The following is a 63,666-nucleotide window of genomic DNA, read 5'->3' as shown; positions in this document are numbered from 1 at the left end:
GTGCAGTTTTGCCATATGCATGATTGGATGGAGCCCGATTGTTTAAAAACAAAAGTTCCACCTTGACAGCTGTTTTCAAAAAGTTGCATTTGCAGTGTTTTCTGAGCAGTTGTAAATGGATGTCCAAAAAGCTATACGGAAGTTTTCTCTGTTTTCGCTTGAAATTGTTGCCTTAGTTCTGATCCAGAAACTTTAATTAAAATAGTGCAGGTCTCATGTGGAGGGGTTTAAGCCTTTGGTCAGGTGGAGATCAGCCTTCATTTAATCCTTGAGAGAGAGCGAGAGAGAGAGGGCAAGAGAGAGAGAGAGCGAGAGAGAGAGAGAGAGAGAGGAGGTAGATTTGTAGTCCTGTTTTGCCACTTCTGATCTGAGTTTCGCAGCAAACAAGCAGCAGTCTGTTTCTGCTTCATCACATTAATTTCACCTGTCGTAGATTTTAGAACCTTTTCGCCACCAGCCTGGTCGTTTTGGAACCTTGTGGATATTGTGCCGAGTCCTTTATTGTTCTGATTCCTTGGTACCCATCCATCTGACCTCAGGAACATTTCATTTTTAAAGATACTTTTTGATTCGTTCTGAAGTGGCCAGCTCGTATTTGAGGGATTGTTGAAACTCAAACTCTCCAGAAGACGCCGACACTGTGGGAATCTTTTATTTGGACCGTCTTCACACCAAGTAAGTGTGAGTAAGTCCTTCAAACTGTCCTCATGGCGCAGTCCAGCTCCTGCACGCACTCGGATCTGTCCAACGGAGCCGTCGTCCACGCCCCGCTTGATATCTCCTCAGACCTGGACGCGATGAGAGGAGGCGAGGATGAGGAGAGAGAGGAGGAAGACGAGGAGGTGGAGCTAGCAGAAGAGGTGGGGGAAGATGTCCTGATGATGGCAGAGGAGGAACCAGAACAAAATGAAGGCGGGGAACCGAGGGACAAAGAGGAAGAGGGAGGGCATGAGGAGATTATTGAGGGTACCGAGGATGACGACGATGAAGAAATCAACACTCAGTGTCTTTTTCCGGTTGTCGTACATGTTGAGGAAAGCAACCAGTCAGAGAGCAACGACGAAGAAATTGATGTTCAAGAAGGAGTGACAAGTATAAACACCGTGAGCTCCAGTGATGAAGAGGAGGATGAGGATGTGTGTGAAGAGGAGCTCAGAGAGTTCACCCACTCATCCCCCAGTGATGTGGAGGAGGATCCAGGAACAGTGTACAACAATAAATGCGATCTGAGCCCCCTGCCATCTTCTAATAATGACGAGTCATCTATTGAGGACGTAGGCCCAGTTGAAGGAACCGATCAAACCGACCAATTCACCCCAACGCAAAACAACACGTCACCGCCGATGGAACATGGGTCCATTGTAGAAGATGTCACGCGCCAGGAGAAGAACGACACAGAGGCAGAAATCCAGGAGAATGAAACCTCTGACAGTCATTCAGACTCAGGAGGGAAAGTGGATGAAAGCTCGCAGTCGGAGGGAGACGAAGATGAAAGTGGAATGGGACGGATTACACAGAAGCAGGAAGAAGAGCAAGTAGGACAGGTTGGGGTTAATACTCTGACAAGGACAGATGGGGGAGGAAGGAGTGGCGGAGAGGAGAAGACGGGAGATGATGTTGTAGAGTTGTCGAATGAGGAGGAGCAGGTCACGCCGAGCGTCCACCAACCGTCCAAGACTGTTCAGTTTGAAGAATCAGTGAGAGAAATTCCTCCAGAACCAGAGGAGTCGAGTGAGGCGCTGAGGGCACAAGAAGATCCAGACCTGTCGGAGGAGGCTTTCCAACTGGAGGAAGAAAGTGAAGCGGACCTCTTGGGAGGAGGAGTTGACGTGGAGCAAGAGGATTTAGCAGCGTCTCCCGTCCACCTCCGAGAAGAAACAGACATGGAAGAAGGAGACATCCAGACAGAAGAGGACACAACAGGAGACGAAATGGGAGGAGAACCAGAGAAAGAACCAACAGAGAGTCCGGGTGAGCCTGTGACCGTTTTAGATGACGAGATTGAAGCCGAGGGTCCGACTGAGCAACGGGCCGTAGAATTACCGCCAACCATCATGGCGTCTTCTGAGGCAGGAGGAGACACTCTTCAAGAGCTGCAGAGATGCCCGAGCAAAGACAATGAGGGAACTAAAACCGATGAAAAGGAAGAGGAAGACGATAATGCAGACATCAAAAGACGAGTGAAAGGACTGAGAGAAGCAATGGAGAATGGGATATTGTGTCCTGAGCCACAGCTGGGAAGAGCTCAAATACTGTCTCCCAGAAGGAAAGACAGCGACTGGATCAAAAGAGACCAAGAAGAAAAGGTGGGAACAGAGATGAAGGAGTGGAGGAAAGACCTGAGGCCGCTGAGAAAAACCATGTGGGAAAGTGAGAAGTCGCCAGAGAGGAGGAGACCCCCCAGGAAGGAGGACTGGATCAAGGAGCTCAAATCCGTCATTAAAGACGAATCCCTGCCCAAGAAGAGAGAGAAGAAGAAACAGGTGGTGCTGCTGGAGGACGGACATTCATACATCCCTCAACGGGAGCAGACACAGGACGAGAGGCGAGAGGAGATCAAGCTGATCTCCCACAGGAGAGTGGACGGTCCCATGCCCCCCATGAGCAAGACCCGAGGCACACCGCAGGACCAGGACAACCAGATCTCCCTGTATGTCAAGGTAAGGACCACAAACCACACAGACCACAGTCTTTGGCTCAGCCCTGAGGCCCCGTTTGCACAAAGAGACAATTTGCACTGTTGTTTCAGAAAAGTGTCACATTTACACAACAAAATTCCAAGAAGAATCTCCGTTTCCATGGAAATGGCAGAAACGCTTGAAACGATGGAGACGAGCTGCCAGGTGCCAGATGGGAACGCAACGCTTCTGTTGCATTGTGGGTGTCTGTTCCCACCACTGTTTGGAAACAGTTCCCAAGGTGGGACTTTTCAAAAACGCTCTGTCTCCATCACCGGGCAGATGGTGGAGTAATAGTTGTTTCTGCACATGCTCAGTCCCCCAGGGAGTCGTGACTCCCAGTCCATATTCTCGTGAGTCAGTATTTGGCACTCTGGTGCCGAGGATGACACTTGTACAGTGTGATCTACTTACTGGATCCCATTAAGAGAGAGATTTCCTAATCCACCCCGCATGGCAGCCGACATGCTTTCATGCAGGCATTTCAAGCTTCTTCTGATTCTGGCCATCCAACGACATAAACCGTCAAAAAGCACCCATGACCTTGATCTCGGGGGCAAAAACTGCAGTAGCGGCTGGCCAATAGAGGGCGCCAGGGTGTCACCCACTGGCGGAAGCAAGAAGGAATTTCTCTTATTTTAATTAATAATATTTTAATAAACTTTAATACCGACGAAATCTATTCATGTCAGCAAACTAACTGTGGGCCCTGAACTGTATTTGCTTGTGTGTGTGTGTGTGTGTGTGTGTGTGTGTGTGTGTGTGTGTGTGTGTGTGTGTGTGTGTGTGTGTGAGAGCACAAAGTCGCCCCGAGGAGGCGGGGCTTAGTAGCGATCTGACCAATTACTGATTAACACCAGAGTGACTGACGTGAAATTAAACGAATCGGCGTCATTTCATGTCCGAGACTTGGGGCGACTTTTTAAAGCGCCAGACCTGCTCAGTGATTGGCTTAAAGTCCGCTCTGGTTTGCTCTCGCGTGTTTCTGCGAGATGTTGACATAAAGACAACAAGTGACTCTTCTACTTTATTGTTTCAAAGGAGAAATTTGTCGGAAAAGCTGCAGGTCAGGTTCCTACTTTCTCCAGTGTAGTTCTTTTTAAATGCACACAAATAGAAATGTGTTCAGAATTGATCAAATGTGTCCAGGTTTGTATATATATATATGAAAAATAAATATTTTCCCAGCAATGAGCGCACGTATAGAAACCAGATGATTTGATGGTATGGGTAATGTATGTAGAAACAAAGCACAGAAAGCTCGCCTGTTCTCCGGAACATTCCTCGCTCAATGCTACAAGAGATTGAAGGTCGAGAAGAAAAGAAAAGAAAAAAAGCACTAATATCACACATACTGAAAAACAGCTTAAATCCAAACAATGGCTCTGTTTGTCGGGAGCTGGCAGCGCCGGCGGGGGTCCGCGGAAATATTACAGGAAAGTTCCTTCTCATTAAGAAAGGCTGAGAGATTACCAAGTCAGCATGAGTGAATGAAACACACAAGATGAAGCAGACGACGAGGGTCTGCGGACTTTATGACCCAAAGAAACGTTTTCTCAACTTTCCAGCAAATAGAATTTGGGGGGAAACGCTGACATGGTCATTACCCAGATTGAAGGAAAAAGTAAAGTTTTCAGAAAATTCACGGGTGCAATTCTGACCTGTTTTATTATATTTTTGAGCCATTTTGAAAGATTTTGCTTTCATGGATTTTCACGCTTTTTAGCCGTTTTATGTTTCTTGGCCACGGTCGTTTTCCTCGTGGTTTCAGCCAAATGAGCATTTTTAAATCTTTTTTCCTTTGCTTTCTTTTCCTTATTCGTCCTATTTTTCTTCTTCTTTTCCCTGTTTCTTTTCCTCCTTTCCCCATGATTTTCCTTCTTAGTCATTTTTTTATTTTCCTCTCCCTCACCTCCTTTTTAAAACTTTTTAAAAAAAATGTTCCTTTCATTTTTTTTTGTCATTTTCTTCTTTTTGTCATTTCTTCTTTTTGCCCCCCCCCCCCCCCTTTCCCATTTCCTCTCCAAAAAAGATAACAATGATTTTATTTTAACCACTTTTCCAATATTATTTCTTTTAGGGGTTTTTTGGACCATTTTTATAAATCAGTATGAAATACAAGTTATGAAATGAAAACAAAAGGTATATTCCCATGACACAGTCTGGAGGCTTCACGGAGCCTCTACAGAGGAGCTGAAGAACCTCAGAACTGACCCCCCCCCCCCACCAAGTTGTTGGTGAAACGTGTGGCGTGGCCTCCTGTGGCACGCGGGGTTAAGCTCCTCATTCTCACTCTGTAAGCGGATTATCCTGCTGTTTGCTTCGGAGAACTCTCAGCGCTGCACGCCCAGGTGCAACACAACCCACATCCAACGCTCATAAGATCTCATTTGAGATTTGAAGGTTTGCGCAGCTGAAAACCAGAGATTTGGGATTTAGGATCTCAGATCTCGGCTCTCAGGTCTACGATCAAAGCTGTGGGATATAAGATATAGAATGTCGGCTATAGGCTCTACAATCTAAGTTCTAAGATCCAGGATCTAGAATCAACCATGTGGAGTTAAGATGTTGGATCTATGACCTTAGACCCTAGATTCCAGAACCTAGGTTCCAGCATCTGGGATGTAAAAACTTGGGCTTCCAATGTATTATGTAGGTTCTAGGATTAAAGATCTAGGGTGTAGGATCAAGAATTGAGGAATCAGGACCTAGGATCCATGATCCTAGCTCTTGGATCTAGGTGCTAGGATCTACAATTTTGAATCTCAATGTAGGATGTAGAATTCGGGACATAGGATCTAATATCTATGATTTTTGGTTCTGGGATCTAGCATTTTAGACCTATGATCTAAGATAAAGGATTGAGGTTCTAAAATCTTGGAACTCAACGTATGATCTCGGTTCTAGGATCAAAGATGGGGGGGGTCTAGGTTTTAGGACCGAGGAAGTAAGAAATGGGATGGAGGATCGAACATCTTGGAACTCAATATATGATCTCAGTTCTAGGATTGAGAATCTTATTAAATCAGATCCTAACTTTGCCGAGTTTGGGTCCGCTCAGGTCTTTCCAAAAGTTGTCCCCCCTGCCCACAGGACTATGGAGACACTGAGTCCATTGTGATGTCAGATTCCTCCTCCACCCACGAGGAATCTTGGTGGAATGACGGAGTCTCTGTTAATTTCATCCTTCATATTTAGAGTTTGACAAAAAAGGAGCTTGAACATAACCCACAGTGAGAACCCTCACCTCCCCCCAGATACACGATGCCTCAATATGAAGTGTAGAACCTCTGCTCTGTGGTAAATCTAATGTGAGCGTAATCCCTCGTTCTTCCGTCCATCACATCACACTGAAATGTGCCTGCGTCAGCTCATGTGGGAGGCGTGGACGCTACAGACAGAGCTGCCGGCGGAGAGACGACCAGGACTTGTTGTTTGGGCAATAACGCGCTGTGGACACTTGTCTTCTTGATCTGTGGACTCTTATCTTCTTCATCCGTGGACTCTTATCTTCTATTCCGTGGACTCTTATCTTCTTCATCCGTGGACTCTTATCTTCTTCATCCGTGGACTCTTATCTTCTATTCCGTGGACTCTTATCTTCTTCATCCGTGGACTCTTATCTTCTTCATCCGTGGACTCTTATCTTCTTCATCCGTGGACTCTTATCTTCTATTCCGTGGACTCTTATCTTCTTCATCCGTGGACTCTTATCTTCTATTCCGTGGACTCTTATCTTCTTCATCCGTGGACTCTTATCTTCTATTCCGTGGACTCTTATCTTCTTCATCCGTGGACTCTTATCTTCTATTCCGTGGACTCTTATCTTCTTCATCCGTGGACTCTTATCTTCTTCATCCGTGGACTCTTATCTTCTTCATCCGTGGACTCTTATCTTCTATTCCGTGGACTCTTATCTTCTTCATCCGTGGACTCTTATCTTCTATTCCGTGGACTCTTATCTTCTTCATCCGTGGACTCTTATCTTCTTCATCCGTGGACTCTTATCTTCTTCATCCGTGGACTCTTATCTTCTTCATCCGTGGACTCTTATCTTCTTCATCCGTGGACTCTTATCTTCTATTCCGTGGACTCTTATCTTCTTCATCCGTGGACTCTTATCTTCTATTCCGTGGACTCTTATCTTCTTCATCCGTGGACTCTTATCTTCTTCATCCGTGGACTCTTATCTTCTTCATCCGTGGACTCTTATCTTCTTCATCCGTGGACTCTTATCTTCTATTCCGTGGACTCTTATCTTCTTCATCCGTGGACTCTTATCTTCTTCATCCGTGGACTCTTATCTTCTATTCCGTGGACTCTTATCTTCTATTCCGTGGACTCTTATCTTCTTCATCCGTGGACTCTTATCTTCTTCATCCGTGGACTCTTATCTTCTATTCCGTGGACTCTTATCTTCTATTCCGTGGACTCTTATCTTCTTCATCCGTGGACTCTTATCTTCTTCATCCGTGGACTCTAATCTTCTTGATCCGTGGACTCTAATCTTCTTGATCCGTGGACTCTAATCTTCTTGATCCGTGGACTCTAATCTTCTTGATCCGTGGACTCTTATCTTCTTGATCCATGGACTCTTATCTTCTTGATCCGTGGACTCTTATCTTCTTGATCCGTGGACTCTTATCTTCTGCTCTGTGGATTCGGAGCCATCATGTCCTGGTACGACCTCACGATCCAAAAACTTGGTTTCCCCGCCATTGAGCTGTTTGTGAAGGTGAGACTTGGCGTCTGTGTTCGGCCCCGTTTCCACGGCAACGCTCCGAGTGAAAACGCATCGCCTGCGTGTTTTCGTCTTAGAAAGGTTTCACGTTTACACGGAAATGGCAGAAACGTGGGAAATGATGTAGTCCACATGCCAGGCCACCAGTTGGCACTGTTGGTTGTTTTTGTGATGAAACCACACAGATCGTGTGTGTCTGTTACTGGAATACTGGAATGGGCCAGAGAAAAAATAAGATTATTCTTTAGTCTTATTATTTGTTAGAATTTAGAGGTTGTTTTTTTTTTTTTTTAAATCAAAATCAGGCTCTTTTTTATTCAAACTTATTTAAAAATGAATAAAATCAGACATTTAAAAGCAAATTCAAACATATTTTTTTTTAAAGTCTGCCTTTTAAAATTTTTTTTATGCATTTGTGTGTGTGTGTGTGTGTGTGTGTGTGTGTGTGTGTGTGTGTGTGTGTGTGTGTGTGTGTGTGTAGGCAGGAAGTGATGGGGAGAGTGTCGGCAACTGTCCGTTCTCTCAGAGACTCTTCATGATTCTGTGGCTGAAAGGAGTCGTCTTCAATGTGACCACAGTCGACCTCAAGAGGTATTTAACACACACACACACACACACACACACACACACACACACACACACACACACACACACACACACACACACACACACACACACACACACACACACACACACACACACACACACACACACACACACACACACACACACACACACACACACACACACACACACACGATTTAGGATGAAACTTTGTGTGTGCCTGGCTGTGGTTTCCCCCCTATATTGCCACGACCTAATAAAAGTGACAAGGTATCAATAAAGTTCTACCAATTACTAAAAAGCATTAATAAAGTACCACAAATAGCTAAAAAATATAAAGTAGCATAAAAGTTAAAAAGGATCAATAAATTGCCAGTAGCCATAAAAAAAAGTAGTTGAAATGAGTCCATTTTTTTATGTATTGTTTCTTTTTAAACCACAAATTAGTCCGGAAAGATTACATGTACATTGTCAGGTAAAAAACATCTTTCTCTACTAATTTGTCTTTTAAAAAGAAACAATATCTTAAAGTAGTCAAAAAGTATCAAAAACATACAAGAAATAGCTTCTTTTTTTTTTTAAAGTGGCAATAAAGGAGCAATAAACATTAAAAGTATCAATAAAGTAACAGTATTTCTTAAATGGTATCAATAAATTAAGAGCAATGGTGAAAAAGTATCAATAAAGTAGTGAAAACAGTTAAGAAGTATCAATAAAGTTGCAGTAATAGTTAAAAAATAGCAGTAAAAATTTAAAGTATAATTTAAAATTATCAATAAGGTACCGGTACTATTGAAAAAGAATAAATGTATTTCTAATTTAGCAACAAATTAGTAGGGAAAGATTAGATGCAATTTGTCAGGTAAAAAAACATCTTTCCCTAATAATTTGTCTTTTAAAAGAAACAATATCTTAAAGTCGTTGAAAAGAATCAATGAAGTACCACAATAATTAAAAAGTAGCAATAATGTAGCAATAAAAGTTAAAAAGTATCAAATAAATTAAGACTATATGAAAGTATCAATAAATTAAGAATAATAGTAACGCAAACATTATAAAGTATTGATAAAGTACTAGTAATAGTGAAAAAGTGGCAATACAATTTTTATGTTATTAAAAAAAACAGTCTTTGTTAAAAAGTATCAATAAAGTAGCAGTAATAGTTAAAAAGTAGCAGTTAAAGTGAATTGTATCAATAAAGTTGTATTAGAGGTTTAAAACTATTGAAAAAGTTGCAGCAAAAAAGTTACAAAGCCTCAATAAAGTACCAGTAATAGTGGAAATCTATCAATAAAGTTGCAATAAAAAGTAGAAAAGAGAATCAACGAGTTTCAGTAAAAGTATTGATAAAGCAGCAGGAAGAGTGGGAAAGTCCCAGTAAAGACGGAGATGTTTTGTAAGGAAACCTGCAGAGCTGAAGGACCTGGCTCCAGGAACAAACCCTCCCTTCATGACCTTCAACGGCGAGGTCAAGGTGGACGTCAACAAGATGGAGGAGTTCCTGGAGGAGCAGCTGGCTCCACCCTGGTAAACTCCACACCAGACCGACGCTGTGGCTCCGGCCTTCTCGTCGCCTCACGACTCCTTGTGTGACTCCAGTTTCCCCAGACTGGCGCCCAGACACCGGGAAGCCAACACGGCCGGCATCGACGTCTTTGCCAAGTTCTCGGCGTACATCAAGAACTCCAGGAAGGACGCCAACGACGGTAAGGCCTGTGAAAGAGGAGCCGGGGAAGTTTAGAATTGTTTTCTTGCGTGACCGCGGAGAGACGGCGTCGGAGGGTTTCCAGCCAGACGGTTGATGGTTCTCTGACCGCAGCTCTGGAGAACGCCCTGCTGAAGTCTCTGCGGCGGCTGGACGACTTCCTCAGGACTCCTCTGACCGAAGAGATCGACGGCGACGCTTCCGGAGAGCTGCCCGAGTCGAGCAGAAGCTTCCTGGACGGTCCCGACCTGACGCTGGCCGACTGCAACCTGCTGCCCAAACTGCACATCCTCAAGGTTCGCCGCCGCTTCCTGCTGAGCATCACGGTAGTTCGGACGACACCGGCGACTTCATCACCAGAGACATCTGGACCTTGTGTTAGCCCGATGTCGCTCATTAGCTTTACTGTGCTACATGCTACATGCTAGTTTCTGGGCATACACGCCAGTGATGTCTATCCTGGAGCTTCCCGGCGGTTGGAGGTACATGGAGCATCAACGCACAAGCAGTGTGGAGGTGGTTTGTGGCGAGGCGGGACTTTTGAGAATCGTTTGTATATAAATACTCGTAGGTACTCGTACTGGTGCGTTGCCTCAGCAAGTGGCTCGAGGTTAAAACTTGTATCGGTTCTTGGTATCAGCAAGTAGCTAAAGGTTAGTACTCAGTATCAGCAAGTAGCTAAAGGTTAGTACTCAGTATCAGCAAGTAGCTAAAGGTTAGTACTCGTATCGGTTCTTGGTATCAGCAAGTAGCTAAAGGTTAGTACTCAGTATCAGCAAGTAGCTAAAGGTTAGTACTCAGTATCAGCAAGTAGCTAAAGGTTAGTACTCAGTATCAGCAAGTAGCTAAAGGTTAGTACTCAGTATCAGCAAGTAGCTAAAGGTTAGTACTCAGTATCAGCAAGTAGTTAAAGGTTAGTACTCGTATCGGTTCTTGGTATCAGCAAGTAGCTAAAGGTTAGTGCTCAGTATCAGCAAGTAGCTAAAGGTTAGTACTCAGTATCAGCAAGTAGTTAAAGGTTAGTACTCATATCGGTTCTTGGTATCAGCAAGTAGCTAAAGGTTAGTACTCAGCATCAACAAGAAGCTAAAGATTGGTACTTGGATCGGTACTTGGTATCGGGAAGTAGCTATAGATTAGTATTTGTATTGGTACTTTACATCATCAAGTAGCTGAAGGTTAGTACTCGTATCGGTTCTTGGTATCAGCAAGTAGCTAAAGGTTAGTACTCAGTATCGGTACTGGGTATCAGCCAGTAGCTAAAGGTTAGTACTCGGTATCAGCAAGTAGCTAAAGGTTAGTACTTGTATCGGTACTGGGTATCAGACAGTAGCTAAAAGCTAGTACTGGTATCGGCCAGTAGCTAAAGGCTAGTACTTGTATCGGTACTTGGTATCGGCAAGTAGCTAAAGATTAGTATTCCTATTGGTACTTAACATCGGCAAGTAGCTAAAGGTTAGTTCTCGTATCGGTCCTCGGCATTAGCAAGTAGCTAAAGGTTAGTACTCATATCGTACTCGGTATCGGCAAGTAGCTAACGGCTAGTACTCATAAAGGTACCCGCTATTGGCAAATACCGAAAGGTTAATACTCATATCGGTACTCGTATCAGCAAGTAGCGAAAGGTTAGTACTCAGTATCGGCAAGTAGCTAAAGGTTAGTACTTGTATTGGTACTGGGTATCGGCCAGTAGCTAAAGGCTAGTACTTGTACCGGTACTGGGTATCAGACAGTAGCTAAAGGTTAGTACTCAGCATCAACAAGAAGCTAAAAATTGGTACTCGGATCGGTACTTGGTATCGGGAAGTAGCTATAGATTAGTATTTGTATTGGTACTTTACATCATCAAGTAGCTGAAGGTTAGTACTCGTATCGGTTCTTGGTATCAGCAAGTAGCTAAAGGTTAGTACTCAGTATCGGTACTGGGTATCAGCCAGTAGCTAAAGGTTAGTACTCGGTATCAGCAAGTAGCTAAAGGTTAGTACTTGTATCGGTACTGGGTATCAGACAGTAGCTAAAAGCTAGTACTGGTATCGGCCAGTAGCTAAAGGCTAGTACTTGTATCGGTACTGGATATCGGCCAGTTGCTAAAGGTTAGTACTGGTATCGGTACTTGGTATCGGCCAGTAGCTAAAGGTTAGTACTGGTGTCGGTACTTGGTATCGGCCAGTAGCTAAATGTTAGTACTGGGTATCGGCCAGTAGCTGAAGGTTAGTACTGGTATCGGTACTGGGTATCGGCCAGTAGCTAAAGGCGAGTACTGGTCCGTGTACTCGGTATCGGCCAGTAGCTAAAGGATAGTACTGGTACCGGCCAGTAGCTAAAGGTAGTACTGGGTACCGGCCAGTAGCTAAAGGCTAGTACTTGTATCGGTACTGGTATCGGCCAGTAGCTAAAGGCTCGTACTGGTACCGGCCAGTAGCTAAAGGTTAGTACTGGTATCGGTCAGTAGCTAAAGGTTAGTACTGGGTATCGGCCAGTAGCTAAAGGCTAGTACTGGTATCGGCCAGTAGCTAAAGGTAGTACTGGTATCGGCCAGTAGCTAAAGGTTAGTACTGGGTATCGGCCAGTAGCTAAAGGCTAGTACTGGGTACCAGCCAGTAGCTAAAGGCTAGTACTGGTATCGGCCAGTAGCTAAAGGTTAGTACTGGGTATCGGCCAGTAGCTAAAGGCTAGTACTGGTATCGGCCAGTAGCTAAAGGTAGTACTGGGTACCAGCCAGTAGCTAAAGGCTAGTACTGGGTATCGGCCAGTAGCTAAAGGCTAGTACTGGTATCGGCCAGTAGCTAAAGGCTAGTACTGGGTATCGGCCAGTAGCTAAAGGCTAGTACTGGGTATCGGCCAGTAGCTAAAGGATAGTACTGGTACCGGCCAGTAGCTAAAGGCTAGTACTGGTACCGGCCAGTAGCTAAAGGTTAGTACTGGTACCGGCCAGTAGCTAAAGGTTAGTACTGGTACCGGCCAGTAGCTAAAGGCTAGTACTGGTACCGGCCAGTAGCTAAAGGTTAGTACTGGTACCGGCCAGTAGCTAAAGGTTAGTACTGGTATCGACCAGTAGCTAAAGGTAGTACTGGGTAACAGCCAGTAGCTAAAGGCTAGTACTGGTACCGGCCAGTAGCTAAAGGTAGTACTGGGTATCGGTCAGTAGCTAAAGGTTAGTACTGGTACCGGCCAGTAGCTATAGGTTAGTACTGGTACCGGCCAGTAGCTAAAGGTTAGTACTGGTACCGGCCAGTAGCTAAAGGTTAGTACTGGTACCGGCCAGTAGCTAAAGGTTAGTACTGGTACCGGCCAGTAGCTAAAGGTTAGTACTGGTACCGGCCAGTAGCTAAAGGTTAGTACTGGTACCGGCCAGTAGCTAAAGGTTAGTACTGGTACCGGCCAGTAGCTAAAGGTTAGTACTGGTATCGGCCAGTAGCTAAAGGATAGTACTGGTACCGGCCAGTAGCTAAAGGTTCGTACTGGTACCGGCCAGTAGCTAAAGGTTAGTACTGGTATCGGCCAGTAGCTAAAGGCTAGTACTGGTATCGGCCAGTAGCTAAAGGTTAGTACTGGGTATCGGCCAGTAGCTAAAGGTTAGTACTGGTATCGGCCAGTAGCTAAAGGTTAGTACTGGTATCGGTCAGTAGCTAAAGGTAGTACTGGGTACCAGCCAGTAGCTAAAGGTTAGTACTGGTACCGGCCAGTAGCTAAAGGCTAGTACTGGTATCGGCCAGTAGCTAAAGGTAGTACTGGGTACCAGCCAGTAGCTAAAGGCTAGTACTGGTATCGGCCAGTAGCTAAAGGCTAGTACTGGTATCGGCCAGTAGCTAAAGGTTAGTACTGGTACCGGCCAGTAGCTAAAGGTTAGTACTGGTATCAGCCAGTAGCTAAAGGCTAGTACTGGTACCGGCCAGTAGCTAAAGGCTAGTACTGGTATCGGCCAGTAGCTAAAGGCTAGTACTGGTACCGGCCAGTAGCTAAAGGCTAGTACTGGTATCGGCCAGTAGCTAAAGGCTAGTACTGGTACCGGCCAGTAGCTAAAGGCTAGTACTGGTCCGTGTACTGGTCATTTAAAACACACACACACAGTACTATGTAGCGTCTCTTCTGCAGGTCGTGGCCCAGAAGTACCGCGGGCTGCAGATCCCCGCTGAGATGACGGGTGTGTGGCGCTACCTGAACTGCGCCGCCCAGCGGGTGGAGTTCAGCAGCACCTGCCCGGCGGAGCGGGAGATCCACTTCGCCTACCTGCATGTCGCTAAACCGCTTCAGTAGAACGACCACAGGTCAGACGGCCGACACCAGAGTGAAAACCATGCATCCAGTGTGGAGGGGGAGAGTGCTGCCCTCCATTGACCGGGGGAATCTGTTTCTGGAGAACATTCCAACCATTCCCACCATTTCTGTGTTTTGGATTTGAAAATTAGAGGAAGAAGTTGGAGAAGAAAGCAGCAGTCCGTCGCTAACGACGTCACGCTGCTGATCTGAGAGGCTTACTTGTACTTTTCATGCGCTACAAGTGTGAATGGTTGAAGAGTATCAGCCACGCTTACAAGACAATGTTTACCAGTGAAAGCACAAATCTTTTAAAGCATTTTGGGCTCCGTTTCCATGACAACAATGTTCAGAGACATTGAAAATTCTGGAAACAAAAACAACCAATAAACGGCAACTTGTGGCCTAGCATGTTCGCGATGTTATTTTCATTTTCAAAATGTCATGGTGTAAACGCAAAACTGTTCTGAAACGATTGTTTTCACTTGAAACGTGGTGTAAAAGGAGACGCAGGCTCTTGTGAACTAAGGGAAGAATGATTCACCCTTCCAGTCCTCCACAGGCGGCGCCGTTCTTAATACAAGTTCTTTATAGAAGTCGGAGTAAAGCGTCAGAGACGACGAAGAAACGGCCTCAGCTCTTTTCCTTGCCTTAAAGTGATGCGAAGGTGGTTTTGCTCCTGAGAGCAGCTCGACCGCCACAGACGTCTGACGTTTCCTGATCACATGACGTCGTTCTGGCCTTATGAAGCTCTGAGAGACGAACCTGCAATAAACTGATTCTCCAGCACGTGTTTCTGTGTCAGATCCTTCCTCCTCAGTCTGATGTGTTCACCGTCTCGCTTTCTTCAAATAGCTTCTTCAACAGATTCGGAGTCATACCATAGTTTTGAAAAACCCCATAATAAACTATTTATAGCCTCTTGCACATACAAATTTAAAGACATAGTATATTTAAAAACATTAGAAATACTATTTCGTATAAAGAATAAAAGTCTTCCCACAGCTATTCAACATTGTTTTAAATGAAGAGAAAACAACTACAACTAAGAGGACGGTGTAAAAATATACTAAAAAACTATCAGCAGCTGTTGCCATGGAGATGCCGAGATCAAAGCAAATCAAAGTTGATTTCCTTTGATCTTCGTAGCTCCGTGGCAAGATGCTTGATCTCAGCAATGGAAACACAGAGAACAACCTTCAGAATTTACACGTCTAGTGGGAGTTTTAAATTCTTCCTAATCTTCCATATTTAAAAAAAACTCACACTCTCATCATATGTGAAACAAATTATTTTAATTCTTTATAAAACTTTGGCACAAACCTGTGATAATGTATAATAACTTCACAAGCAAACAGCTGGATCTATTTTTTTTTAATAAATAAGCAGAATTGTCAAACTAGTGTTGGCTGAACAGAATTTCACTTTCACTGAAGCCTATAATGATGTCATGTCCACTCCAGGTATAAAAACACACGTGAGTCTTCTTATCTTATAAAAACCTGCTTCAGTCAAACCGTTGTACAACATATTGAACTTGTTTTGTCCCCTGAGACACAAGAGAGTCTCTGCTGCTTGTTTGTTTGCCCGGTGGGTGGCAGGAGCCCTGGAGGGGGGGAAACACACTATAGCATCATAGTTCTACTTTTCTTTCACGCTGGAAGTCTGTTGAGGGACGAGAACGAGCCGTACCAGTGCGACGCCCGTCCTCAGTCTTCCTTCAAGTTGTCCAGGAGCTCCTGCGTCCGTTGGGCCAGCTCCCTCTTCTCCGCCTGCTGCTTCTTCACCGCCTCCTCCACCTTCTTGCCCTGGTAGATCTTCACTCCGGCGAAGGCCAGGCACAGCAGCAGGGTCTTCAGGGCCAGGATGTAGAGGAGGATGGGGACATTGTCCAAAGCCTGGGGACAGTTGCATAAGAGAGTTCCAGAGAAGAAGAGGAGATGCCCCCGCCGCCCCCCCCACCAGGGGCCTCAGCTGTCTTGCAGGAGGGTTAATATAGACCCACAAACAAGTGTGTGAAAGGGAAGAGCAGCTGCACGCCATCACACCATGTGCACACTGGGAAGTCACACCGTTCACTGCTCAGACGTCACAAAATGTAATAAAAACAAATAAAAAATCCTCTTCATTCACACGTTGCCCTGCACGGGTCGATCGAAACAGTCAGCGGACATTGCTGCAAAGCATTGTTGATCTATATGAAGCTCGAGCAGCGTCAGCGCTCTGAAAGTCACGTGATCACAAAACTCCGAGTCTCGAAGGAAAACAAACGCGGCGCGTGAACGTGTCATAAAACATCCTTACCTTCCAGTTGATCATGTTTGCCTCGCTAATGTTGACGCTGTTCCCCACAGCCACAAGTACTAGTAGTGTTTGCTAGAAGAGGGCGGGCCTTCCGTCAAACGGCCAATGGTGGCAAGCTATTCCGGCCACGTCACATGACGCATTGTGGAACTAAGGGAAATAAGCAACAAACAACGCATTCCGCTTAATTGTAAATTAAAATACGCGCTGCAGTGTCAGTCGGAATTCAAGGCACTGGAATGTGTTTTAAACCCATATATTGGTTTTGTATTTGAAATTATGACGAATTACTGCTGTTTTTGCGAACCACTCTGTTGTGGAAAACTAATTTTCCTACTTCACGTGAACGCATCATCTTTTTCTAGGACTTGCTCTGAATTTCTAGCACTTTCAGTGGTGGATACAGTTACAGTAATAGATTACCACTTCACCTTTCTTCTGCACAACGCTGACTGGGACGCATTTCGGTTTGGACAAACTGCAAAACCTTTTTCAACCCTTAAACCTTTGATTTAAGGCTCATTTTCTCTCGACCGCCCTCGTGAAGCGCACATCTCATGAAGCGACAGTGCCACCTTGTGGAGGGTTGGAGAACTGACTGTACCGGGGACACGCCGGGTCGATGGCGGGCGGAACAATTCTCGTGTTGCGTTTACGTCTTTCACCTTTTGCGGGCTTTTATTTTGCGAATTTCTCGGATTCAATCCACAACCGGATGTTCGGGAATACCTCCATTAGTGTGTACTTTATAAATCAACGTAGTTACGTCATGTTCCACGTCGTCACGGTGGCCGAGAGGTTAAGGCGTTGGACTCGAAATCCAATGGGGTTTCCCCGCACAGGTTCGAATCCTGTTCGTGACGGGATTTCATTTTTTTTTTTTTTTTTTAATGTTACAATAAAATCGACATTTTGACGAACACAAAAGATATATTGTGTTTAAATACGTTAAAACGTGTCCCAAATACGGTGCATCATTTCAAAACCTTTCTAGGTTTCAATCTTTTCTTGTCTATCGTTACCAGATTTAACTTTATATTATAATTGCAGCATTGTTACATTTTTACCAATAAATCAATACTTGTTTGATCAAGGTGATCCAGAGAGCTTCAGTTTATTATGATAAGAGATTAAAATAAGTCAATCTATATTACTTAAAGTCGAACTTTCTTCTAATCAGACCTTTCACCACTGTTCCTCCCGTTCATCACGACAAGCATAAGCCATGACAAATTAACTCTTTATTACAGCCTCCATGATCACAGCTTTCATACTTCCACAGGTTATACGTGTATAAAAAAAAACAACAAAAAACTTCATGTAACTTACAACTGTGACTTTTCCTTTTTTTATTTTAAATAGCAAAACTTCCTTTCAGATTGTCATTGTGGAACAAGATATATGAAGCAAACAACAGGCCTGGAAGTGTGTGAACTGAGGGCGGAGACGAAGAATGTGTCCAAACAGTAATAATGGGACTGGACGAGAAGGGATGGATCGACACGCTACTTGACTTTGGATGATGCTTTGTTTAAAACAGCAGAAGCCATGCAGTGTGTCCCCAACTTGGATGGTGTCCGGCCTTTACATGCTGTCGGCTTTTCGGTGTCTAAAATTAAAGGTTTCAAAATCTCCGATGAGGATTCCCACTGCGTGTGTAATTTGACATCGGCATCACCCTCGTCGGCAGCGGTTGCCTCGACGTGATTCACAGTGAGTGTTCACCGTCCGGCTGTTCAAAAGAGCGTCCACATGTGGGTCGTCACGGAGACGACGTCACGTGGGTCGTCGGGGAGACGACGTCACGTGGGTCGTCGCGGAGACGACGTCACGTGGGTCGTCGGGGAGACGACGTCACGTGGGTCGTCGCGGAGACGACGTCACGTGGGTCGTCGGGGAGACGACGTCACGTGGGGCGTCGGGGAGACGACGTCACGTGGGTCGTCGGGGAGACGACGTCACGTGGGTCGTCGGGGAGACGACGTCACGTGGGGCGTCGGGGAGACGACGTCACGTGGGTCGTCGGGGAGACGACGTCACGTGGGGCGTCGGGGAGACGACGTCACGTGGGTCGTCGGGGAGACGACGTCACGTGGGGCGTCGGGGAGACGACGTCACGTGGGTCGTCACGGAGACGACGTCACGTGGGTCGTCGGGGAGACGACGTCACGTGGGTCGTCGCGGAGACGACGTCACGTGGGTCGTCGGGGAGACGACGTCACGTGGGGCGTCGGGGAGACGACGTCATGTGGGGCGTCGCCGTTCGGACCTGGAGGTAGGATGTTGCGTCACCATGACGCCGCCCGGTTCTTGCCCGGCGCCGGCTTTGATGGATCCTCCAGGGAAGTGCCAAGCGGAAGAGTCCCTCCAGCGTGTCCTCTTCCACGCCGGCTGGGACGCCCTGCTCAGTAGCGCCCCCTGCTGCTCGCCCTGGACATGGTGAGCGGCAGCGACACGGAGGACAGAGACGACACCTCCCAGTAGAGCGAGCGCGACAGGAAGAGCTGGTACAGCGTCACCATGGAGATGGACTGGCAGAGGACGACGCCCACGGTCACCACCTGCAGGGGGAGAACGGCGCTCTCAGTTTAGGAGGCCGTCAACACGGCGGGGGCTCCGTCACTCAAACCTTGTCTCTCTGGTGGGCGTTGAAGACGGAGGACGTTGAGGACGAGGACGGGATGGCAGAGGAACCACAGGAAGCTTCCCTGTGGAGAGCAAAGCGATGAAACAAGACCCCCCTCCGGGGGCTCCTGCTCATGACGTGCTTTACCTTGGCGAAGGCGAGGTAGAAGTCTCTCTTGAGCGCGCTCCTCTCGGTGGACACGATGTGGTAGAGGACGGAGGCCAGCAGCAGGGCGAGGCCCACCCTCAGCGCCATGAGGAGGAGGCCGGCCAGGCCCCCCCCCCGCCGAGCAGCGCTCCCACAGCAGCAGCGCCCCCTGCAAATTCACCAACACCTTATGGAGCGCCGACGCACAAACTGAAGGCGTCCTCCGGAGCCGTGTCGGACCTGCGTGAGGACGGCGGCGGCGGCGGCGGCCCTGGAGGCCGGAGACTGGTCCCACTGCAGAGGCCTGGACTGAGGCTTCCGGCCGCGGCTCAGCGTCCAGCCCAGACCCAGGCTGAGCAGCATGTACAGCATGGACACCTGGGACACCGTGTCCCAGACTGCAGGGGGACGGGGGGACACGTCATCACGGCTCTGAGGAGCGCGGATCAAAGCGTACAAGCGGCGGGTGCCTACAGTCTGCCAGGCCGCACATCAGGGGAAGACCGGAGCCGTCTCTGGAGAACCTGCAGGCCCCAGCAGGTCTCAGTGAGGGAACTACAAACCCCCCCCCCCCCCCCCCCCCCCCCCCCCAACGCCACTCACCTGGCCAGGTGGACGTAGCTGCAGAGGGCGGAGCAGCCCTGCAGCGCCAGCGCCGTGGTCAGCACCTTGAGGACGGCGTGCATGGGGCCCCCCTTCCTCAGGGCCTGGTACAGGGGCCGGCCGTAGACGCAGCCGGCCAGCAGGTAGGCCAGCAGCAGCAGGGAGTAGAAGGTGTGCAGGCCTGCGGGGGGAGGGGGGGGGGGGGAACGTGTTGAGTTGTGCCCACGCCGGCCGTCGGGTGGACTCCTCGCCACCGGTCTGACCTGCCTCCTCGGCGCTGAAGTGGTCCAGGGGGTTCCCGGCAGAGTCGGGGTTCAACAGCAGCACGGCGAAGCTCAGGTCGGCCTGGGCGGCGGCGGCGCCCTCCTGTGCACAGAGCGAGTCGGGGGACCGTCCACTGGAATCAGATCAACCCCCCCCCCCCCCAGGTACTGACCTGACACGTGTGGCGGTCGGCGTACAGGACCTGCCACAGCGTGGGCGCCGACTGGCGGGGGATGGTCTGGTTGTGCTCGTCCTGGCTGAGGAGGACTGGAGGATGAAGACACCAGGGGGGGGGGGGGGGTGAGACAAGGACTGATGGAGGACGAAGCTCAGAGGACAGGTCTTACTGGTGAACTGGGCTCTGCTGTGCTTCTCTGAGCAGCTCAGCTTGTCCAGGTCCTGGTCCAGGTCCTGGTCCAGGTCCTGGTACAGGAGCAGCCGGGACTCCTTCTCCACGGCCAGGGGGGGGTGGTCTATCCGGACCACCAACAGACCATGATCACCTGGAGGGGGGGGGGGGGAAGAGGACGAGGAGGAGAGGAGGAAGATGAGGAAGAGGAAGAGGAGGAGGGGGAAGAAGAGGAAGAGGAGGAGAAGCAGGAGGAGGAGAAAGAGGAAGAGGAGGAAGAGGAGGGAGGAAGAGGAGGAAGATGAGGAGGAGGAAGAGGAGGAGGGGGAAGAGGAGGAAGAGGAGGGAGAAAGAGGAGGAGGAGGAGAAGCAGGAGGAGGAAGAGGAGGAAGATGAGGAGGAGGAAGAGGACGAGGAGGAGAGGAGGAAGAGGAGGAAGATGAGGAAGAGGAAGAAGAGGAAGAGGAGGAGAAGCAGGAGGAGGAGAAAGAGGAAGAGGAGGAAGAGGAGGGAGGAAGAGGAGGAGGAGGAGAAGCAGGAGGAGGAGAAAGAGGAGGAAGAGGACGATGAGGAGAAGCAGGAGGAGGAGAAAGAGGAGGAAGAGGAGGAGGAGGAGAAGCAGGAGGAGGAGAAAGAGGAGGAAGAGGAGGAGGAGGAGAAGCAGGAGGAGGAGAAAGAGGAGGATGAGGAGGAGGATGAGAAGCAGGAGGAGGAAGAGGAGGAGAAAGAGAAAGAGGAGGCTTGAACACAGAAACACTCAATGTAACTCCAGGTGATGTAATAAACTACAAAAGCAGGTTTACCAGTCATTCTAAGCAGAGGTTTGTCTTTTATTGTGCTAAGCAGAGGTTTGTCTTTTATTGTGCTAAGCAGAGGTTTGTCTTTTATTGTGCTAAGCAGAGGTTTGTCTTTTATTGTGCTAAGCAGAGGTTTGTCTTTTATTGTGCTAAGCAGAGGTTTGTCTTTTATTGTGCTAAGCAGAGGTTTGTCTTTTATTGTGCTAAGCAGAGGTTTGTCTTTTATTGTGCTAAGCAGAGGTTTGTCTTTTATTGTGCTAAGCAGAGATTTGTCTTTTATTGTGCTAAGCAGAGGTTTGTCTTTTATTGTGCTAAGCAGAGGTTTGTCTTTTATTGTGCTAAGCAGAGATTTGTCTTTTATTGTGCTAAGCAGAGGTTTGTCTTTTATTGTGCTAAGCAGAGGTTTGTCTTTTATTGTGCTAAGCAGAGATTTGTCTTTTATTGTGCTAAGCAGAGGTTTGTCTTTTATTGTTCTAAGCAGAGGTTTGTCTTTTATTGTGCTAAGCAGAGGTTTGTCTTTTATTGTTCTAAGCAGAGGTTTGTCTTTTATTGTGCTAAGCAGAGGTTTGTCTTTTATTGTGCTAAGCAGAGGTTTGTCTTTTATTGTTCTAAGCAGAGGTTTGTCTTTTATTGTTCTAAGCAGAGGTTTGTCTTTTATTGTGCTAAGCAGAGGTTTGTCTTTTATTGTGCTAAGCAGAGGTTTGTCTTTTATTGTTCTAAGCAGAGGTTTGTCTTTTATTGTGCTAAGCAGAGGTTTGTCTTTTATTGTGCTAAGCAGAGGTTTGTCTTTTATTGTTCTAAGCAGAGGTTTGTCTTTTATTGTGCTAAGCAGAGGTTTGTCTTTTATTGTGCTAAGCAGAGGTTTGTTCGTGCTGCGTTCGCACGCGTTTTACCTTGGAACATGAACCGAGTGATGAACTGGCCTCTCTGCCGCCTCGCCGCCTCGCTCCGGAAAAGTCCCGTCACGGTTCTCCCGCAGACCTCGGAGCCGAGCAGCGCGACGGCCGCGGCGGCCAGGAAGAGCCACGACATCCCGCTGCTCACGCACTTGGACGCCGTGGAGGAACAAACGTCAGCGAATCAGTTCAATGAAGCCACGAAGCCAGAAGTCGAAGAAGAGTCAAGCGCGTTGAAGTTACACACACTGGGGGAGGAAACCGGAAGTCACTGTCTGGAAATAATAGACGCAAATACGAAGATTGTTTTGTCTTTCCCCTTTGAAACATTAGGGATGTTTATGAAATACACTTGTATGTGTTACCAAAAAGTGATTCGCTTCTGTTTTGATGGTGTGTAACTGACGACTGTCTTCAAAACCTCCGTCGTTGATGAACAGGCTAATATTTTCTAAACTAAACGACTTCCGCTCTTGTCGCAAATGCCGGAACTTGACAGAATGACTGACTGCTCTCTTACCCAGTCGTATTACGCGCATGTTGTACGTCACCTTGAGTGCCCAATCAGGGAGCAGAAGCCCCTCGACACACGCTACACCGCCCCGCCCACTTTCAACGTGTCAACATGACACAAAGCTCGCTTGTCAACACGAAATGAAGGAAGTTGTGCACGTCGAGGCGGTGAAATGAAGACTTAGCGCCCGTGCGGGAAGCGCGGCTGAAGCGGAGGATGGACGTTCAGCGGACGGTCCTGGTGACCGGAGGCTCCGGGTTCATGTAGGTTGATGTCATGTCGTAAATTCACTTCCTGGTTGTGACGGAGAAACTGAAGTCTGTTGTGCTGCAGCGGCTCCCATCTGGTGTGTTCCCTCGTCAACTCACAGCCGGGATGGAGGGTTCTCAATCTGGATGTGGTGAGTCATGTTCTCTAGCTATTTATGTTGTATTATTCACTAGAATTGTATCTTGTGAGTAGAATCGGAACCAATGTCACGAGCGTGTGGTTTTGTCTTCCAGCTGGACGACTGCTGCAGCCCCAGGAGTCTGGAGAGCATCGAGGACCGGAGCAACTACACCTTCATCCAGGTGAGCACTGATGATAACTACACCTTCATCCAGGTGAGCACTGATGATAACTACACCTTCATCCAGGTGAGCACTGACAACAACCGCCTTGTTTACCATTACTATTACTATGACTATTACTTACTGCTGCCTCCATCAGGGGGACCAACAACCACCTTGTTTACCATTACTATTACCATTACTATTACTATTACTACTACTTACTGCTGCCTCCATAGGGGGACGTGTGCAACCCCCGGCTGGTCCACCACATCTTCAACACGGCAAACGTCGACGTGGTTTTCCACCTGGCGGCCAAGACGCACGTTGGTGAGTTTCTTCTTCCTCCTTCAGTCCCCTGAGGGCCGGGACAGGCTGGGACGGGCTGGGACAGGCTGGACAAGCTGGGACGGGCTGGACAAGCTGGGACGGGCTGGACAAGCTGGGACGGGCTGGATAAGCTGGGACGGGCTGGACAAGCTGGGACAGGCTGGGACGGGCTGGGACGGGCTGGACAAGCTGGGACGGGCTGGGACAGGCTGGGACAGGCTGGGACGGGCTGGGACAGGCTGGGACGGGCTGGACAAGCTGGGACGGGCTGGGACGGGCTGGGACGGGCTGGACAAGCTGGGACGGGCTGGGACAGGCTGGGCGGGCTGGGACAAGCTGGGACGGGCTGGACAAGCTGGGACAAGCTGGGACGGGCTGGGACAGGACGGGACGGGCCGGGCCGGGACGGGCTGGACAAGCTGGGACAGGCTGGGACGGGCTGGGACAGGCTGGGACGGGCTGGGACAGGCTGGGACGGGCTGGGACAAGCTGGGACGGGCTGGGACAAGCTGGGACGGGCTGGGACAAGCTGGGACGGGCTGGACAAGCTGGACGCAAGCTGCCGTCAGTGAATTCCCTGTTTGGTCCCTGCAGAGTCGTCCTTCCAGTGCCCGTCCAGTTTCCGGCGGGTCAACGTGGACGGGACCCGGGTGTTACTGCGAGCCGCCCATCAGGCGCCACACCGGCTGGAGCGCTTCATCTACGTCAGCACCGACGAGGTGTACGGCCCCAGCGCGGACCAGGTTGGCCACACTGGGGTCCCTGGTCCCTGGACCTTCCGGCCTTGGATTTTCCTTTTCATGTTGGAGAACGAAAAACGGAAGACGAGCCGTCTCCCGTTTTTCGTTTTTAAATTGAAAATTGAAAAACGGAAATCGGATGGTTTCCGGTTTCCCGATATGCGTTTCTGAAACAAAAATTGGGAAATAAAATCCGACGGTAATTCTTTATTTCAAGCTTGAGTTGAGGGAAAACCAGAAGTGGAGTCTCTTCTTCGCTTGTTGGGAGGGTAAACAACGGCACATTGTGTTGCTGCCCCCTACAGGCTGACTGACTTTCTCCCCCCATCTTTCTGATACGCTCGTATACATTGTATTGTTAAAACTTCTTCAAATGTTTTTGGACGGTTGCGCCAACCTCATCGTTTTTCAATTTTCAATTAAAAACGAAAAACAGGAGACGGCTCGTCTCCTGTTTTTCGTTTCCCAATATCAAAGAGAAAAACGAAAATCGGATGGTTTCCGGTTTTTCGTTCTCCGACATCAAAACGAAAATCGAATGGCCGGAAGGTACACGGACCGGTCCCCCCCCCCTCACACACACACCCTGATGGCTTTTTCTGTTGACGGTGCGTCCTTGCAGGCGTTCGACGAGAGCAGTCCCATGAGGCCCTGCAATCCATACGCCGCCACCAAAGCGGCCGCCGAATGTCTGGTCCGGTCCTACTGGGACCGGTTCAAGGTAAAACCCGACGCGTTGTTCAGTTGGACCGAGGAGAAACCCAACACCTCTGTGCGTCTGTCGCCAGTTTCCCATCGTCATCACCAGGAGCAGCAACGTGTACGGCCCCCGGCAGCACACGGAGAAGGTAAAGCCCCGGAAACCACACGTGGAACACATGAACGTCTCGAGTCTTTCCCTCTTAGTCAAGATCTTGTTTCATGACCTTCAAGGTCATTCCGAGGTTCCTCACCCTCCTGCAGATGAACAAGAAGTGGTACGTCCCAAACCGGCCCAGCCGGTTCCTTCCGTTTGTCTTGAAGAAACAAACATGGCCGCTCAAGGCTCGTGTCTTCCCGCAGCACCGTCCAGGGCACGCTGCCGCAGTCCCGCCACTTCCTGTTCGTCAGTGACGCCGTGGACGCCTTCCTGCTGGTCCTGGAGCGGGGAGCCGTGGGGGAGACCTACAATGTGGGGGCGAGCTTCGAGATCGCCATCACGCAGCTGGCCGGGGAACTGGTCTGCATGGTGCGTCGCTGAAGGGTTGGGGTTGAGGTCAGGGTTCGGGGTGGGTTGGGGTTGGGTTAGGGTCGAGGCTAGGGGTTGAGGTCAGGGTTCGGGGTGGGTTGGGGTTGGGGTGGGGTTAGGGTCGAGGTTGGGGTTGGGGTGGGGTTAGGGTTGGGGTTGGGGTGGGGTTAGGGTCAGGGGTGGGTTAGGGTCGAGGTTAGGGTTGGGGTTGGGGTTGGGGTGGGGTTAGGGTCGAGGTTAGGGGTTAGGGTTAGGGGGTGGCTCTCTAACCACCCCCCTCCAAGAGGTTTTTAAATTCCGTTTCCTCTCAGGTGAAGAACGTGCCGGCCTGCGATGCGAAGGACTGGGTGGAGTTTGTGCCCGAGAGGTAAATCCTGCACCGAGCGCCGGCGCTAGCCTCCGGCGGCGGCGCTAGCCTCCGGCGGCGGCGTCGGTGTGAAAGCTGGTGAATGTGTGTGGGCAGGCCGCGGGTGGAGCTGCGCTACCCCATCAGGAGTGACAAGCTGCGGCGGCTGGGCTGGAGGACGCGGGTGTGCTGGGCCGAGGGGATCCGACACACCGGTGGGCAAACACACACACCTCAACACCCCCCCCCCCCACTGAGTATTAACCCTGCCCCCCACAGTGAAGTGGTACCAGGACCACCCGCACTTCTGGGCCCCCGACGTCGCCGAGGGCCACCGAGGTGCGAGGAGCGCGGTTGCCACGGCGACGGACTGACCGACCACCGTCACAAAGAACTCCACATGATGTGTGTGTGTGTGGCTGAAGGATCCTCAGCTGTCTTGTAAATATTGTTCAATAAACAACAAAGCAACATTTTACATCTGCAAATCCAAACCTTTAATTGTGGCAAAAATCAGAATAGTTGCACAGTTTTTTTTAATTTTAATTCTTATTTTTTGACTTCTTCGTGCAGTGCTCTTCGTGCACAACTGCTAAACTAATACATAAAGCAAATACTAACTAGCAGGCCGAGCCGCCGCTCCACACGGGGGGGTCTGGCCGCTCAGGAACCAGATCCGAGTCCTTTAGATCCACTCAGGATGGACTTGATTCTTTTGTTCCACACTAATGCTGCTCAACTAAAGGCTGGTCAGTAACTAGAACGAGGCTACGAGTGTGTGGAAACACGATTCAGCTAACGGGGAGAAAATCCCTCCCTTTTCATTTCTTTGTCTTTGTGTAACGTTGTGACTCCTGGATCCGTTTCTGATTGGCCGGACGCCCCGGCGTGTTGGAGTGGGCACACACACACACACACGCGCACACACACTCACACGCACACGCACACGTCGCTGCCTGAAAATATGCAAATCACAACAACATAGCAATAGAAACCACAGATATTTCTGTGTGGTGAAGACTTTTGTTTTTTGTTTTGTTTTGTGTTTTTTGAAATCGCCACTTGCCAGACATTCACAACAAGGGTATCCACGAGAAGGAAAAGTGTAAAGATTTGGAAAAAAAAACAACCCACACAAAACGACAACAAAAAAAAAACAACATAAAAACAAAAAAAAAAAATCTTGGAGAGAATCTGGATGCTTGTTTTTTGTACTGCATGTTTTTTTTTCTTCTATTTTTTACAAAATGGTCTTTGATCGTTTTTAATTGAAATTTTTTTTTTTATATATATATATTTTTTTATGTTTAATCCAAACCTTGGCATATAATATGGTGGACATTTTTTTTTTTTTCTCTCAAATTTTTGTTTGCCAATTGGAAACGGCGGTTTGTGGTTGATTATCGTTGTTGGCGATGGAGCGCGGCGGCGCAGCGCGGCGCGGCGCGGCGGCAGGCGAGCGGATTGGATACTGAGTCCAATGTGACTTTATAAGGTAAACCGGTGAGGGAGGGTTTCTCCCAATACGTCACGGCCACGGGTGAGGGGTCGGGGGGCGGGGGGGGGGTCGCACATCTCCTCCGACTTTCAAAGTAAAAGCGTTTTGAAGCAGAAGTCGAGGCAGTGCTCGACTGCTTCCTGTTGTGACGTGTGATTCAAAGTGTCCAAAGCGAATGCAGAAGCAGCGCTGGGATCTTTGTCGGGCGGGTGGAGGGCGACATATTGAGAGAGGAAACCCCCCCCCCCCCCCACTCCCACTACCACGTGTTGCATCTTCAACATTAAAAAGCTCACACTACCCCAGAAAAATAGAAATTTGTTTCACTCATACCAATGACATTCAACATTCAAGTGCCAGTGTTTTTGTTTACTGTCTTTTGGTCAAGTCACTTTGTAAAATATCAACTTTTTTTTTTTTCTTCGTATTTAGGCTTACAAAAATAAATATTTCTCAAAAATGTTTGATAAATCACACAAACTAGCAGCGAAAGTAGACTCGAGAACTCTGTGTGCAAACAGCTGAATCCTACAGTTGCTGTTAACTAGAACTCCACCTGGTCCCAAAAAACTAAACAAGGAAAAAACTTCAAAGGAAAAAAAAAATGAAAAAGATGAAAGGAATAAACGAGAGTTTTCACATCTGGAAGAACCTTTCCACACGACACGCAGTAAACTGTGTAGAAACCTCTCTTATTGACACCTAAGCTACACTCGCTCACACACACACACACACACACACACACACACACACACACACACACACACACACACACACACACACACACACACACACACACACACACACACACACACACACACACACACACACACACACACACACACACACACACACACACCTCTCTGAGACCTGAAGGACATGTGCTACACGAGAAATGAAGTTAGTGAAGGACTTTCCGTGGGATTTCTTCTGTTTCTTAAGTCTTCCTACAACAAAGGGGCCTGCAGGCCGCAGCAATGGGAGCATAGCACCATTAATTTGTTCTCCTCCTCGCTAGGAAGCCGGCCGTCGCCGTGACGACCGACTCCACCATCGGCTCCGTTAGGGCTGGGTATTACTAACCCCTGATTTAAGGCATCAAAAGGTTTTTTTGTTTTTTTTTGTTTTGTTTTGTTTTTTCGGAAAATGACCGCGAAAAAAAACTAAAACTAAAGTGCTTGGTTCATCAATGAAAACTGAGGTTTACTATACAAATGTTTTTTGTTTTTTTTTTACTTTGAAAAACCCAGACCTGCAGTGGCCACACAGGAACACGGTGAGCGAAGTTAACGGAGAGGACGCCGACCGGTGTTGCTTCCTTTTTTCCCCCCTTCCCGCCCCGAAAAGCCGCCGGTGCGCTCTAGAAATGTGTCCCCGTCACACGCCGCACATGCAGAGTTCCACTTGAAAGGACTAGACCATAAAATCTCCCACTGTCGTCCCCCGGCATGATTTTTCTTAATATAACATCTGGATTGAACAAAATACCCAGCCCTAAAAAAAACAACAACAACAACAAAAACATCAACAACCTAAAAACCAGTTTAAACAGTGACTCAGCAAAACGTGCCCGAGTTTCATCTGATTCACTCCTGCTGGTTTGTGAACGGAGCATAGATTTAAAAAAAGGAAAAGAATGATAATAATAATAAAATGTCATAAAAAGCTAGCGACGGGGCGACGGAGGGTACGAGCTCCGGCGCTCGGGGGGGGGGGGGCGTAGCACAGTGACGGCTGAGTGATGCAGTTTAGTGGTAAAACACAGCGGACAGATAAAACGTGTCCGCTCCAGGGAATAAAAACAAAGTAGGTCAAACAAAACACTGCATAACAATCATGTAAAAGTCCCTGCTGTACAAGTGGCTCCTTCATGTGGACTCACCACTGCCCCCTACTGGCTGTTACAAGGCACAGCATCGTCTGGACTGGGAATCGTTCTCCTAGCGGTTGGACTAAAATATCAGCGTGTTGAAAGGAGCAAGGCAAAAAGTCTGACGCCTACATGAGCCGGCGAAAAAGTGCAAATGAAAAATTGTTTGTTTTTTTTGTTTTTTTTCTCTGTATATGCAAGCAAATCCTTCATATTTGATTGTCATTTGCAACGTATTGTTCTACCATTGCTGCAGGAGATCAAATAAAGTGTGTGTTGGTATTCTCATGGTCTCGGTTGGTTCAACAGGCACTGAATCAAGAAATCAAAGGTAGAAATTAAATCACCCGTCGGGACACTTCTAACAGTTCTGGTCAACATGTGAATCACTGATTCAACCGGCGCTCATCGTAGTTAAGCCTGTTTAAACTGCCGTCTCGTCTTTTTGATTTCCTCTAGCGGACGGTTGAACCACGAAGGAAGGGAATCCGTCGCGGAGTGAAGTTTACCTGCAAATGTTTGGGGGGTTTTTCTAGACGCTTCCAGTCACTGACAGCCCCACTCTTGATTTTGAGACGATTTTTAAGAGACCGGCTTCTTTGCACTAACAAGAAAAAAAAAAGAGAAAAAAGAAAAGAAAAATTATAAATGACCTGCTGTCTGCTTGAATCTTCAACCTAATTATTATTATTATTACTTCTTTAAACGTGTGAAGACTGACCTCACGTTGAAAGTGGTCGAAAACAAATTATCATAGAAAACAGGAATTAAAAAAAAAAAAAAAAAAAATGAAATCTTACTAAAGCCCGCAATAAAATTGTACCTATTTGCTCGGCAGTTTTTTTGTTTGTTTTATTTTTTTTTTAACTTCTTGACCAAAAAAACAACAACACTTGCATATGTCTTATTGTCTTGGTCCAGCCTGTCAAAGCCAGGGGGCAATGTGAAGCGTCCAGACGGAATGGTGTCAACACAATGAAAGTAAATACCAGGAATTGTTCAAATTGCCCACTGAGCTCTGCTCGCCAGACACGTCTGGCCCAATGATGAGTGACACTTCTTTTTTTTACTTTGTACAGATCAAGTGTTTCACTTGGAACCCACATTCCCTTCCTGTGGAGTTTCCCTCCTGGTTTGTTTTTTTTTACTTCTTTTCTTTTCCGGAGGGAGTTGAACTATTTACATTTATTCTCTTCTCGTAAAACTCAAGAACTAAAAATTAACTCCCCGTTTCCCCCACTAGGCGGCGACGTTTGGCTATTGGACCCGGCGGCGGGGGAGGGGGAGTCGGGTTCCATCGGGGGGCGACGGCGGCGCGTTCTGCGGCACATTTTAGACGAATCGGGCGTCGGGGGAGGGGTGGAGGAGGGAGGGGGTCGTCCGGGTTTTTTGTTTTTTTTGCCGCTCTCGAAAAAGTCGCTACAGGTTTTCTCGAAAAAAGAAAGAAAAAAAAAGAAAAGAAGAAGATGGACTTCCATTCTCTTTGGTTTGTCGGTAAGAAGAATTAAAATGTGCTGCAGAGAACGTCGTTGTTTAATTCTACTTTTTTCAGTTTTCCTCCCTGGCGTCAAACCGAATGAAGAAACAGGAATGACGACAATATTTAGTTGTAGTTTTGGAGAAGACTCTTGGTGGAACTCTCCAGGATAGAGTGAGCAAGACAATTTTGAACTCTTTCAGTTGTGTATCCCCCCCTACATGTGTTTTTTTTTTTTATTTATTCTTTCATTTATTTATTTACTTATTTTGGCAAACGAGAGTTTTCAATGTTTGGGTGGCGGAACGCGGGAGGCGCTGTTCTCCAGGACGCGGCGGCGGGCCAGTCTTGTCTCCGGGCGGGATAGCCGGGACGGCAACGCGCCCGCCGGGAGAAACGGCGCCGCGAGGCGAGGATGTCACACACACACACACACACACACACACACACACACACACACACACACACACACACACACACACACACACACACACACACACACACACACACACACACACACACACACACACACACACACACACACACACACACACACACACACGTCGATGAGGAGGACTCCGATCCCCGAAGCGTAAAACCACAAGTTCTCTGTGTTTTGTTGTCGTCCTTGGTTTTTAGTTTTTTTCTCTCCCGGGACAAATGTGATGCTAACGTTCAACGTCTCCGTGGTTGTAAGCGTTCAGGAATCGTCCTCAACGATGAATTGTTCACCTCGATAGAAAGATAAGGAATCGCTTTGACTTTTCCTCATCAAGATTTGTTTCATTTTTATTTAGTTTTATTTTTTTTGCCAAGGTTTGATTCAGTTCAAGCCTAGTTTGTTTCCTTCCACTGGAAATAAAGAAACCCTTGAACCCATACATGACATTAAATACACTTTTTGTTGTTGGCCTATGCGTGCAGCCAGTTTTCATGGCCATCAAAAGAAAAGAAAAAAGAAAAAGGAAAGAGAAAGTTCCTATTGTTAAAAAGGCACAGTACAGAAACAATTGATTCTCCATGATGAACAAAGTAAAAATGCCGCCGTAGCCGACGGCATTTCCGCGACTGGGCGCTTCGGTTCCGTCCGGACGTCTTCCTCAAATCTCAGTAACTCATGGTTTTAAAATGTGGAGGGGAAAAACAAACAAACATAAAAAAACAACAAAGAAAGAAACAAATCAAGCCAAAACATTAGGAGTCGTGGTGAGACTCGGTGTGTTTGTATGCAGACGACTCCTCTGCTCTCGTCGTAGAAAAGGATCGGACAACGTGGCCATGCGCTAAATACAAACCACTCCTGGTGTCGGCTCAATGCACACAACAACAACAACAAAAGAAAAACACACACACACACACACACACACGATGGTCTAAATCTAAAAATGAAAATGGGGGTCCCCCCTCCCTCCTCCTCCCTCTCTTCTTCGCGGCCCTACGTTTCTACACGGCGGGGAAGTGTTGGACTGGAGAGGGGGAGACGGACAAAACCTTTTTGTGAGGACAGGAAGTGAAGGACAGGAAGTGAAGGACAGGAAGCACAGAAATAAAAGTCAATGAAACAGGGTTGGGAGGAAGAGGCTCTAGAAATGACTTGTTTTACAACATGCAGTGGGGTTTTTCTTTCTGGGGGGGGGGGGGGGGGGGAGGATGGAGGGAGTGGAAAGAGGAGGAGGAGGAGGAGGAGGAGGGACAAACCTAGTTGCCCCACCAGTCGACTTGAGAGTGTGAGTAGTTTCCCCCGTAGCCGTCGCTCGTGTAGAAGTTTCCAAATCCACCTGAGGAGGTGAAGAGACAGAGAGGAGGAGGTGAAGGAGGAGTGAAGAGAAAGAGAGGAGGAGGTGAAGGAGGAGTGAAGAGAAAGAGAGGAGGAGGTGAAGAGAAAGAGAGGAGGAGGTGAAGAGACAGAGAGGAGGAGGTGAAGGAGGAGTGAAGAGACAGAGAGGAGGAGGTGAAGAGACAGAGAGGAGGAGGTGAAGGAGGAGTGAAGACAAAGAGAGGAGGAGGTGAAGGAGGAGTGAAGACAAAGAGAGGAGGAGGTGAAGGAGGAGTGAAGAGAAAGAGGAGGAGTGAAGAGAAAGAGAGGAGGAGGTGAAGGAGGAGTGAAGAGACAGAGAGGAGGAGGTGAAGGAGGAGTGAAGACAAAGAGAGGAGGAGGTGAAGGAGGAGTGAAGACAAAGAGAGGAGGAGGTGAAGGAGGAGTGAAGAGAAAGAGGAGGAGTGAAGAGACAGAGAGGAGGAGGTGAAGGAGGAGTGAAGAGAAAGAGAGGAGGAGGTGAAGGAGGAGTGAAGAGAAAGAAAGGAGGAGGTGAAGGAGGAGTGAAGAGAAAGAGAGGAGGAGGTGAAGGAGGAGTGAAGAGAAAGAGAGGAGGAGGTGAAGGAGGAGTGAAGAGAAAGAGGAGGAGTGAAGAGACAGAGAGGAGGAGGTGAAGGAGGAGTGAAGAGAAAGAGAGGAGGAGGTGAAGAGAAAGAGAGGAGGAGGTGAAGAGACAGAGCGGAGGAGGTGAAGGAGGAGTGAAGAGAAAGAGAGGAGGAGGTGAAGGAGGAGTGAAGAGAAAGAAAGGAGGAGGTGAAGGAGGAGTGAAGAGAAAGAGAGGAGGAGGTGAAGGAGGAGTGAAGAGAAAGAGAGGAGGAGGTGAAGGAGGAGTGAAGAGAAAGAGGAGGAGTGAAGAGACAGAGAGGAGGAGGTGAAGGAGGAGTGAAGAGAAAGAGAGGAGGAGGTGAAGGAGGAGTGAAGAGAAAGAAAGGAGGAGGTGAAGGAGGAGTGAAGAGAAAGAGAGGAGGAGGTGAAGGAGGAGTGAAGAGAAAGAGGAGTGAAGAGACAGAGAGGAGGAGGTGAAGGAGGAGTGAAGAGAAAGAGAGGAGGTGAAGGAGGAGTGACGAGAAAGAGGAGGAGTGAAGAGAAAGAGAGGAGGTGAAGGAGGAGTGAAGAGAAAGAGAGGAGGAGGTGAAGGAGGAGTGAAGAGAAAGAGGAGGAGGTGAAGAGAAAGAGAGGAGGTGTAAAGGTGAAGAGGAGGAGTAAAGGTGAAGAGAAAGAGAGGAGGAGTAAAGGTGAAGAGGAGTAGTAAAGGTGAAGAGGAGTAAAGGTGAAGAGGAGTAAAGGTGAAGAGGAGTAAAGGTGAAGAGGAGTAAAGGTGAAGAGTAGTAAAGGTGAAGAGGAGTAAAGGTGAAGAGGAGTAAAGGTGAAGAGGAGTAAAGGTGAAGAGGAGTAGTAAAGGTGAAGAGGAGTAAAGGTGAAGAGGAGTAGTAAAGGTGAAGAGGAGGAGGTGAAGGTGAAGAGGAGGTGGTCCTCACCTCCTCCGAAGCCCCGGTTCCCCCCGTGTCCAGCCTGGTTCCGGCCCCCGCGGCCCCCGAAGCCCCCGGCGCCGCCGCCGGCCGCCGTCTGGCGGTAGTCCCTCGCTCCGAACCCGCCGGAGAACCTGGAGAGAGAGAGAGAGAGTGGGCGGGCGAGCGGAGCCAGTGCAGCTCAGCAGGGTGGAGGAGGAGGAGGAGGTGGAGGAGGCTCACCTCTTGGAGCGCCCCCTGCTGCTACTCTTGTGCTGGTGCTCGTAGGCCAGGCTCTCCAGCCAGGAGGGCACCTCCTGCTTGGCCTCCACCAGGATGTCCAGCAGGTCCTTGGTGATGTTCCCGTTCTTGTCGTTGAAGAAGGAGGTGGCCAGTCCTACGAGCCAACAGGAAGTCAACACGGCTGCTCTCTGCACACCCTGCGGATGTGGGGCGGGGCTTAACACCCTGTGGACGTGGGGCGGGGCTTACCCAGGTTCCCCACGCGTCCCGTACGCCCGATGCGGTGGACGTACTCCTCGATGTCGCTGGGCAGGTCGAAGTTGATCACATGCTTCACGTTGGAGATGTCCAGGCCGCGGGCCGCCACCTACAACACCACAGAAGAAGAGGAGGGAGAGCCTGTCAGAGCTCTCTCTCTCTCTGTCTCTCTCTCTCTCTCTCTCTCTCTCTCTCTCCAACATGACAGACACGGTTGTTCACCAGACAAATGTTGTCATCCACAATCGTTATCTTTAGTTTTCCATATTTCTGTTTTCCCTCGCGGTTTGTTTTTCCCTCTTCTTCTTCTTCTTCGTTGTTTATGAGGCACTTCCAGAATCCGAAGCAACCAATCAGAATTCAATGCCCGCCCTGAATTTCTGTGATTGGTGGACAACTGTGTCTGTGAGCAGAGAGAAACTGAGTCTCAAACTCAAAGTGCTACTAGCGCTGCACTATTCATTGTTTGATGTTCCCGTGGCTCGCCCACAATGCTGGCACACACACAACCCCGTAGGGCGCTGGCTGTGGTGTGGTGTGGTGTGGTGAGGTGAGGTGAGGTGAGGTGAGGTGAGGTGAGGTGAGGTGAGGTGAGGTGAGGTGAGGTGAGGTGAGGTGAGGTGAGGTGAGGTGAGGTGAGGTGAGGTGTGGTGTGGTGTGGTGTGGTGTGGTGTGGTGAGGTGAGGTGAGGTGAGGTGAGGTGAGGTGAGGTGTGGTGTGGTGTGGTGTGGTGTGGTGTGGTGAGGTGAGGTGAGGTGAGGTGAGGTGTGGTGTGGTGTGGTGTGGTGTGGTGTGGTGAGGTGAGGTGAGGTGAGGTGAGGTGTGGTGAGGTGTGGTGTGGTGTGGTGTGGTGAGGTGAGGTGAGGTGAGGTGAGGTGTGGTGAGGTGTGGTGTGGTGTGGTGAGGTGAGGTGAGGTGAGGTGAGGTGAGGTGTGGTGTGGTGTGGTGTGGTGTGGTGAGGTGAGGTGAGGTGAGGTGAGGTGAGGCGTGGCGTGGCGTGGCGTGGCGTGGCGTGGCGTGGCGAGGCGAGGCGAGGCGAGGCGAGGCGAGGCGAGGCGTGGCGTGGCGTGGCGTGGCGTGGCGTGGCGTGGCGTGGCGAGGCGAGGCGAGGCGAGGCGAGGCGAGGCGAGGCGAGGCGAGGCGAGGCGAGGCGTGGCGTGGCGTGGCGTGGCGAGGCGAGGCGAGGCGAGGCGAGGCGAGGCGAGGCGAGGCGAGGCGAGGCGAGGCGAGGCGTGGCGTGGTGAGGTGAGGTGAGGTGAGGTGAGGTGTGGCGTGGCGTGGCGTGGCGTGGCGTGGCGAGGTGTGGTGTGGTGTGGTGAGGTGTGGTGTGGTGAGGTGAGGTGAGGTGAGGTGTGGTGTGGTGTGGTGAGGTGTGGTGAGGTGTGGTGAGGTGTGGTGAGGTGAGGCAGCTGACCGCTGTGGCCACCAGGATGGGGCACTTCCCGGAGCGGAACTGGCTCAGGGCCTCCTCGCGGTCCCTCTGGGACCGGTGGTGGTGTGGTGAGGTGAGGTGAGGTGAGGTAAGGTGTGGTGAGGTGAGGTGTGGTGAGGTGAGGTGAGGTGAGGTAAGGTGTGGTGAGGTGAGGTGTGGTGAGGTGAGGTGAGGCAGCTGACCGCTGTGGCCACCAGGATGGGGCACTTCCCGGAGCGGAACTGGCTCAGGGCCTCCTCGCGGTCCCTCTGGGACCGGTGGTGGTGTGGTGAGGTGAGGTGAGGTGTGGTGAGGTGAGGTGAGGTGTGGTGAGGTGTGGTGTGGTGTGGTGTGGTGAGGTGAGGTGAGGTGAGGTGAGGTGAGGTGAGGTGTGGTGTGGTGTGGTGTGGTGAGGTGAGGTGAGGTGAGGTGAGGTGAGGTGAGGTGTGGTGTGGTGTGGTGTGGTGAGGTGAGGTGAGGTGAGGTGAGGTGAGGTGAGGTGTGGTGAGGTGTGGTGTGGTGTGGTGAGGTGAGGTGAGGTGAGGTGAGGTGAGGTGTGGTGTGGTGTGGTGTGGTGTGGTGAGGTGAGGTGAGGTGAGGTGAGGTGAGGCGTGGCGTGGCGTGGCGTGGCGTGGCGTGGCGTGGCGAGGCGAGGCGAGGCGAGGCGAGGCGAGGCGAGGCGTGGCGTGGCGTGGCGTGGCGTGGCGTGGCGTGGCGAGGCGAGGCGAGGCGAGGCGAGGCGAGGCGAGGCGAGGCGTGGCGTGGCGTGGCGTGGCGAGGCGAGGCGAGGCGAGGCGAGGCGAGGCGAGGCGAGGCGAGGCGTGGCGTGGTGAGGTGAGGTGAGGTGAGGTGAGGTGTGGCGTGGCGTGGCGTGGCGTGGCGTGGCGAGGTGTGGTGTGGTGTGGTGAGGTGTGGTGTGGTGAGGTGAGGTGAGGTGAGGTGTGGTGTGGTGTGGTGAGGTGTGGTGAGGTGTGGTGAGGTGTGGTGAGGTGAGGCAGCTGACCGCTGTGGCCACCAGGATGGGGCACTTCCCGGAGCGGAACTGGCTCAGGGCCTCCTCGCGGTCCCTCTGGGACCGGTGGTGGTGTGGTGAGGTGAGGTGAGGTGAGGTAAGGTGTGGTGAGGTGAGGTGTGGTGAGGTGAGGTGAGGTGAGGTAAGGTGTGGTGAGGTGAGGTGTGGTGAGGTGAGGTGAGGCAGCTGACCGCTGTGGCCACCAGGATGGGGCACTTCCCGGAGCGGAACTGGCTCAGGGCCTCCTCGCGGTCCCTCTGGGACCGGTGGTGGTGTGGTGAGGTGAGGTGAGGTGTGGTGAGGTGAGGTGAGGTGTGGTGAGGTAAGGTATGGTGAGGTGTGGTGAGGTGAGGTGAGGTGAGGTGTGGTGAGGTGAGGTGAGGCAGCTGACCGCTGTGGCCACCAGGATGGGGCACTTCCCGGAGCGGAACTGGCTCAGGGCCTCCTCGCGGTCCCTCTGGGACCGGTGGTGGTGTGGTGAGGTGAGGTGAGGTGAGGTAAGGTGTGGTGAGGTGAGGTGTGGTGAGGTGAGGTGAGGTGAGGTAAGGTGTGGTGAGGTGAGGTGTGGTGAGGTGAGGTGAGGTAGCTGACCGCTGTGGCCACCAGGATGGGGCACTTCCCGGAGCGGAACTGGCTCAGGGCCTCCTCGCGGTCCCTCTGGGACCGGTGGTGGTGTGGTGAGGTGAGGTGAGGTGTGGTGAGGTGAGGTGAGGTGTGGTGAGGTAAGGTATGGTGAGGTGTGGTGAGGTGAGGTGAGGTGAGGTGTGGTGAGGTGAGGTGAGGCAGCTGACCGCTGTGGCCACCAGGATGGGGCACTTCCCGGAGCGGAACTGGCTCAGGGCCTCCTCGCGGTCCCTCTGGGACCGGTCGCCGTGGATACTGGTGCAGGCGTAGCCCTCGCGGTACAGGAAGTCCTCCAGGGCGTCGGCGCCCTTCTTGGTCTCCACGAACACCAGGGTCAGCGAGTCCTTGCCTGGTCCAGGAGACAGACGGGTTCAGTCAGTGAAACATGCAGGCCAGGGGTGGTTCAACCTGGAAATATAGACTGTTCACTGGAGCTCTATATTTCCACGGAGGAGCTTCTTCAAATCAAAACAACACAACAAGGGATGCAGTGTCAAAACAAAGGACAACAAACAATAACGGGTGGCGTTGAAAACAACCAACATCACTGTGGTTTCATGCAATCGCTGGTCGAGGCCCTGATGGAAAGAATTCTCCCCTTAAATTAGCCGCATAGATTGTTTTGTTGTTTGTTTGTTTGCTGTAGCAAGGCCACGAGCCGACTCTCTCCATCACGGCTGCAGACGCCATAAAGTCCACGTGACGGACGTCCCGGGATGGAAAACGGAAACACAATGAGCGGTGATGACGGTGAGATGGTGCACAAGAGCTGGAACTGAAAGAAACCAAGAGGCTCTCCGGCGACAGAGAAGTCAAGTAGTCAGGCAAAACTATAGAGGAAAAACAAAACAAAAAGAAAAAAAGGAAAAGAAAATGGTAAAATAAAGAGGGTTTTGTTTGTTTGTTCTTGAATTTGGATCTTACCAGGTTTCTCTATGGGGTCTCCAGTATTGTCCTGTACCTCGCTGGGAATGACTTGGAATAAAACCACACCAAACCACTGACATGTAAACTGCGGCTCAGTCAACAAAAAGAAAACAAGAAAAGAAAAAAACAAAAAGCAAAAAACAAAAAAAAACACTGACTTGATTTTTAAAGGGTAAAATGAGTATTATTTTCACTAAATAGAAAAACAACACACAACGTGGTAAAGTAGGGGCTAAAATGTGAATGGCAACATGTTAATAGCAGAAAGGGATGATGGGATTAAATAGTGTGTGTGTGCAGCAGCGCCGACACAGACGGGGGGGTCCAACCAGACGGTTCCTCACCGGTGGCGCTCAGCAGGTCCAGGAGGAAGGACCTCTTGTCGCTCTCCTCCACCCACACCACCTTCTGGGTGATGTTCTCCGAGGTGGAGCCCACTCTGCCCACGGCCAGGAAGATGTACTCCTCCAGGAAGTCTCGGGCCAGGATCTGTGGGGGAAGTGGACGCCCATCTCTTTAAAGTCCCAGTGAAGTGAAGGTTCCACCTCCAAAACGCTTCGAGAACGTTTTCCTGCTAACTGGCTGAAGGCTAACATGTTAAAACACGACAATCGGCGAGAAAATAGCCGCTAAACGGCGCTATTTCCTCTGCTGGGCGGAGCTTCTGACAATAACAGAGTGACATCACGAGTTGTGCACACGCCCAAGTTGTGTTTACATGATGGAGGATCAGAGTTTTCACCACGAAGAGGCTGAATTGAACCAGATTTCATCATCATGGTCATTTCAAACCCAGTGATTGATGAAGAAGACACAGAAGGTGGTTCTGCCATCGGTGACCCCGTCTGGAACATGTTGGAGGAAGCAGAAGACGCTTCGTCCTCCATTCGTCCTCGTCTCCTCGCCTCAGCAGCCGCCACTTTTCACCTTTGAGGCTTTGAGGCTCCTGACTTTTGGCAGAACGACCGGCTTCCTGGATCCAACACGTCCAAGAGCTAGAAGACTGTGGAATCACTGAAGATGAGTCCAGGTGTTACTTGATCGTCTACTCGCCGCCCCAGCTAGCGCCTCCCACTAGCTGCGCGAGCTAACAGCTAGCCGCTCCCGCCACCCGTGCTCCTTTCCTCCTCTCTGGTCTCTTCCAGGCTCAATGTTTCATCAAGGCTCATAAAACGCCGACTATAACTTCAAAACAGTGTAAAAACTTGGATATTTAAGAGGAAAACAAGCCGATATAAACACAACAGATCGAGACCTGCACAACTCGTGACATCACACATAGGCTCCGCCCACAATGGCCCACGAAGAAGGATTCCCCCGACTTCCTCGGATGCAGATTCAAAATTCAAATAACTTTGTTATGCGACAACAGTGGTGGGGCAGAGTCAGAGGAACCTTACAAGTAGAACCCAACTATAAGGGGAAGCCACTTTTGAGGGGTTGGGCGGAGGGCGGCGCCTGGAGACACACCTGGATCTCTTTGGGGAAGGTGGCGCTGAACATCATGGTTTGCCGGATGCCTTTGTGCGGCATGGTGTCCTGCTCCACGATGCGGCGGATCTGCGGCTCGAAGCCCATGTCCAACATGCGGTCGGCCTCGTCCAGCACCAGGTACCTGGAAGCCGGCACACCCGTCGCCGTTATGACGTGCTTCGCCGCGCCGTAGGGCGGACCGTGTCTCGCCCGGGTCTTACTTGCAGTAGTCCAGGCCGATCTTGCCCCTCTCCATCATGTCCACCAGGCGTCCCGGCGTGGCCACCAGCAGGTGGCAGCCTCGCTCCAATTCTCGGATCTGCTGGCCGATGTCGGCGCCGCCGTACACCACACAGGGGCGCACCCTGGAGCGGTACGAGAACTGGACCGAGAGACAAAGGAGTCAGACTGGTTCAGAAAGTCTTTTGTTCCGGTCAGCGTTTGTTTGTTTGTTTGTTTGTGTCCTACCTTCCTGGCTTCGTCGTAGATCTGCAGGGCCAGTTCTCTGGTGGGCGCCAGGACCAGAGAGATGGGGTACTGCTTACGGCGACCGTACTTTCCATTCTCCTGCAGCAGGAACGCAACGTTTCAGTGGAGAATGAAGCCACGGAGCGAAATCCCTCCCGGGGTTTTGTTTGTTTTTTCTACTGCGTTGAACTACCTGCCCGGAAGCTTTGGCGGCGTTCAGCGCTTCTCCTGGGCCGTCGGTGTAGATCTGGCTGAGGATGGGCAGCAGGAACGCCGCCGTTTTCCCAGATCCTGGGGAAACGAAGCCCAATGCTCAGCCGCACGCATCAACCATCAACGTCAAGGTGTGGTTTGGTTGACCCTACCCGTCTGTGCGCAGGCCATGAGGTCTCTCTTGGACTTGACGATGGGAATGGCGTACTTCTGGACCGGGGTCGGTCTGGTATACCGACTCAGCCCAATGTTGCCCATGACGATCTCGCCCATGTCCACGTCCTGGAACTGTCACATGACCAACAGAGACGGTTTCAGCAGGAGGGGGAAGGGCGTGAGGCGACACGGCGGGACGGTGAGTCTTACGCTCTCGATGTGGTGGGGGCAGTTCTGCCCCGTCGCCTCCACGGGAATGTCGTCGTATTTCTCAAAGTTGATGCCCGTGTTGCTGCCGGAGAACAACTCGCTGCAGGGGGGAAGGGGGGGGGGGGGACAGCGTCAGGGTTCTACATCCCGTTCACCCGTTCCCTGCTCAGAGGATCTCACGCTCACTGTTCAAGGCGTTCGTTCCGTGCCGTGGGCTTGGACCAGTCGCCCTCTTCTCTGGACTCCTCCACCCAGCGGCTGTTTCCTCCGCCGCCGCCGCCGCCGCCACCGCCTCCGAACCCGCCGTGGTCGAACCTGGGGGCCGTGGAGGTTTGAAATGCACGTGACGCGACTCGTGTGTGTGTGTGTGTGTGTGTGTGGCGCTCACCTCCCCCTGTTGGCGTTGCCTCTGTCACTGAAGAATGCAGACTTCCCTCGGTTGTTGCCAAAACTGCTATAGGCGTCCTTGGCTGTGTTCCAGCCTCCAGCATCTGACAGGAGATTAAACACATACCTTCAGCCGCGGCACCATTTAAAAGAGGGGGGTGGGGGTGTGGGGGGGGGCGAGGAGCTGAGTCCGTTCAGACAAGTGAAGCACGAAAGCTTGGTCTCCCATCAGAACTCCTCCTCGGACCTACCGAAGCTCATTGGCTGTGCCGGGTTGATGGGGTTGAAGGCGCCGCCCCTGTTGCCGCGGTAACCGCCGCCTCCGACGCCCCCCCGGCCCCGCTCCATGCGCGGCGGGCCCCGGTTGAAGGAGTTGCCGGCCATGCGGTTGTCGTGGTAGCCGTTGACGAAGTTGTTGCGGCCGCCGTCCCAGCCGTCTGCGGCGAGGGAGAAGGCAATGAGAAACCACCCCTCCCCCGTTAACACGCTGCTGCACGTTTTCATATTAGGAAGAGGTGAAGCAATAAAGACAACTGAGGCATGCCGTGGAAAATGAGTGCTGCTGTGCCCCGTTTACACAACAACGCTTTGAAAATGATGTTTGTTTACACAGAAACGGCAGAAACGGCCAGAATGAAACCACAAGAAGGTATAAACATTAACAATGTTACCACCAAGTTCGATTGTTATTGCGCTGACTGTCAAAATAAAACTACCAAGTCCCGGGAGATTATGGACAGACTGTTAGACATTACTTTAATCTTATGGTCCGTCTACTGAGCATGTGCAGAACAACTTCACTACGGCCGTGGTGCACATGAGCAGCAGCGTTCTCACCATCTACACGGAGCCTGAGCATTTTCAGAGAACTTGCATCTCCTCCCCCCCGTTTCCATGGAGACGGAGCGTTTCTAGAAAGTCCCGCTTTGGGAGCCGTCTTCAAAAACTTGCTTTTTCACTGAAAGAGGTCATATTATTCTGATTTTCAACACTTTCACATGGTTCTGTTGTTCCCAAAAACGCATTATATTCAAAGTTTATTGCCCCAAATCCATTTTCCCACCATTTGAATATAGGATCCTAGGAGCTACATTCAGAATCTGCTGTGTCTGTGAGCTGGACTAGCTCCGCCCACACATGACCATCTATGGGAAGAGGAGAAAGTGGTGCCATGTGCCAGAGCAGAGCTGCCTGATTGTGGGAGGAGTCAAAAGGGGGGGCTATCTTGATTGTGATTGGCTGAACCCCTGATGACACTATATAGGGTTTGATTAATGATTGGCTGCTTTTTAAAAACAAACCAGCCACAGAGAGAGAGGACACACTTCCTTCACTTCTGAGGCGTCGTTCCAGGTGTGGAGACGATTAGTACTGCTGGAAAACCTTTAGAAAGTGAATTTTGGATAATATGACCCCTTCAAAATAAAAGCGTTGTTGTGTAAACGGGGCCTGTGCGTTTCAGACGGTCACTTACAGTTGGCTGCAGGCGCCATAGTGTAGCCGCCCTGTCGTCCGGCAGCGAAGGCGTTTCCTGCTGGATGACAACACGGCGGTGGTTACCACAAACGCCAGCGCCGCCGTTTCGTTTTCCTACCAACCTGACACTGGCTGTACAGAGCCGTTACTCTGAGCTAGAATCGAGGCCAATAATGTAGGAACAAATGTCATTTTTCAGGGATAAAACCTGGTATAAAACCTTGCCATGGCTTCAACTTCACCCCACTTACCATTGGTGGGAGCATCGTTGTTCCGTGTATGTGGAGGAATATATCGCCCTGTGACAGAGAGGTAGGGAATCCTCTTAACATCAGCTACAGACTGAACGTCACACTAAAGACGGAAGCGAACCACGTCGTGGTGATTTCTTGTGGCGGCTAAAGGCCAGTAACTTGTATTTGTCACACAACCATGCACTTCCAGGTGGCCGGCCTGTTCTTGTGCTCAACTAAGACTGAAACCTGGCGTGAAATGAAAACACACACACCATTTATGATCACATTGTGAGCAAGTACTTCAATAAAAGGGATGTGACGATGTACACACACAAAACCATGTCATTTTGTGTCCCTGCTGCATGTAAAGTGTACGTTGGAGTCTCCTTTGGATTTTCACAAAGGGGGAGGGAAACGAAAACAAAACAACAAAGTTGGACAATTCTCTTTTTTGTTTGTTGTTGACAAAAGCAGGCAACGTGCTTACGGTTTGTTCCTCCACCTTGACCGTCCGCTCCGCTCAAGTCTAGGACAGCCAGCTGCAAGAGCAAAACCACAGTGAGGACAAAAGACAACCTGGGACAACTTCTCACGCTAAACAGACAATCTTCAATCAGCCTTCACGTTGAGAGCCCCCCATATCCCGCTCTCTATTGTCAAGGCAGCACAAAGGCCCAGTGTGTTCGGCACCACGATTCAGGGAGAAACTGCAGGTGACACAACTTGGGATTGCTGCAACTGGGCGCAAAGCCATGCTGCTGAATGACGTCACCAAACTGCACACAACACACACACACCACGTCATGATGGGGGGGGGCGAGATGAAATCTGAAATTGAATAATGTGTGCAGGACAGCAGGTGCTTCAATTAGCGTCAGCTGAAGCAAGGAGGTTGAGCTCGATCGTGTTTGTGCGCGCGGATCCCCGGTGAACCGGCCGATTTGTGGAAGTTCGACCAGCATCGGTCGTTTGAACGAATCAAAGCGTCCAGTGAGAACACGCAGTACTTTCTGTTGCCATCCTGCTGCATGGCCACTGAGGCTCTACGTTGCTGGTGACGCAGAAGAAATGACCATTTATTTTTTTATTTATTTGGAGAGGGGGGAGTTTTTGTTGTTTTATTGGTGGGGTTTTTGTTTTTGTTTTTGAAAGCAAAGTCAAACATTCGTCGTCTGAAAACGTCCCACATGACCGATGCCCGCGATGCTCGTGCGGCAGCGCCGCTCGGCTCCATCCCCGCACACCTCCATTTTATAACCACGACAAACGCAGCGAACATAATAGTGGCTGGGGTGCGCTTCATATCCTCACCCGGGCGAGCCGGCCGAGGCCGCGGGGCTCCGCTCGGTCGGCCACACGGTCGAAAGAGACATTTACAAAACGGCTCGTTACTGGAGCACACGCGGGGAGGAATCGGGAACACGAACGGGTGGGGAGGGGGGGAGGGGGGGTGCGTGCTCCTCCGCTCTGCGGCTCGCGGCGCAAATCAAGCGCACCTAATGCTACCTAGCAGAATAGCATCTGGTTTAGCGGCGCTCGGCTAACCGGCAAGCTAACATTTATCCGAACCGTTATTACACTTTTCGCCGGCGAGACTTCACGCGACACGGCCTCTGCTTACCTGCTGTTCTAGACCGTGGGCATTTTCGACGGCCACATGACTCATAACTATTGAATACGGAGGAAAAATGATGCCGCTGGAAAAAGGACCTCTTTGTTTGCCGGGTTTGATGTTGTTATTTCTCCTCTGCCTCTGCGGGGACGGCAGATGACAGCTATCTCATTGGCTTCAACAGTCGCTTCTCGAAACTGCGAGTGAAGGATTCTTTGTGGCGGTAAAGTCCTCGACTTGCTTAGTTTTTTGTTGCTTTGAACGATGATACTTCGTGCAAACTCAGCTTATGTCGGTTTGCTGGTCCAGCTGAAGCCGAGATGGAGCCGTCATGGAGCGAGTCAGGCGAGCGTGAAGAACACGGAGCAAAACATCCGGTGTGACAAAATAAAAGCACAGAACATATACACATATATTCACTTCGTTAAATAACGAACGAAAAATTCACACAAAGACAACTAGTATTATGAAAATTGCGGGTGCCTGTCTCGCTGCTGGCATCTTCTGATCTCCATGGCAACAGACAAAGAAATAATGATGTCTGCATCTGCAACCTTTCATCTCCTCCGTGAGGCGCCTCAGTTTTTAAGTCAATTTTTATTGTCTGCAGTTTTGGGGGGGGGGAGGTTAGCCGAATCGTCAACAAACGTGTGTACTATTCCTACATTGTCCACACATTTCTATGCACTCTTTGTGTCCATGCTCCCCACGGTGCAGGACAAGTTTCACATCCCTACCAATACAATTAAACGGCCAGCGAGGATAGTAATCTGTGTGCCTTGCTACTGAGGCAGACACAAACAATAGTAGTGTTCATTCATGTTGACTTGACTGACATCATAAAGACCAAAAAAATCTATTGAAGTGCAGGTTGATATTTTGTGGTCTAAATTAGTAACTTTAATTTGAACAACTTCCGGTTTGCTGCTCCGTGCTGATTTCTAGCTTGATGAAATTAGAGGGGGGGGGGGACCACGATTTCGTCCAAACAACGCGAGAGTTTAACAATAGTTTCTCGTGATAGCTTCACTGATCAGAAACAATACTATTTATTCTTATAGATAATTTATATCTTTATTTTATTTTCATTGACATTGTATTTCCTCTGTAACAGATATACACAGTCCTCCGAAAATATCTATATTTTACTTTTTAATCAAACAATGGAGACACGGGTCTATTCTATTCTATTCTATTTTATTCTATTCTATTCTATGAGCTACATTGTGGCTATCTTAATCATCAGATTAAGAAAGATCTAGGTTAACATATACAGTAGGTAAAACATGCATACATACACCAAGATGTATTTATTTTATTGTACATATACCAAGATTTATTTAGCTTACAATTTTTGTTTTACCACTTTGAACGATCTATTATAAAACCCTCATCCTATTGAAGCATACATTAATCTATTAATGTCAGGACAATGCCAGACAATAGGAGGCAGAACGAGCCTCAGTGTCAAGATATTTCTGGATAAAGGCTTTCCACTTGTGGCCAAAATGATTAATGGTGGTCTTTACTGTTATTTCACTTCTCCCAATAGCCAATGGCTTACAAAGAACACTTAAAAAATCTATTTAATAAAGTCACAAAATGTTCAATACTTTTTTACTTCATACAAAATATAGTTGATTAATCCAATAGTTTTGTTTGAAGATAAGACTTAATCTCAGGCCTACATTTAGCCACGACTGGAGAACATATGAGGAGAGAGCTGCACTAAAGGGGGAAATACATTACATAACAGTTTTTATCTGCATCCCGGGGTAATTTTCTCTGTTTGCCGCAGTACTTGGCAGCACATGACAGTTGTCAGTAAGGAATGACAGCAGGTATGCACATAAAACATATGAAAAGCCTCACAATCCATACACACCTGACTCCAGCTGTCACGCCAAGTAGAAACCCGCCTCCTCTCGTGTGTGTGTGCACTGGCAAGCAGGTGCCTATAGCAGATTGGACGTGAGTCAAATCTACTGACAGCAAACTAAATGGGGAACAACGTGATGATTCTGGGTCCATGTTGAGCATCCAGCAGATAAACTGCAGGCCAAGATTCTTCAACTGGCTCATTCTATGGCAGGAAAAACTGTTTTTTTATTTAAAAAAAACAGTTTTTGTGTCTGTGTTGACATGCACATGAGACATTTAAATAATCTTGCTGGATTGAGGAACCATTAACACATTTAAACTGGATTCTAGTAGAGGCATTTCAGACTCAGGCCTTCACTGCTGGTCTGAGTCAATCCAGCCCTCAATAACTGTTTATGGCTACACAAACCATGTGATACCATGTGTACAAAGAGCCATTGGATCACAGATAGATACTCGTGTAGCCAGAATAAATACCTGTACTAATGAAAAAATACCTGGAGTTCACAGCTCTGCTTTAGCTGCAGCTCCATTAAAAATATTCCTGAAACCTGTGGGGGTCCAGGAGGGAGACAAACATCAGCTTGTTGTGTTCTGGAAAATCATATAATCCTGAACCCCGTCATGGAGTTTGTAGTGAGCTCTAGTAAATTACACCAGACTTGTTCCTGGAGTGCTGCGGTGCGTTCAATGACCTCTTGGAAAAGTCCTTCTTGAAAATTCTTTTCACAATAAATCAGCAACCTATTGTCTTTATCTTCTCCTTTAGTCATTGTAGGTTGACAAAACCGCTATTAAATCAACATAACTATGTTTTTGTTAGTGCAGATGCAGCCAGCTAGCGCTGGAGTGTGACTCTCTAACCAATCAGAGGGCTTGAATACACTGAGGTCATGCTAGCGCTAGCGCTGGAGAGTGACCCTCTAACCGTCCAATCAGAGGGCTTGAATACACTGAGGTCATGCTAGCGCTAGCGCTGGAGAGTGACTCTCTAACCAATCAGAGGGCTTGAATACACTGAGGTCATGCTAGCGCTAGCGCTGGAGAGTGACCCTCTAACCGTCCAATCAGAGGGCTTGAATACACTGAGGTCATGCTAGCGCTAGCGCTGGAGAGTGACTCTCTAACCAATCAGAGGGCTTGAATACACTGAGGTCATGCTAGCGCTAGCGCTGGAGAGTGACTCTCTAACCGTCCAATCAGAGGGCTTGAATACACTGAGGTCATGCTAGCGCTAGCGCTGGAGAGTGACTCTCTAACCGTCCAATCAGAGGGCTTGAATACACTGAGGTCATGCTAGCGCTAGCGCTGGAGAGTGACTCTCTAACCGTCCAATCAGAGGGCTTGAATACACTGAGGTCATGCTAGCGCTAGCGCTGGAGAGTGACTCTCAAACCATCCAATCAGAGGGCTTGGATGCACTGAGGTCATGCTAGCGCTAGCGCTGGAGAGTGACTCTCAAACCATCCAATCAGAGGGCTTGAATACACTGAGGTCATGCTAGCGCTAGCGCTGGAGAGTGACTCTCTAACCGTCCAATCTGAGGGCTTGAATACACTGAGGTCATGCTAGCGCTAGCGCTGGAGAGTGAACTCTAACCGTCCAATCAGAGGGCTTGAATACACTGAGGTCATGCTAGCGCTTGAGAGTGACTCTCTAACCAATCAGAGGGCTTGAATACACTGAGGTCATGCTAGCGCTAGCGCTGGAGAGTGACTCTCTAACCGTCCAATCAGAGGGCTTGAATACACTGAGGTCATGCTAGCACTAGCGCTGGAGAGTGACTCTCAAACCGTCCAATCAGAGGGCTTGAATACACTGAGGTCATGCTAACGCTAGCGCTGGAGAGTGACTCTCTAACCATCCAATCAGAGGGCTTGAATACACTGAGGTCATGCTAGCGCTAGCGCTGGAGAGTGACTCTCTAACCGTCCAATCAGAGGGCTTGAATACACTGAGGTCATGCTAGCGCTAGCGCTGGAGAGTGACTCTCTAACCGTCCAATCAGAGGGCTTGAATACACTGAGGTCATGCTAGCGCTAGCGCTGGAGAGTGACTCTCTAACCGTCCAATCAGAGGGCTTGAATACACTGAGGTCATGCTAGCGCTTGAGAGTGACTCTCTAACCAATCAGAGGGCTTGAATACACTGAGGTCATGCTAGCGCTAGCGCTGGAGAGTGACTCTCTAACCGTCCAATCTGAGGGCTTGAATACACTGAGGTCATGCTAGCGCTAGCGCTGGAGAGTGACTCTCTAACCGTCCAATCAGAGGGCTTGAATACACTGAGGTCATGCTAGCGCTAGCGCTGGAGAGTGACTCTCTAACCGTCCAATCAGAGGGCTTGAATACACTGAGGTCATGCTAGCGCTAGCGCTGGAGAGTGACTCTCTAACCGTCCAATCTGAGGGCTTGAATACACTGAGGTCATGCTAGCGCTAGCGCTGGAGAGTGACTCTCTAACCGTCCAATCTGAGGGCTTGAATACACTGAGGTCATGCTAGCGCTAGCGCTGGAGAGTGACTCTCAAACCATCCAATCAGAGGGCTTGGATGCACTGAGGTCATGCTAGCGCTAGCGCTGGAGAGTGACTCTCAAACCATCCAATCAGAGGGCTTGAATACACTGAGGTCATGCTAGCGCTAGCGCTGGAGAGTGACTCTCTAACCGTCCAATCTGAGGGCTTGAATACACTGAGGTCATGCTAGCGCTAGCGCTGGAGAGTGAACTCTAACCGTCCAATCAGAGGGCTTGAATACACTGAGGTCATGCTAGCGCTTGAGAGTGACTCTCTAACCAATCAGAGGGCTTGAATACACTGAGGTCATGCTAGCGCTAGCGCTGGAGAGTGACTCTCTAACCGTCCAATCAGAGGGCTTGAATACACTGAGGTCATGCTAGCACTAGCGCTGGAGAGTGACTCTCAAACCGTCCAATCAGAGGGCTTGAATACACTGAGGTCATGCTAACGCTAGCGCTGGAGAGTGACTCTCTAACCATCCAATCAGAGGGCTTGAATACACTGAGGTCATGCTAGCGCTAGCGCTGGAGAGTGACTCTCTAACCGTCCAATCAGAGGGCTTGAATACACTGAGGTCATGCTAGCGCTAGCGCTGGAGAGTGACTCTCTAACCGTCCAATCAGAGGGCTTGAATACACTGAGGTCATGCTAGCGCTAGCGCTGGAGAGTGACTCTCTAACCGTCCAATCAGAGGGCTTGAATACACTGAGGTCATGCTAGCGCTTGAGAGTGACTCTCTAACCAATCAGAGGGCTTGAATACACTGAGGTCATGCTAGCGCTAGCGCTGGAGAGTGACTCTCTAACCGTCCAATCTGAGGGCTTGAATACACTGAGGTCATGCTAGCGCTAGCGCTGGAGAGTGACTCTCTAACCGTCCAATCAGAGGGCTTGAATACACTGAGGTCATGCTAGCGCTAGCGCTGGAGAGTGACTCTCTAACCGTCCAATCAGAGGGCTTGAATACACTGAGGTCATGCTAGCGCTAGCGCTGGAGAGTGACTCTCTAACCGTCCAATCTGAGGGCTTGAATACACTGAGGTCATGCTAGCGCTAGCGCTGGAGAGTGACTCTCTAACCGTCCAATCTGAGGGCTTGAATACACTGAGGTCATGCTAGCGCTAGCGCTGGAGAGTGAACTCTAACCGTCCAATCAGAGGGCTTGAATACACTGAGGTCATGCTAGCGCTTGAGAGTGACTCTCTAACCAATCAGAGGGCTTGAATACACTGAGGTCATGCTAGCGCTAGCGCTGGAGAGTGACTCTCTAACCGTCCAATCAGAGGCCTTGAATACACTGAGGTCATGCTAGCACTAGCGCTGGAGAGTGACTCTCAAACCGTCCAATCAGAGGGCTTGAATACACTGAGGTCATGCTAACGCTAGCGCTGGAGAGTGACTCTCTAACCATCCAATCAGAGGGCTTGAATACACTGAGGTCATGCTAGCGCTAGCGCTGGAGAGTGACTCTCTAACCGTCCAATCAGAGGGCTTGAATACACTGAGGTCATGCTAGCGCTAGCGCTGGAGAGTGACTCTCTAACCGTCCAATCAGAGGGCTTGAATACACTGAGGTCATGCTAGCGCTAGCGCTGGAGAGTGACTCTCTAACCGTCCAATCAGAGGGCTTGAATACACTGAGGTCATGCTAGCGCTTGAGAGTGACTCTCTAACCAATCAGAGGGCTTGAATACACTGAGGTCATGCTAGCGCTAGCGCTGGAGAGTGACTCTCTAACCGTCCAATCTGAGGGCTTGAATACACTGAGGTCATGCTAGCGCTAGCGCTGGAGAGTGACTCTCTAACCGTCCAATCAGAGGGCTTGAATACACTGAGGTCATGCTAGCGCTAGCGCTGGAGAGTGACTCTCTAACCGTCCAATCAGAGGGCTTGAATACACTGAGGTCATGCTAGCGCTAGCGCTGGAGAGTGACTCTCTAACCGTCCAATCTGAGGGCTTGAATACACTGAGGTCATGCTAGCGCTAGCGCTGGAGAGTGACTCTCTAACCGTCCAATCTGAGGGCTTGAATACACTGAGGTCATGCTAGCGCTAGCGCTGGAGAGTGAACTCTAACCGTCCAATCAGAGGGCTTGAATACACTGAGGTCATGCTAGCGCTTGAGAGTGAATCTCTAACCAATCAGAGGGCTTGAATACACTGAGGTCATGCTAGCGCTAGCGCTGGAGAGTGACTCTCTAACCGTCCAATCAGAGGCCTTGAATACACTGAGGTCATGCTAGCACTAGCGCTGGAGAGTGACTCTCAAACCGTCCAATCAGAGGGCTTGAATACACTGAGGTCATGCTAACGCTAGCGCTGGAGAGTGACTCTCTAACCAATCAGAGGGCTTGAATACACTGAGGTGACTCGAGGCCTTCTAGAAGTTGTTTCCAGCTGTTAGCTAAGGTGTATATATTGTGTAGGGTGTTAGCAGCCTGTCAGGGTGAAGAAACCCTCAGTAGCTCTGGTTTCACTCCAAGCAGGGACCTTTGGTTGCACTTTAAATCAGGTTTCCTCTGTGGAATTAGTGCAAAAAGAGAGCCAATGTGATGGATTGTCACCAGCTGTTACACACTAGATTGTAACAGAGGAATTCTTTTGCCAAACAGACGATAAGGATGTTAATAGGATGAGAAGACGTTACACATAAATTACAACTAAACCACAACTACATTTCCAATAACTACATTCTGCTTCCGTTTGATTGATTTCACTAAAAGTGACATTTTATAACCTGCAGCATTCTCAACACAACGAAGAAAGCACGTGTGTGTGTGTGTGTGTGTGTGTGTGTGTGTGTGTGTGTGTGTGTGTGTGTGTGTGTGTGTGTGTGTGTGTGTGTGTGTGTGAGCTGCTCAGGAACCTGTAAAAAAACCTTTGTAAAAGAAAACAAAAAACCAACGGACAGTGAACTGTGACAACTCATGACTACTTTATTCAACATATTTTAAAACCGAACTTGACACTGACCGTAAAATAGTATAAAACCTTGGAAACACAACACCAATATTTACACAGTTACATTACAATTAAAAGTGAAGATCCATGAAAATTCACATTCAGTATGAATTTCTATTATATAAAAACATGCCCATTGAGAAGATTAAGATCATAAACAATATATATTGTAAGAGCAGTTAACCCTAACACATAAAAACGCCTCATTTTCAAGATGAAAATCTGAAGAAGAAAAACAAACCCGCTACTTGTGCTTATATATATAATACTAATGATGTGACGTCTTATTTTACTTGGTAAATTATAGACAGTTAAGAACAAATCGAAGGTGTATCATCAAAATAAACTTAAATTAGTGATTGAATTCTGCAATCAATTGTGGTACGCCGGCTTTTGTGTAAAGTATTCTTCAGTGCGATGCTGAAGTGCTTGCATAGATAATTGGGCAAGTTGTGATTTATATAGATTTATATGCACACAATTCTTTGTTTGGTTTTTAAATATGCAGTTTGTGACATTTTTCAATCAATTCTTTTGTTTAACTGTGAGGCGACATTTGTTTGTTCTTCTAAATAATGTGCAACACACCAAACAGCAACCAGTCACGTGATAAATGACCAGAACGCACAGGTTGAGGATTTTCAATGCCATCAAGCTGGTAGTAACTAGCCCAGTGGCTCCCTGAGGGCCGGCCAAGCTGAACCAAACATTCCTCCCAATATTTTACACACAACTCAAGAGAATTGGGCGAAATATGTCTTACTGAAGGAATTAGAACTGAGGCCTGACAACATTTCAAGTGAAAATGCACATGGACAGATGAGAAAGATTGGAATCTCAAAGATTAAACTACCAAGACCCAGGAGAACGTGGACTGAGAGTTATGACATCACCACCTACTGAGCATGTGCAGGAGAAAGATCGACTCCGCGACACGCGCAGTTTCAGCGTTTTCCCGAACGCCCTGAAACGCAACGGAAATTTCGCGTTTTCACTTTGAAGGCCTATATGGAAAAATAGACAAAGAGAAAAACGGCAGCGGAGCAGACGGCCACCAGTCCTACGAGCAGGACGACCCCGGTTCTCCGAGGCTCCAGCAGAAGCTCGTCCACGATCCGCTGCTGTTCCTCGGCTGTGAGGACCGGCGCCGTGGGGGAGTTCTTCTGGATGCCGCAGAACCACTCCAAAGCTCTCGTGCAGGGTCCGCCCTCCACTCCGTGGACACGCCCGAAACACTGCTCCTCCTGCTCCTCCTGCTCCTCCTGCTCCTCCTCATCCCTCACTCCCTCCTCCACCACTTTGGCGCCAGGAATCAGTGTGAGTGAACTGATGGGATCCAGGTTGGAATGAGCTGTGAGGACATTAGAACCACCGTCAGCGTCGACGGCAGCTCCGTTCACGTGGTTCCCCGTCAGAGAGGCGAGAGCTTCTGCCGGCTTGTCCTTGTTTTGGAGCTCCCGCCTCTTCCTCAAGCCCCACAGAGTGGTGGTGGTGATCTGCCGTCTGTCGGGCGGGGGCGTGCAGAGACTCACGGCGACGGTCACCAAGCCCGACACCCAAAACAAGACGACCGCCACGTACATGAAGTGGACGTCCTTGAGGACTGACGGCCGCTCGTCCGGCCGGTCGCAATGCGGTTGGCGGTAAATGAAGCCCAGAACCAGACGCAGCGCACCGAGGGTGAACCCCACCACGCCGCCCCAAAAGGCCCCCGTCTCATTGCAGCGAGGCCACAGGACACTGAGCAAGAAAAGAGCCGCTATGGGGGGAGTCAGGTAATTCGCCACTTCCTGGGTGTAGTAAAACATTTGCCCCCCTTGCATCTGGATGATCACGGGAACCCAGGCGATGCTGATGACCACCATGACAATGACAAACGACCGGCCCACGATCATGGACTCTCTGGAGGACACCTGCTTCCGGAGCATGCTGTAGATATCCAGCGTGAAGATGGTGCTTGCCGAGTTGAAGATGGAGTCCAAGTCGCTCATGAGGGCAGCGATCATGACGGCCATCATCAGCCCGCGGAGACCCACGGGCATCACCGCCATGACGAGGCGTGGGTAGGCCACGTTGCTGCAGCCGGCCGCTGACCCACACACCTCCAGGCAGTGCTCCGGACCGATGCACGCCAACTCGTCGGCGAAGAAGATCCTGGAGATCATCCCTGGAATCCGTTCAGGCACTCAGTTGACAGTCCGGAGTGAAGACGCGAATCATTGACAGCCATTGACCTTACCTGGGATGACGATGATGAACATGGGGAGGATCTTGAGCAAGCCGGCCATGATGGTCGAGCCTTTGGCGTGAGAGATATTCTTGGCTGCCAGGACCCGCTGCACTATGACTTGCTCGGTACACCAGTACCTGGAACCGGAGCCGAGAGTCAATCTGTGGTCCTCGATAGAAAACCCCCCCCCCCAGAACAAACAAAAACAAAACAACAACATAAACATCAGCTTACCAAAGAGAAGAAGGAGTCTGGCCCAGTAGGAACCCGGGCCAAGGCAGATCCGGATCCGCCGGCCCTCGGAGGATCTTCAGAGCGTTGGGTTTTGGACTGAGGCGGCGCAGGCAGGACTCCGACAGCGTTAGATTGGGTGACGACAGCAGGATGGCCGTGACATTCGGAGTAGCCTGCAGGTACTTTGTCCACACTCCTTCAAAATGACAAAGATTGGATTTAGCGTAGCTTAATTGGTACAGACGTATATGTTCTACGTGTAAAACAAGTGGAAGACCTTGGAGTCCTCCCACTTTGACCAGGCTGATGCCGGTGAGGCACAAAGCTCCGGCGATCATGAGGAGGGCTTGGAGCGCGTCCGTGTAGATGACGGCAACCAGCCCTCCGGTGACCGTCAGCAGAGCCGTCAGGCTGATGAGGAGGATGATGGACAGGTAGAGGTTCCACCCTAAAGACTCCTGGATGAACAACGCTCCGGAATACAGATCCACAGACAACTTGGTGAAAATGTAAAGGACGAGCGTCAACGTGGCGAAGTACACCTTCAGCCGCCTCCCTCCGTACCGCTTGGACAGGTACTCTGGCATGGTGTACACTCCCGACCGGAGGTAGACGGGGATGAAGACCCAGCCCAACAACTGCAGCAGCAGCAGGGCGTTGAGTTCCCACGCGGCCACGCTGAAACCGCTAGCCGCGCCTGACCCGGCCAGCCCGATGAAATGCTCGCTCCCGATGTTGCTGACGAAGAGAGACGCCCCGACGGCGGCCCAGTTCATGGAGCGGCCGGCCAGGAAGTAGCCGCTCACCGTGTTCCGATTGGCTTTCCGCATCGCCAGGAAGCCAACGGCCAAGACGGCAATGAAGTATATCGCCACGACGATGAAGTCCGCCGCCTCCATGGCGGCGCCCGCGGCCATGCTCTGGCCAGAGTTTCACACTGAAGACAGTTGTGGCCTAAAGTGGTCCGTAAAAACAAACATTTAAACAGTTATCGTACTTTAATTCTACACGCCTTTGTACTGAAGTGGGGTGAGGAACATCATAATAACTCCCCTCAGGTTTAGGAGCTTTACTCGTGACGAAAAGAAAAAGCAGAGTTCCTCAGCTCTGAACCTTTAGCGCTAAAATGACCTTGTACAACACCTGTCTCACAAATGCATGCAAGACAGTTGAAACATAACTTGGTATACTGAATTCAAATGTCCTGCGAGTTGAACGATTGTTGAGGTTTTCCACACGCGTATCAGACCTTACCGGACGTACTTCTCTGGAGGCAGGAGTGTGTCTGGCCTGGTCCGGACCTCAGACTGACAGGAACCACAGGACCCGCAGCCTTTTACAGAACCTGGAGCCTCCACCCCCCGGCCAGCAGCAGGGGTACCTGGGAGAAGGAAGGTGCTGAGGTGCTGTTGTGCACTGAGGCGTGACACATTTGTTAATAGGCCAGACGAAACGCACCCAACTTACAAATCTAAAGGAATTCTTACCTCGGATCCTGGTTAGATCAAAAAAACAATCTGTAGGTCTTTCAGTGTTTCGGTGATGCCATTTTGAGTTTAACCAACAACGAGGAGAAATAAATAAAGAGATAAAAGGTGTCTATGGTAGATGTGCACTCTCACACACACAACAAGACGGTTCCACTCTGTTAACCATAAACCCAGCAAACGAGCGAGTCAGGAGAACGTGGACCGCCTGACGGACGCACTGCTTGTTTTTGTCTCAATACATGGAATCAAGCAGCGACTAGTGTGTGTGTGTGTGTGTGTGTGTGTGTGTGTGTGTGTGTGTGTGTGTGTGTGTGTGTGTGTGTGTGTGTGTGTGTGTGTGTGTGTGTGTGTGTGTGTGTGTGTGTTAATGTGAGGAACCGATGACCCAGAGCACCAGGACAGCGAAGCTGCTTTCTGCACGCTCGCCGTGATTCTGCACTTTCCGTCTGCGACGCTACAAACACCTTAAATACACAATCACATCTTTCACACGCCACTTTTCTGACTCGGCCATTTATTTAACACATTGTGGTTTACATTTTGATTCAACAGGCGTCTTTATTCAATTCTTATCAATTCTCTGGTTCTGTTTATTGCTGTGTATCATTTGAACTATTCAGATAACATATATATATATATATACATACATACATACATATTCCCACTCTTAAACACAGACCACCCCTTTAAATTCTTTTTTAATGATCCTGAATTACATGTATTCTGATGTCAGTTGTGCCTTGCTCTGTGCTTGATCTTCTCTGGTTGTATTTTCTGTTCCGACATTTCCCCCATGTTCCCTAATTAATCCTCCGACATTGATTGATGATTGATCATCACAGGATTCTGCGAGGAAACAGAAGCTGCAGATGTCGAAACAGGAAAGCTCCTCACCATACATGGAAGGTTTCACCTCAAGTCTGAGGTTGGGGATTTTATACTATAGAAAATAAATCATATAAAATATAATAAATTAATTCTAAAATAATATATTATGATATAATATAAAATTGTATATTATAATATACAATTAAATAAAATATAAAATACAATATAAAATAAAATATATAATATATTTTATAATATAAAATTTAATATTATAAAATACAATTAAATTAAATATAAAATACAATATAAAATTTTATTAAATCAAAGAAAACTAAAGAAAAAATAGGGCCAGAAAATAACCTTTGCCCGGCGTTTGTTGGCAAAGGCAGAACTTGAAGAACAGATGAGGAATAGATGAAAGGATGAGCGACCAGTGACGGCCTCAGATCAAGGAGATCCACCACTGGGGGGAAACACTGGACTGACAGGGAAGGCTGGGAAGTGTTGAAGGAAGAGATGATCCATAATAAAAACACAAATGTCTCATCGTTTGTGGTTCCAAACGAGTTAGAAAGACGCCACATTTCTCAATATTCCATTAAAAGAGCCCTGATAAGCTGCAACCATGTGGAACAACTTTAATTACACTCATTAAACTTGTATTCTGTGGCATCGGCAGGGTGTGAAAACTACCAGAGGCTTGATTTGAAATACGTGGATCACTGCAAAATAGTTAACGTGACACTGAGGCTGCAGCTGCAGGACAATAAAGATTGAATGCAGTGGCAGTACGAGGGGATGCGTTCAGGCTCGTTGGCAGAAGTGTTGATCAGGATCCAAGTGAAGAATCCCGGGTTTGAACCAGTTCAAACGTCGGACCAACGGGCCAGAGGCCCAGAACATCAGGTGAAGCTTTGAAAAGCTTTTCGATATAAGATGGCAGGCTGGCAAAAAGATGGACAGACTGTGTACTTTGATGTACATATTCTAACCGTTTTAATCAAAGTCTAACTTTTGAACAATGTATTTTACCCATAAACGTATTTATTCATTTTAGTCTCCATTAGGGACGAGCGAGTTCACCACTATCTGTATCTGTTCAACCATCGAAATGATCTGTATCTGTACTCGGAGTGGGCGGGGCCTAAACAGGAAGTGGGCGTGTCTAAGTCAAATAGGGTGTGGCTTAAATCAGCACATTGTTTTAAGTCTGAAATTGATATGATTGATCAAAAGTTGCTTTATTTATTGTTTATTTGAAAATTATTTACAGAACAGCCTCAGAATTGAGATTCAATGTTTTATATATTTTTTTAAAAACAACTATATACTATATACAGTATAAAAAGCTTAATTTGTAATATATAAATACATATACAATAAACATCAATATAGGCTATTTTGTGTGTTCAGCTCTATGTGTGTGTATGTGTCAGTGGTCTGTCAGACTGTTTATATTGTAATGACGTGTGAACCTGGTGATTCATGTAAACATGCAGTGGAGACAAACAGGAAATAACATGTCAGCCTTGTTCACTGTGTTCTTCTCAAAAGCACCGCGTTCAGTACCAGCAAAGTTTTCAACTGACTTTAAACCAGCAGCCACATTAAGAACAAGTTCACCAAGTAACTTAAACATCATACAAACAGAAATAGAGGCGAGCTGAAAAAACCTAACAGGTACTGAAGTGAGCAACGCATGTATGTGTGTGTGTGTGTGTGTGTGTGTGTGTGTGTGTGTGTGTGTGTGTGTGTGTGTGTGTGTGTGTGTGTGTGTGTGTGTGTGTGTGTGTGTGTGTGTGTGTGTGTGTGTGTGTGACTGGCCAATCACAGAGTGTGAAGACAGGTCAGGTAACAAATGAGGATTTTCCTTCAGCACAAGCAAAGATAAGACAAGTTTTGCTGGTATCTTGCTGAGACTCATTAGAAAATGTATTGGCTCATCCCAAGTCTCCATGTAATCTTATTTATCCAACCAGATCCATTACTCTTACCATAGTAGTAATTTTATTCTCTCACTATGAAATCACAATATGTGTACTTCGATTGGATCAAACAGTAACTTCATGTATTTTGACAAAGACATCTCTATGCAAACAAACTGCTCAGGCCAAACTATGGCTGCACAATTTACACTTCAATTAGGGGCAAATGAAATAGAAGCATGCAATCAGCCGGTGTATTTTAAGATGACATATATTCCAACTTCAATACTGTCTTTTCAGAGCTCGACTCTAAAATAAACCAGAATAATTCAGTGGATCTGAAGCCACTCACCAGCAATGTCTCTGAGGTCCTCCACTGTACGGTGTGAGTCTGGAACCACACAGGTGTGATGGATCTTCCATCGGGGAGGAGGTGCAGAGGAGACCCAACCCTCATGTTGGCTCCCTCTACTGTCTGAATGTGGAACTACACCTACACCTGCCTGACGTGGAGTGAACACAGCAGATTAGAATGGTGGGGGGAGGAGCTTCCTTCACTGTTCGGACAACCACCTCCCACTCTGCTGGAAACCAAGGAGGGTCACACCATCACCATCAGAGTCTGAGTCTGAGTCTGAGTCTGAGTCTGAGTCTGAGTCTGAGTCTGAGTCTGAGTCTGAGTCTGAGCCTCCAGTTCCTCGACTGGCAGCAACAATGAGGCGTCTCACATCTCTCTGAAGGATGGTCATTGGAATGTTTGCGGTTAGATTTTTTGCAGAGCTTCTTGGGACAGGAGAACTCGGAAACACATCTGCGACATTTCCTTTCCCATGTGGGTTGACTTCCACCAGTCTTCCCAGTTCGCCCTGGTTTCTCAGTGCACTTCGGTCCGCCACCCAAACTCTGTCCCCTACAGCAACATTGCGCTCTTTTGAGAACCACTTACTCCTCACCCATACATTTGGCCCTGCCAGTCGGCAGCTCTTCTTCCAGAACGTATTGACTTCTGCTTGTATGTTTTATAGTCTTTTGTGGGGGTAGCCTTTGAAGTCAAAGTTTGCAAAGTCACCTTGGGGTTGGCTCGTCCAAGCAGGAGACTGTTCAGGCTGACGTAGCGACACGATCTTCTCTGCTTTGCACTTCAGCTTCTATTGGTCTTTCATTCACGAGGTTGGACGCTGTGAACAACATCGTCTGGAACTCACTCCAGGTATGGCCTCCATCAGCTGCCAGACTGTTCAGGGCCCTCTCCACCAGCCGGACTGCTGCCTCAGCTGCACCATTCCGGTGGGGCGAGTCCGCTGGTGGGTCTTCCATGACCACTCAGTTCCATGTTCTGCATTGTTTCCCAGTTGTGTCACGTCCAAACTGTTGAGGTACTCGTACAGCTCTGCCAGCGCTGGTTTGGCTCCCACGAAGTTTGAACCTGAACCAGACCATACCTTCTTAGGACCTCTGTGCCGTGAATGGCTGGTAGGCTAGAAGGAATCCTTCGGAAGATTGATCACTGACAATGTCTGAGTGTATGGCTCTTGAAGCCATGCAGCAGAACACAGTGCCCAACACTTTGAGCTTGACTGTCTTCTTTACTTTGTCCCTTGCCATGTATGGCCCAAACAGGTCGGCAGTGGTGTATTCAAAGGGTTGGCCACCTCTTTAGGAAGGAAGGTCACCCATCACCTGTTGACATGTCTTGGCCTTAGTCTTGCTGCAGGTCACAGGTGTCCACCACTAGCTTAGCATGTCTCCGGCCTTTGATTAGCCAGGCTTTGCTCCTTGATCTTAGAAGGGTTCCAGCAATGCCTTCAGGGTTAGCTTCATGAGCTTCTCTGGCAAGTAAAGTGGAGATCCAATGCTTGAACGGGAGGACTGGAACGGTAGCTTTCTCTTCGGCAAAGACCTGGAACCGTCCCCCACCCATCAGGAGTCCATCACTGTCTCCGTACTCAACCAAGCTCTTGAGTGGTGTGTCTGGAAAGGTCTGGGCTTCTTGGGCTGCGAGAAGAAGAAGATCTCTGGAAGCATCCTGACGTTCAGCAGCTGTTAAAGGAACGTTATCTTCTCATATTCCCTCCCTTTTCCACCCATGGTTGAGCATCCCGCCTGGTCCAAGCAACACTGACAAGCTTTTGCAAGCTGCTGAACCTTTGCGTGTCAATGAGTCGTCCCCCCCCCCCCCCCCCCCAGCCGACTGGAGCGGTCCCAGCAGGCCTTCTTGGTCTGGCTTCTGGTCACAACAGCTGGAAAGGACTTTCTTTGGAGTTTGTCAACATTTCCACTAGCGTGAGCAGCAACGTCCCCCGGTGGTTTGATGGGCCGCTCATTCACCGGCCGTTTGAGGAAACCTGGGCGTCGCTGCCGGGTGGATTCCTCTCTGGGTTCCTCAGCGGAGCTTCCCCTCGTCATCATGTCATGTTCAGACTTCCAGGCATCACCACCAACTCCCTCACTGCATTTATTGTTTTATTATTAATGGTTGCGCCACCTACTGGCTGCAAGATGCCATGACTCTGTTCTGGTGCTGCGCAGAGTTTTCATTGTGTGTTGGATGTTGTCATATGTTTTAGTCGTGTATTGCATATGCTAATAGCCGTGTGGATGCTAGGCTGTAATAAGTGATATGATTTCATAGCTGGGACGTTTTATCATATAGTTCGGGTTTTCTGTTTAGCCTATAGTCTGTCAGTCCTTTAAGGCGTGTGTGTGTGTGTGTGTGTGTGTGTGTGTGTGTGTGTGTGTGTGTGTGTGTGTGTGTGTGTTACTGCTCCCATGGTACGAATTACTGTAGTTTCTGTGGATACATGTTAATTGACACTTGTCTGAGGGAGTTTGTGGGTTTGTACATTGAAGTCCAGCAGGTGGCACTGTTGACTAGAGCTATATATATGTTAATATGCATAAGTTCTGGTAAATTCAGTTCGTGGTTGATTTAATATGTTGTGAAGGCAGTTTGTGATCCTGAGCTCTATTAATCCAATGATTGTTATTTGTTGTTGTTGTTGTTGGACCACACCCAAACATACATATCCCCACTGAAGCCTGCCTGTACGATCGCGGTATTCCGTATAATAAATGACGTGATCCAAGAATAGACGGCGTCATCTTTGTGTCCTGACCGACACCCGGAAGGGAACGTCCAGAATCTCCGTGGGTCCAGACCTACAATGCGCGTTGGTATTTTTAACTTGAATTTCTTTCTTTTTTTATTTATTGTACTGTAGTTGTGGTTGAAAATAAGCATCCAAAAGCTTAGATTTTTTTTTATTACGAGGAAGCATGGTTAAATGTTGAGTTAAATGTTGATTTCTCTTTTTCTTTTGGAACAGCAAAATATACACTATTACTATTATTATTGATGATATTTTTCTTTATTTGCTTTTTGTACTATGTGAGGCTTTGAGCTTACAATAAAGCGCAATGCAAGTGTGACAGATAATTATTTATTCATTATAGTTATGATTACTGTGATGATTATGAGAAGTGCATTACAGATTCTTTTTTCCGTTCTCATGAGCAATGCTAGTATTGTGTTTCATTGTCTTTTTTGTTGTATTTGAAAAATAAAATTGCAACAGCCATTTCTCATTTTGGGGTTTTTATGGTGCAACTCCCTCTTTCTGCCTGTAGATGGCAGCATTCCTCCACTTAAACTGTAGTCGGACTCTATCAGCGCTCTTGCTGAAATCGTTTCAGTCTATTTATGTATTTATTTATTTCCTTTTTCGTCCATTTTCTACGTATTTTTGTAATACAATCACTTTCCATCTAGGTATGCGTTTGAAACTGAGGTGGAATGGAAATTATGACCCGATTCAGAGCAGAATTGTGGAAATCTTTGGTTTTTCCACTTGAGCTCAGATCCAAAACCTTCTAAAAGACTTTTAAAATAAGAGGAGAGGCTCTTTTCTTTGCCCATCAATTATTAACACGTCCTTTTTTTTGTGGTGGGAAACCGACTTGAAATTTCAAAAACACACCACACTGTCAATCAGAGACACAAACGAGAATCCAGCAGGGAAATCCAAAACATCACTTCACTGGAAGTTACTGAGTCTTTATTGTTCTTTTTAAAAGATGTTTAGAGGCCACAGGAATCACGAGGTGAGGAAGAGAAGTGGGAGGTCAGGACGGGTCACCATGTCACCAGGAGGTGGCTGGAGAGAGGAGGAGGAGGAGGAGGAGGTGGAGGAGGAGGAGGAAGAGAAGTGGGAGGTCAGGACGGGTCACCCTGTCACCAGGAGGTGGCTGGAGAGAGGAGGAGGAGGAGGAAGAGGAGGAGGACGAGGACGAGGAGGAAGAGAAGTGGGAGGTCAGGACGGGTCACCATGTCACCAGGAGGTGGCTGGAGAGAGGAGGAGGAGGAGGAGGAGGTGGAGGAGGAGGAAGAGAAGTGGGAGGTCAGGACGGGTCACCATGTCACCAGGAGGTGGCTGGAGAGAGGAGGAGGAAGAGGAGGAGGAGGAAGAGGAGGAGGAAGAGAAGTGGGAGGTCAGGACGGGTCACCATGTCACCAGGAGGTGGCTGGAGAGAGGAGGAGGAGGAGGAAGAGAAGTGGGAGGTCAGGACGGGTCACCATGTCACCAGGAGGTGGCTGGAGAGAGGAGGAGGAGGAGGAAGAGAAGTGGGAGGTCAGGACGGGTCACCATGTCACCAGGAGGTGGCTGGAGAGAGGAGGAGGAGGAGGAGGTGGAGGAAGAGGAGGAGGAAGAGAAGTGGGAGGCCAGGACGGGTCACCATGTCACCAGGAGGTGGCTGGAGAGAGGAGGAGGAAGAGGAGGAGGAGGAAGAGGAGGAGGAAGAGAAGTGGGAGGTCAGGACGGGTCACCATGTCACCAGGAGGTGGCTGGAGAGAGGAGGAGGAAGAGGAGGAGGAGGAAGAGGAGGAGGAAGAGAAGTGGGAGGTCAGGACGGGTCACCATGTCACCAGGAGGTGGCTGGAGAGAGGAGGAGGAAGAGGAGGAGGAGGAGGAGGAGGAGGAAGAGAAGTGGGAGGTCAGGACGGGTCACCCTGTCACCAGGAGGTGGCTGGAGAGAGGAGGAGGAAGAGGAGGAGGAGGAAGAGGAGGAGGAAGAGAAGTGGGAGGTCAGGACGGGTCACCATGTCACCAGGAGGTGGCTGGAGAGAGGAGGAGGAGGAGGAGGA

The 63,666-nt window shown here is 49.2% G+C and overlaps 5 protein-coding genes across 7 annotated transcripts; 2 read left to right on the top strand and 3 right to left on the bottom strand.

Annotated features, from left to right (window-relative positions):
• The first annotated feature begins 7,318 nt into the window (after window positions 1-7,318).
• LOC308147667 (chloride intracellular channel protein 5) lies at window positions 7,319-14,668 on the top strand. Of its 2 annotated transcripts, none has more exons than XM_080519956.1 (6): window positions 7,319-7,413; window positions 7,901-8,010; window positions 9,385-9,510; window positions 9,583-9,689; window positions 9,803-9,984; window positions 13,784-14,668. In XM_080519956.1, the coding sequence occupies exons 1-6, from the start codon at window positions 7,351-7,353 to the stop codon at window positions 13,943-13,945; spliced, it is 750 nt and encodes a 249-aa protein (XP_080376082.1). In that variant the 5' UTR covers window positions 7,319-7,350; the 3' UTR covers window positions 13,946-14,668. The 2 variants fall into 2 exon arrangements, with proteins under 2 accessions (XP_080376082.1, XP_080376083.1); XM_080519957.1 differs by having other exon boundaries at window positions 7,384-7,413; window positions 7,905-8,010.
• A 3,851-nt stretch (window positions 14,669-18,519) lies between these two features.
• gpr180 (G protein-coupled receptor 180) lies at window positions 18,520-22,086 on the bottom strand. The gene is given in 12 exon segments (XM_080519954.1): window positions 18,520-18,810; window positions 18,879-18,914; window positions 18,916-18,957; window positions 19,023-19,155; window positions 19,157-19,191; window positions 19,263-19,420; window positions 19,497-19,546; window positions 19,626-19,806; window positions 19,889-19,991; window positions 20,062-20,156; window positions 20,237-20,392; window positions 21,929-22,086. Coding segments are annotated over 12 exon segments (1,284 nt in total). The 5' UTR covers window positions 22,068-22,086; the 3' UTR covers window positions 18,520-18,654.
• A 463-nt stretch (window positions 22,087-22,549) lies between these two features.
• Window positions 22,550-26,093, top strand: tgds (TDP-glucose 4,6-dehydratase). Its single transcript, XM_080519955.1, has 12 exons — window positions 22,550-22,708; window positions 22,779-22,845; window positions 22,949-23,017; window positions 23,236-23,326; window positions 23,921-24,069; window positions 24,689-24,787; window positions 24,855-24,914; window positions 25,000-25,043; window positions 25,129-25,294; window positions 25,606-25,661; window positions 25,758-25,855; window positions 25,920-26,093. Exons 1-12 carry the CDS (start codon window positions 22,662-22,664, stop codon window positions 26,012-26,014), a joined length of 1,041 nt encoding a protein of 346 aa, XP_080376081.1. The 5' UTR covers window positions 22,550-22,661; the 3' UTR covers window positions 26,015-26,093.
• Window positions 26,094-29,672: 3,579 nt separating this feature from the next.
• On the bottom strand, window positions 29,673-44,776 carry LOC308147664 (ATP-dependent RNA helicase DDX3X-like). Of its 2 annotated transcripts, none has more exons than XM_080519952.1 (19): window positions 44,465-44,776; window positions 43,331-43,382; window positions 42,606-42,665; window positions 41,383-41,568; window positions 41,133-41,235; window positions 40,931-41,059; window positions 40,745-40,844; window positions 40,531-40,666; window positions 40,359-40,456; window positions 40,166-40,264; window positions 39,919-40,079; window positions 39,695-39,839; window positions 38,569-38,713; window positions 37,465-37,646; window positions 34,242-34,359; window positions 33,993-34,146; window positions 33,780-33,904; window positions 32,184-32,263; window positions 29,673-31,976 (listed from the first exon to the last, which is right to left on the bottom strand). In XM_080519952.1, exons 1-18 carry the CDS (start codon window positions 44,507-44,509, stop codon window positions 32,184-32,186), a joined length of 2,118 nt encoding a protein of 705 aa, XP_080376078.1. In that variant the 5' UTR covers window positions 44,510-44,776; the 3' UTR covers window positions 29,673-31,976. The 2 variants fall into 2 exon arrangements, with proteins under 2 accessions (XP_080376078.1, XP_080376079.1); XM_080519953.1 differs by having other exon boundaries at window positions 42,606-42,662.
• Window positions 44,777-52,820: 8,044 nt separating this feature from the next.
• LOC308147548 (sodium/myo-inositol cotransporter-like) lies at window positions 52,821-55,197 on the bottom strand (the record flags this gene model as incomplete). Its single annotated transcript, XM_080519760.1, has 4 exons — window positions 52,821-52,979; window positions 53,100-53,983; window positions 54,056-54,183; window positions 54,281-55,197. The coding sequence occupies 4 exons, from the start codon at window positions 55,195-55,197 to the stop codon at window positions 52,821-52,823; spliced, it is 2,088 nt and encodes a 695-aa protein (XP_080375886.1).
• Window positions 55,198-63,666: the final 8,469 nt, after the last annotated feature.

This window comes from Blennius ocellaris (assembly GCF_963422515.1).
Source record: "Blennius ocellaris genome assembly, chromosome: 24".
NCBI classification, from domain to species: domain Eukaryota; kingdom Metazoa; phylum Chordata; class Actinopteri; order Blenniiformes; family Blenniidae; genus Blennius; species Blennius ocellaris.
Note: the sequence above shows the minus strand (reverse complement) of the source record. Positions and strands in the feature narration are given on the sequence as shown.

Bases quoted from the DNA above. Each gene is read 5' to 3' on its own strand.
- LOC308147667 (XM_080519956.1), top strand. From the start codon at position 7,351: ATGTCCTGGTACGACCTCACGATCCAAAAACTTGGTTTCCCCGCCATT. The intron at 9,511-9,582 runs GTAAACTCCACA...GTGTGACTCCAG, and splicing joins GAGCAGCTGGCTCCACCCTG to TTTCCCCAGACTGGCGCCCA. The intron at 9,985-13,783 runs GTTCGCCGCCGC...TCTCTTCTGCAG, and splicing joins CCAAACTGCACATCCTCAAG to GTCGTGGCCCAGAAGTACCG.
- tgds (XM_080519955.1), top strand. From the start codon at position 22,662: ATGGACGTTCAGCGGACGGTCCTGGTGACCGGAGGCTCCGGGTTCAT. The intron at 22,709-22,778 runs GTAGGTTGATGT...GTTGTGCTGCAG, and splicing joins ACCGGAGGCTCCGGGTTCAT to CGGCTCCCATCTGGTGTGTT. The intron at 24,788-24,854 runs GTAAAACCCGAC...GTCTGTCGCCAG, and splicing joins CCTACTGGGACCGGTTCAAG to TTTCCCATCGTCATCACCAG.
- LOC308147664 (XM_080519952.1), bottom strand. From the start codon at position 44,509: ATGAGTCATGTGGCCGTCGAAAATGCCCACGGTCTAGAACAGCAG. The intron at 42,666-43,330 runs GTAAGCACGTTG...GTTGTCATCCAG, and splicing joins TCAAGGTGGAGGAACAAACC to CAGGAAACGCCTTCGCTGCC. The intron at 37,647-38,568 runs GTGAGGAACCGT...CTCCTGGACCAG, and splicing joins GGACCTGCTGAGCGCCACCG to GCAAGGACTCGCTGACCCTG.